Raw genomic sequence first — 72,089 nt, 5'->3', positions numbered from 1 at the left:
GGCAATGGAAGCAAAGTGTTTTGCATAGGTTCAATCACACTGACATGTAAGCTGGAGTATGAACTCAGGCATCCTGGCTTCACGGGACTACAGCTAAAGAGGCAGTGCTTTCTTGTTACTGACTGCTTGATTACCAAGCATCAGGTATTCCCCTCATAGGCTATTGCGGGGAATATGGTTTGCGGTAATACTGCATTACAAATCTGACTGTGCATTATTCTAAATAGTACGATGTGCTACTTCCATTCCCATCCCCCACACTGACTGGGATGGAACTTTTTTTTGGTTAGTTAATAGCTACACATGGCATGATTTCTGAAAAATCGGCACATTTTAGCAGTGGCAGTTGGGCAGCAATCCGTAACACTGCAACAGGCCCTCATGTAGTCCGTATGGTGTATACTGTATGCCGTCAGTTATCATTACATTCACTAATTTAAAATATTATGTAAAATGCCTGTTTTTTGCAAAAATGTGAGCTCTTTTTCAAAAGGTATGTTTCTTGCTTGGGCTCAATTATACTGGAGTGTGTTTACTATTTATATTTCACAAACTACATACATGAAGAGCTCATCTGTTGGACACATGTGTGCCCTCAATGATGCATTCAGCAACTCCTCTCTGCGTCTCGTGTTAGTGTTAAGTGGATGTAAAAATCAGGAAACTGGAGCTTGTCTGTGGAAGCAACAGGGAGGAGAAAGGGAGAGGACTCAGGAGACTTTTTAATAAATCACATTTTTTATGGATGACACACACAGAAACCCACTGACCGTCCACCCCGGCGAGCGAACGAACACCAAAGAAGGCAGAGCTGCCAGGGTGTTGCAAAAAATAACAATGAAGGGCACCTTAGGCTTCGAACACAACAACCCCCAGTAAGGAAAATCCAGGAGTGTCTCCTAATGTTACACTCGGACTAGAGCGTAGGTAACCCCCTCCCTCCACCCAACAGCAACACACTGGCCCCCTTTGTGCCTGCGCGGTGCAAATCCACCCCGTCAAACAACAAACATGAATGTATGTGACCGCAGTGGTCCTGTCAGCTTTGCCCTTTTATGGGACAGCCTGACAGCCAATGACCCAAAACATTTTCTGGAAATGAGTTCACACACAGGCGCTTTCCAAGTACGGCGAAATTTGTGATAAGAGTATTTTTTTAATAAACTACTAAACAGTCAACATGAGCAAGCAAAGGTGTGCCAAAGCAACGTGGAACATTTGCTTTGAGATGTAAATGGCCCCACCCCCAGTCCACTGCTAATTATCCCAAGCATTCCCTCGTGTGTATGATGTAGAAAACGCTAGATGTTTTTCCATTGCAGGCCATCATCAATTGGAGGGGTCTGCGAAATTTATGAGCCAACTCGTAGACCGGCAGCTACTGCCATCCAGCACTGCAGATACATGGGGCTCGAGTCTGAGCATAAAAAAAAGGAAGTGCCCGTCTCCACAATCATGCAGAGTAGAGTGTGGAATGCAGTGTGGAAAACATGCCACAGTCTGTCGCTCTACTTATCACGCCGAGTTGCGATGCCCTGTGGTGCATACCTCCATTCCCTCTCTTTGGGTGGGTGTCACCAGCCCTGGACAATGTACACCCTCACGTCAAACCCAAGACCCCTCCATAGACTTCAATGTGCCTAAATCATCAAAAACAAAAACATCCGATTTCATCTGCATTGTCCATTAACCAGATTTAGAGGCCAACCATAGTAGTCTTTCCTTGCTCCTAGCTGCCAGTCACAACTCTCCACAGCAACGCCCATTCATGGCAAGCAGTGAGTAGGAGCATGCCCTGCGGGTCGCTATCTCATGTTTTTGCCCCACATGCATGGCAGGAATGTTCCTCTTTCACCCCAACAGCATAGCTTGCTGCTCCTTGAATCTAATGATGCTGTGGTGGGCACTGGTGGAGAGAGAGTTGTAAGAGTAGTGATCAAAAAGGGTGAAGGGGAGGCAGTGGGAGAAAATGAAAGGGCAACAAAGAATAGAGCTTTGGTTATCAGGGTGTGGAGCTAAGAGATACAAAGTGAGACAGGTGGGGGTACATTAATGATAATGATGTGTTATTTATATAGCGCCTTAATCCAAAGCGCTTTACATACTTACATACAATATCACCCAACCAAAACTGGTACTCATTTATCGACCTCGGAAGGATGAAAGGCTGTGTTGGCCTTGCCGGATTCAAACCTGCGACCTGCAGATCACGCTCAGATTGCAGCAGTGAGCACTCAACCCGCTGAGCTATTTTACCGCCCATAACAGCATTTACGGCCGGTGACTCTTACCTCCTCAGCTCAGCCAGGGGTGTCTCTCCATCTCCGCTGATGCTGTGGGGTGGTGACTGTGTGGGCAGGGAGGATCGGGGGGTCGCCCGTGCCCGAGTGCCTGTGTGCCCTCCTGGGCTGGCCTCTGCTGCACTGCTGGAGACGAGTCGAGGGACTCTTGCTGTGGTGTGGAGACAGGGGCCTCGACCTCGCCCATGGCACTGGTAAGGTCCTCATTTGTGCGCAGCTTCCTGCAGGCTACAGCTCCAATCCTGACCTGGGCTGGGAGTGAGGGGTGGTGGCGGCACGGAGTCTCGCCGCATTTTCATTGGCCATGGCCAATATTAGTTGCTTTCAAATTTGCAAAGTAGCGTGCAACAAATGTGTTGCTTGCTTCCTGCAACGTTGAAAGCAATTTATCGTGCCTCTGGCCAAGCCCAGCCCTGCAGGCGGCCTCCAGGCTCCTCCATCAGACTGCCTGCTGCTGCCCCAGGTCCTTCAAGGACAAGCAGTTGCAGGAATCTGTTACTTTTTTACAAAACACTGGTAGCGGGCCGGGCTGAGGCCAGCCCGACCCACTACCAGTGTTTTGTAAAAAAGTAACACTTCCTTCACAATCACCTAGCAGCAGCGCCATGGTGTCAGTCTCGCACCGACTTGCTGCCCGCAGGCCCTGATCATGCAGAGCAGATCAGCACCGCAGGCAGCCCTGAGCCAGCGCGAGACCGGCCCAGGCATGGGCTTGAAACCGGCCCCTCGCCAGCCTCTAAGGATTTCGTATCGGCCACGGGCCGATCGGCCGACGGGCCAATCCGACACTGCTGTTGAGTTTGAACTTTGGAATGAGGCACACTGAAGCCTTGATTAAGAAAAAATATGCCAAATTTCGATCGAGGACACATAAATTGGAAGAAAATACAGTATCCAGACTCTTTCAACACAGACACTTTGTTCGGACTCACCTATGGTGTCCCACAGTAATGACATCACCAAAGATATATTAATATACTCCGAGCTAGTACTGAGATCATACCCATCATTGGTGGGGAGGCTCACCAGTGTCACTGACTTTCTTCAAGATCCTGAAAACGAAAAGACTATAAGGAGGCTGCTCACTGTGATTGCCGAGCAGTTCCTCCTGCTTCCGGAATACAGAGAGGAAAAACCAAATAGCCCAAGCGGAGGAACAAGCAACTAGGCTTATCAACGTACTGTTCTTTTGCCTAATTGAATACTGCCCAGATCTTGTCGGAAGAACGACAGACGTATTGTCATTTCATCGAGATCCAGCAAATACAAAACATTTAAGCATAATCCTGAATGGGATAGTTATACAAGTTGCGATTCACACACCCCGTAAATTATAGAAACTGTTCACAGTGAGTGAAAGCCAACAGTCCCAAACCTCAGCAAGGGCAGGACAAATGTCCCTGTCACCAGAAGACAGCAGATTGCTGAGTAATGTTTTCTTTCGCCTAATCGAGGGTTTTCCAGAGCTTTTGGGGAGACCTGTCGATGTTGACGTCCTCACATTCATCAGAGACCCAGCAAATTCCACACAGATGAGCATGTTCTTGCATGGTATCATGATGCAAGTCGGACTTTCTAACCATCAGCAGTACTATTTGAAAGGATTTTAAACTTTCCGCCGAGGGACAGATCGAGAGAGTAATACTAGAGATGTCATTTTTATTTTATACTGACAAGGACACAGCATGTCTTCAGGAATGAAGCAGATCAGAGGCATAGATTGGGAACTAATATATTTTGAACATGCACAGTAAAGAGGCTTACTGAATTATTACCTAACTTTGACATTTTACATAGAAAAATAAACTGTATCCAGAGACAAGAGACAAACCATTGATCAGGCAAAGAGAGACAATTGTTTAGTACCTGCAACTCACAAGCAGAACCAGCAGAATCCAGAAATAATATTGGTTAGAAAGTATATTAAAAGTCAGTAACTCTCAAAAGATATTGAGATGGGGATTCAGAGCAGCAACCTTGTCCTCCCACAGGAGGAAGGACGTTCGTATTTTTCTGGAAGTAAATGCTGCCGAATGACCTACAAGAGCATAATGTATTTATGTATTATATTCATCATTGTTTTACTGTCACTGACAATTAGAACTGCATTTTTTATTGGTGTACAAAACGTTCCAAGCCCAGTGCACCCACCTAATGGTGCACACATGAAGCCCACAAAGGCACCCAGACCCTACATAATCCTTCAAGTCCCCAGGAAATCTGATGGTGGGGTGAGTGAACTTGAAATGGATGTAATCAGCAACAACACACATATACGTATGGTAACAAGCAAAATGACAAGCCGGAGACAGGGTCGGCAGAGTGTGAATATAAAAAGGTTACTGACAACCACACGAACGCAAACATTGAATGCACACACGCCAGGCCTAGTGTCAATAACTCCAGAACCACAATCCAAAGCATGGGAGAAGAAGAGACTGCCTACTATGAGAAGTTCTACCACAAGTGAAGTGAAAAGACAAATGGAAAAAACTGAACTCCTGAAGAGACAAGAGGAGTTAGAGAATAAACTGACAGAGACAGCATCGACAAGCACACATGTTCCAGCGAAGGGGACAAGTACAAGTTCTACAATACAGCCATATACTAGACCAATGACAGAATGGACATGGACACTTTCGCCCAAAAGAAAAGAAATGTAAGAGGAGTTGGAGAAGAAACCAACCGAAATAACATTAATCAACATGGCTGATGCGACACCGGTGGAGGAAAAGACAAGCTCAAAGAAAATTTCACGAGCACAGCTGAGAGCAGAATCGATTTGGTCAGCAGTAGCCAGAACCAGGAAAAGGCAAGAGGAAATAGAAAGGATCGCCAGACTTTCCTCCACTCGACTAGCACAAATGAAGATACCTGCATCATGGACCGGGCTACGTAAGAATCCTCCAGCAAGAAGGAGCCATACAGATGCATTCAGGGATGTAGTTATAGCGAACTGTATGAAAACCTTAAGGATTAAGGGAAGCATAAACAGAGACGACAGTGAACTAAACGATTACTTGGACAGCACAGCACATTTGGGAAACAACATCTGGTACCAGCACATGAAAGAAGTGGGAAGACGGAAGTTCATAAGGGGAATGCTTTGTTTGTGCACTCCTACCGTATAGCATGGGGAAGTCCAAGATCTTCGTGGCTGTAGAAATTGACGTCCAGACAGCACACTGTCTCTTGTATGTAGCAATGTGCAAGCCCAGAGGCCAGTTCATGGGAAGTGATGCCTCATTGAAATGCGCAACTGAAGCAACTGATCCAGATGAAGATGATTATGTTCAAGACATAAAGACAAGAAACAGAGCTCATACTAAGAATCATGTGATCAGGTACGAGAAACCTGGAGTAAAAGGAGCCGAAATCAGATGGGAAGTGAACAAGAAGCTAAATGTCCCAGGGAAAACTCCAGAAGAGGCTTGAAGTTGGAAAAACAGAGGCCAAATGCAGACTTGGGGAACAGTGCTTTCACCAGACGGGTGGGAGAAAGGAGTAGTAATTTGTAGAGCCTGGATGGTCATTGGTCAATACGAACCTACCGTCAACATAGTGCGAAATGGATGCAAGCCATTATGGCCGAAGCTTGCAAAACTATTGACATGGGTCGAAGACAGAGGAGGACCCTTGCAGATAGTGCCACTGGAAAGCTCACAATTCTGCTTCAGGAATAATGGCACTAGAAAGATGGGAGAGAAGCAGAACTGTGGACGTGTTTTTGATGCTCCAGAAATGGTGCATGGAACTGCAGTAATTATGGATCATTATTGGGCATGTGTTTCCAAGGCATACATCAGACTGCCAAAAATCTGGGGAGTTATATGCCCAATAGTGAATGTCCCCGTTCCAGCGTTGGTGATCCCGAAGAGTGACCTGAATATTGACAGTTTTCCGAAAGCAGATGCTCACCTGAGGAAGAAGAGATCTGTGGAACTAATAACCCGAATGAAGAGAGAAAATTACTTTTCTGCCAAATCAGAAGAAGCTTTTCATGCAATCCCATATGAACACAGGCTGTTTAGCCTCACCCCATCGTTGTTCATGACAATCTTCATGCCAAGATTTCAAGTTGGAGCAAATACTAAATGGTTGCAGATAACCAGATGGGAGTTACTACAGACTATCAACACAACCATAAAAGGATTCAATGCCATAAAGGAAGAGTTAAGGGCAGTTTGATTGATGATTGAAGATCGCTGTCTGTCTTCCCTTTGTCCCCCCTCCCTGCCTCATCGCGCCTTGAAACACTTGTGTATAGGCGCGTTACAAAAGCCATATCATATCATCTCATATCATTTTGAAGGTAGGGCTTAGATGCCCCACCTGACAGTGTTTCCCCAATCCCCTTACTCCGTTACCATATACAGATATAGTACCTATAGTAAAGTTATCTTTTCCAAACCAATAGAATTGTATGCCAACTTTTAAGCTTTAAACGTCAGTGGTGACAAGTTTTCTGTATAAATTATGTGTTTTTTATGAAGTTCATTGGAGTTGTGAAGCTAGAAGGAAGATCACGCATCTGCTGATATTCATAAGACTCCCCGTTTTTTGTACTTGTCATTAAACGGACTCCCTTTGCCAAACCGTCGAGTTGTCATTATTGATTTGGTGTTGGAGTATTAATCTGCACCCCCATCCATCGCACGGGTGCTGCTATCTTGTCCTAAAGTGCTTCTGAGCAAACCCTGACTCTATGGGCAGGTTGGGGGTCTCAGAGCACAACTTGAAAAGATTTAGAGAATACAAAAAGAAACAAGGTAATACTTGGGTTTCTCATGTTGCTGATTCCTTTAAAATCTTGACTGGTTGGGTGGAAGGATACAAGGTCACCACCTCTGAGGGTATGATGTATTTGGTCATGCTTGAACATATTTTTGCTTCTTGTTCCCCTGAGCGTAAGCAGCAGTTGGCTGACTCTGAGGAGATAGGTCCTAAGAAGTTTGCCATTGCAGCAGCTGTATTGGTGTCAAACAGAGTGTCCCATAAGGACAACCCTGCTTCTGGTAAGCAGGAGGAGGGGAAAAAGCACAACGATACAGAGGTTGGGTGATCTGATTCCTCTCAGAAGGGGCACAAAAAGTTTAAAAAGGGTAAGTCACCTGAGAACAGTCAGAGTAGTGGGAGTAACCCTCCCACGCATAGCTCAGGTTACAGTAAGCCTCCCTATGTACACAGACCCGGTGCCTATTGTGTGGCTTGTGGAACAAGTGACCATGTGAAGGGGGACCCCAGATGTAAGGTCAAAAGCTTGGGGGTCCACTCTGTGAGTCTGGCCTTCCCCTCCTATGAGGAAGAAGACATCATCACAAGGGCATTCGCCTCCTCAGATTCCTTCACCGGTGGGATAGAATCTGAAGTAGTCTTAGTTTCCCTGGGTTCCTGGAGCCAAGAGTTTCTAGGCTAGGATACCTGACAACACCAAGCACTACTTTAAAGACAGTGTGCTGATCAATGGAGTAGTCAATCCTGCCCTTGGGGATAGTGGAGCCAGCAGAACTGTGTTGAATGCCACACTGGTGAACCAGGAGGAGCTTGCCAGAGCTCACCTGATGCCGACCAAGTTCGCTGGTGGCCCCGCTCTCTCAAGTTCCCAGTAATGCCTGTAAATCTAACTATCAATGGTACAATAGTGAGGATTCCTGTGACCATACAGAGGCAAGTCCCTGGAAAGGTCCTGCTGGGTAATGACCTCAGAGACGTAGGTCTTGTGGGGGATGCAACAGAGAGCCCTGCACAAGGTCACAAGTTTAGTAAGGGCCAACATGACACCCATCTTTGGAAGGCCTAAAGGGACGGACCAGCTACAGTTAACCTCCTGGGAAGCATAGGAATTATTGGGAAGGTAGGATTTGATACAGTGAGCCCACAGAGTCTACTGAAGGAGACCATAAGAGGTTGGGGGACCCCTTTCAAGTAAGACCCTTCCTCCTGAAATTAGCGCATGAAGTTCCCCTTACTGGTCACCTTGGGATCAAGAGAACCAAGCAAAGGTTATCCATGCACTTTTACTGGCCCAGGATGGGGGTGCCAGTAGAAAGCCATTGCCGGAGTTGTGCCACTTGCCAGATCTCTGGAAAAAGTGGTGCAACAATCCAGGCTTCATTGGTGCCACCTACTGTTGTGGGGGTGCCCTTTCAGAGGGTAGGGATTGACATTGTTGGTCCCCTTCACCCTCAGACACCCTCTGGCAATAGGTGCCAGTAGATATCCTGAAACCATCCCATTGAAGACAGTGACTGCAAAGTCAGTTGCTAAAGCATTGCTTTGCATTTTTGCTTGACTCCAGTTGCATAAGTTATACAGAATACCACATTCTGGACAAATCAGAGCTGCACGCTGGCGCAGCGCTAGGCCTGGTGAAACCCCCCACACCCGAACTCATCTTGCACCTACACACAACCCTCTGTCCCAACCCAGCATCCTACACTTCTCGCCTTCCCACCCTCCTCAACAGCCCCAACCTACTATGAGCCACTCGCAGATCCCGGTCTGCTCATTCAAGAGCGGCCATTTGGAGAGAGGGAACAGGAAACCATATGTCCAGAAACAATCCAGACAGCACAGCAAACTATTTAAATCAACTTTCCCTCACCACACCAGCCACTAACCACTCACCCGCACCAACAGCAAGCACCGTTCCCCATCAATGTTAGCATCTGCACACATAGAGGGAATTCTTTAGCCTAGCATGCGCCACATCTAGATGGAATTGTGAATGTTGGCATGTGCCTCACTTAGTTGGAATCCTCAACCTAGCCTGCGTCGCATCTGGATAAAATTATAAATGTTAGCATGTGCACACATAGAGGGAATTCTTTAGCCTTCCATGCTCCACATCTAGATAGAAAAGCAATTCAATGACTGATATGACTCTCCTGCCTAGCCTGGACCTAGCGTGTTTGTTTATGTTTGTTTGTTTATTCATTTGATAATGCGCACCAAAAACTCAGGTAGATGGGCGCAACAGTAAAAGAATTCTCAAGGCTTGGTTACAATGCCAGTTGTAGGCAAGTACATACATGTAAATAAAATACAGTAATAAATGCAGTAAAGTACAGTGTATAATACAAAGGGTGTAGCTGATTAGGTACAGCTCAGGACCACATTAGGCATTGTTTATATTTAGGATAAGTTTATACAATATATACATGTGAGTGCAAACATATAAAAACAGTGTGAAGTACCGGATCTCGCTGATCAAGGTGCAAGTTAGAGACCGGGCTAGGCAAGTCAAATTGGGAGGGTAAGGTGGCAAAGGGGTTATAGGTCGTTGGAGCGAAGCCAGTTGATAGCATTGTGTCTGAATCTGGTGTAAGGTAGTGGACGTCTAAGGTCAATTGGAAGTGTATTCCAAGATTGCGCAGCTTTGACTGGGAAGCTAGTTCCTCCAGCCATAGACTGCTTAAATCGTGGGGTTTCAAGCATGAATGAATGGGCAGACCTGGTGGGTCGGCTTGTAGTTCTCCTAAGAATTTTTTTCGCTAGGTACGAGGGAGCTAAATTGTTTAGGCATTTGGATGTTATGGAGATAGTTTTGAGGAGAATTCTGTCTTTTATTTTTAGCCAATGGGTTTCTTTCCTGAATTTAGTGATGTGGTCTCTTGTTGGGATATTCAGTGTTGCTCTTAGGGCGTTATTTTGCAGTCGTTGCAGTTTGTCCGTGACGTATTTGTTATCTCCAGAGTTCAAGGCGTTGCAGTGTTCTAGTCTGGACATGATTAGTGCATTGGCCAAGGTGGTGCAGCTGGCGCTAGAGAGGAATGGTCTGGCAGCGCGGATTAGCTTGCAGGTGTAAGCTGTTGAGGAAGTGAGGGAGCTAACTTGCTTTTTGAGTGTGAGGGCGGAGTCTAGATAGAAACCTAGAGTTTTTACTACAGGCAAAACTGTGATGGTATTCTTATCAATATTTAAGGATGTATAGTTTGGGTGTAGTTTTTTTAGGTTAGAGGCAGATCCGAGGAGCAGTATCTCAGTTTTATCGTCGTTCAGGCAGAGGCCATGGGTCGCCATCCATGCCTGAATGAGGATGTATATCTTGTTCACCAAGGCCAGGTCTGTTTCATAGTTGCCCAAAAGGGGTATGAGGGTCTGGGTATCATCTGCATAATTTGTGTAGGTGATGCCTAGTTTGTCCAACATGTCAAACAGTGGCTTGGTGAAGATGTTATACATGGTGGGTGAGACACAGGAGCCCTGTGGGACTCTGCATGTTATTTGGATAGGATCAGCACAGGTTGACGTTGAGAAGGCTCTCATAGTCCGGTTAGCTAGAAAGGTTTGGACCCATGCTATAGCTTCCCCTGTGAAATTGGCAGCGAGCTTGAGGTGGCTACATAAGACTGTGTGATCCAGCAGGTCAAAGGCAGCAGACAGGTCCAGTAGGAGAAGCAGAGCCATTTTTCCACTATCCTTCAGCTCCTCAATTTTAGTCTTGGGCAAGGCTGTTTCGGTACCATGGAGGGGACGGAAGCCTGATTGCCGGGTGCCTAGCAGGTGGTTGGCTTCCAGGTAGTCCTGGATTTGTAAATATGCCACTCTCTCAATAATTTTGAGAAGGAATGGCACTGTCGTGATGGGTCTATAGTTGGTAGGGACGGATGGATCGAGGGTTTGTTTTTTCAGTAAGGGGAGGACCCAAGATTCTTTCAGGTTGGTTGGTACTGTGTTAGATTTAAAAGAAGAGTTTATAAGCTTCAAGATGAAGGGGCTAGATCCCTGGCTGCGTCCTTTATTATTTTCTCTGGGCAGCTGTCTCCCTTACAGTTGGACGGTTTCAAGGAGAGAATCACTTTTTAAGTGTCGACAATGGATATGGTTTTGAAGCTGAAGGGAGGGATAGTATTGGATTCGATGGGAAGTGGTAGTTTATGATCTGGTAGAGGCAGAGAGTCCTTTTTTCGTATTATTTTATGTTGAAGGGTAGTGATTTTGTTAGATATGGCGTTTTGTATGTTAGTACACCATATCTTATCCTTAGGAGTGGTGTCTATAGGTTGTAAGGGGGATTCCATTTCCTGAGGATGGAAAAGAGTTCCTTAGTATTAGATTTAGCTTTTGAGATTCTATCGTTAAAGAGGTTTTTTTTTGTATTAATGATTTCTTTCTTATAGAGCTTGGATAGTTGGGTTAGTTTAGCTTTATTGTTTTCAGTGGGGGAGTTGTGACAGATAGCTTGAAGCTTTCTTTTTTGTTTTCTTAGGTCCTTAAGTTGGGGTGTGAACCAGGCATTCAGGTGAGCGTCCTGCTTTCCTTTGCGCAATTTGATTGGTGCAATGGTGTCTAATGCGGAGGTCATAACTTTGTTTAAGGTGTCCACTAGAGTGTCTGGGTCAGTGCAATCATGAATCAATAACCAACCCACTAACAACTTCAATCCTCTGCATACAGCTCTCAAACTCGAACCAAACACAACCGCAAGCCTTAACGCAGCAAAACGCACACACTTCACTACATTGCAACAACAAAAAAACGCACGTAGACTTGCACAACAGCACACGACGACTACCGACCGTAAAACACCCCAAGCCCAGCCAATGGACCCACCGGGCTGAGGCTGCCAACAGCACATCACTGCTATCTTGCACTTCTCCAGCTCATTCCCACTAACTCACCTCGCCCCTCCCTTTTTCAGAGCCGCCAGAGCGCCAGGGGACCACTCCAGTGGTGATAGTGCACGGTACAAATATCCTTTAACATTAACATTAACATCAGCATAGCTCCTGGCACTCGCATTTCCCCAGCCTCAGGGCAGCAAGTGCAGCCTTGGCTAAAACCCCACGCTCCACAGCCTCTACAACTCTCACCCACACCGCTTTGGCTGCCATAAAGCCTAAGAAAGGCACAGACCAATGCACCACAAGCACTTCCCAGACTCACCCTTCACCCATCCCATTCAGCAAACACCCCCACCACACTATAAGACCCTAACCTCCTCACCGACACCAAACACAGTACCATCCCTATTCCCTCCATCTCACACACCCGATGTCTAACGTTCCACAGACCGCACCTCTCCCCTCCATGCACATTGAGCCTTTTTGCCCATACCCACCACAACTACCTACTCCCGCGTACCACATACTGCTGGCCCCCACCTGGCCCCCACACACACCCTCCAGCCCATTTCACAAACCCTGCCACCACACTTTAGGACCCAAACCTCCCCTTCCAACACCCAACCCAGTCGGTATCAGGTAATATTATCCCCATAAATATGGTCGCCGTAAATAATACCGACGGGAAAAAGTCATGGCGATATTATTTGGGTGACCATATATATGGGGACAGGGGCAGTGGGGATTTCGGGGGTGTCCCCCGCTCCGCATGAAGAAAAAAAAAAGATTTGGGGCTTGTGTAGTGATACACGAAATTGCAACCTTGCCAATCAGGGCTTTAGATGACAGCATTAGCCGCTGAAAGCCAATAGTGTATTCAAAGTATGTGCTAAAAATGCTGACAGTAGTCTGTTGTAGCACTTCCATTATGCAGTAGTGAGCTACAAGGGATATGCAGGCCTAGTATGAAATAGGTCACATTAAGCATTGTTGATAGACAGGCAGGGAGGGCCCCCAGCTATGTAGCTAATAGGTTTTTGGAGTGTTTGGAACATCATGGCACCTATATAGCGCTTAGATAGCCAGTCTTAAGCGCTATAAACACTAAGCTATGAGTGCATGCCTTTTAGAGCTTGCAGATGGGGTTAATACATCCCTGCTTCCCTTAGAATATTCAGCCTCACTAACGGTAGCCCTGGCTCCAAGCTAATCTTCCTTTTCTCTGGGAAGGTACTGATAAGACATTCCTCAGCCAGCGCAGATGGGAACCAAGGGAGGGGGTAGGAGCGAGCAGGGAGCATCTCAGAGAGAGCTGGGTTTTTTCCATGAGCCAGTTGCACAGGGAAAGTTCTGGAACTGTGCGTCATGGTGACTGACAGCAAGAGATTATAAAATATCCATGCACACATGGATCAGGGGGAGATCGCCTGTGGACTTGATTCGTGTACAGTCAGGTGCCCGGAATTGGCTCTCACGGTGTCCTCCAGCCTTGTTTTTCTATGAAAAACCCAGGTCTCCCAGGGCTGAGATTAAGGGACGTAAGACTGTGTTTCTCTATGTTTCTCTATATTTCTCTATGTTTCTCTATGTTTATCTAAGTTCCATGTTTCACTATATTTTGCATTGCTCTTTGTTTTATGCTTTGTAATATTCTCTAACTTGAATCCCAAATGTATATGAAATTCACTGCTTAGAATAAATATGCTAAAACTTTGAGGGTGTCATTTGTCACTAGCATGAGATCACTGCTCAGCACAATAGAACCTGTATTTTGGGCTGAATTGGGTATTTTTGCTCTCAAAGGGCTGGCCCCGAGGAAGATTTTGCCCATATCAAGACATTTGGTGGCAGCTTTGTGGGATTTGTGAAGAGCAGTGCCATGCTGACATGACAAATGGTGTGAGAGAACACAGTGTAGAGTGGGGAGCAGGCTGTCGCATTTCCTTGATGGTCTCACTGCAGCTCTGAGACTTCAAAAGGCAGCAATGTTGTGTCGGCTTGCCGTGGCCGATAGCTTGTGTGGTTAAGACTCCCTTCAGTAAATCAGTCGTGACTGACTTATTGCATGGGATTGGTGCCAGGGAGTACAAGGCAATAAACGAGCGGGAAATGGCTTTGTTTAAAGCACTCCGATGAATGGTTAAGAAAGATGTATGCTCAATTAGAAAAAGAATTTTATCATGTGGTTTCCCAAGTTTAAAGTTGTAATTTGGAATGCATAATGAGACGGAGTTCTCATCTCTATTCTGTCATGAGGGCAAAAAAAAAAAAAAATAATTGCAGGGATTTGACATGCAAATTGTGAATAGTGATTTAACCATTGACTCAGCCCCAGTGTGCTAGCGAGTGGGGGCTGTAATGTTCGGAGGCGAAGGTTCGCTTTTTTGATATATGCTTTTGAAGGGTTGGCATTCCTGAATAATGAGGATGGGGAATGAGCCATGCTTAGGAGAATGAGTAACATCTGTGCTGAGAGCCTAAAGAGTTTTTTCTTTCTTTTGGCAACTGTAAAATTCCATGTGCTAATGGTGGCAAATTCTGTTTAAAGGAAACACACTAAAATGGTTATATTGCATTTTAGGCTGTGCCATGCTTATATTGGGTGAGAGACTCACTTAAAAGGAAAGTGAGTGAATGTTATTTGGATTTTCGATTTTTGTGTACTAATTTGAAATTGCAGAATCAGTTTGCAATGGTTTGGGGAGAAAAACAATTTATATTTTTCTAAATTGCCCCTGGAGTATTTTTGATCCCATGCTATGCCATGGATTTGTGCTGTTGCCTTATAAGTGATGTATGATTTGGAAATAGTGTCCTGTTGACTGTGATACATGGGGGAAAAATGTTGTTGACACATTAAACAGCCCACAAGCAATAGAGTGTGGGTTGTTCTTGCAGAAAAAAAAACGTGCAGGGAGCTGCACTAAATATGGCATTTTTATTTTTTAAATGCACTGAAATGAGTGGTTATAGTTTGGCAATGGTACAACAGAATGAAACATCTGTGTGTGATAAGATAGCACAAAGATTTAATGGGTTGCGAGTTCTCTTGAAAGATCGCACATTACAAGAAAAGTGCCGCTTTTGAAAACAAGAGTCTTGCTGTGTGTGCAGAGCTTGTGCCTTGAAGCTGTCTTGGGCGAGGTGCGTGAAGGCAAACAAAAGCAGAAACAGTACAAGAAAGAGTTAATCTGGATGAACTGTCTGAAACGAGTGCTTCCCATTGAAGCCGCCACAGTGTAAGAGTTATAGAGCAAAAAGAGATAAGCTGCGTGCTCATGGCGCTGCCAGGTGCACACGAAAGATAAACATGCCTGCATTCCTGAGGAAGGGGGAGCAAAAACAGAGAGCTGTTCAAAAAGTAAAGAATTTGCCCAGTAAACTGTGGTACGGAGCAAAGGCTTCATGCAGGATGGCAGACGGGCACATCACATCTGAACATTTACCTATGCATCTGTGAATGGGCCAAGAAAAGACAGCTGCCCATTCCAACAGACATTACTGTGCAAACCGCATTCCCATGTGATGTGATGTGAAGTGAAGTGAAACGCTATTGCTGTGCAAGCTGCATTCCAATGCTCCATGTGATGTGAACTGAAGTAAAGCGCTGTGCACTGGAGAAGAAACCTCTAGGCGCTTTGAGAAGAGAAAATACACATCTGGCAAACTGCAAGCTACATTGCCAGGGATGGAGTAACTGACAAAGACATTATGGCATTCCAGATGGAAGCAAAACTGACAAAAAGTGCTTAGCCGTTTTGCAAGAGACAACATGCAGAGCGGGGCTTTGAAGTACAACATGAACACTGCACATTAGCCATGATCCAGAAGCCACACGGCTTAGTGCAAGAATGAATGATTTGTTGAAGCAACAAAAGAAACTGACTCAGACTATCGCACTCAAAGGGGTGGTTCAGGAAACAGCAAACACCCTTTGAAAAAATGACAAGTGAAAAAAAACCAGAGGCTTGAAAAACAGCTGCCCGTACAACTGCAAGCTGTATTGGACTGAAAGACTTTACCTTTGAAAAATGGAGTGATGCCAGCAGGGCAAACTGAATCAAGATCATGAGACACTGGAAGCAAGTTGGCGCCTGGCATTTGTGATCGCTTTGGTGAAAAAGAAAAGCATTGTGCGACCTGGGTACTTACTATATGGCTTTGTAAAAGCACAGATCAGTCTGAGGTACCATTGACCAGCTATGATTGCATTGCACAAATGAGTTTGTGATTAGGCAGTTACACCCCGTATGGTTGAGTGTAAATAAGCCCCCAGAAACATGCAGAAGGGTGATAAATAATTGCAGTAGCAATGACAAAGTGTGTAGTTACCTGATGAGACTTTTTGAAGATGGGGGTGGTATTATGGGAAGGGGTGGATAATAATGATATTGAACTTTTGATGAAATCCTAACATTTCTGTTTGTATTTTGCCTAGACAAAGCACGACAAGACATTTCATAATATCAGAAATTAATATGCAGTTTGTGGGTGACACTGATCAAAGAAGGGTCAGACGCATTCTCAGAGAAAGCGAGCCACTGCGACATGCTATTTCAACTTTAACGTGCCCTGCACCGCACTCAATGCTGTAACCTGCGAATAGTGTCCAACAGAGTAATAACTTTTGCTGAACTGGCACGGTGCAGACTTGGCTAATTATCAAGTATTTGATGCTACACATTTAAATGACATGTTTTGCCCTTTCTTGTTTAAAGGACTATGGACAATGAAGTGTGGACTGTAACATCAGGCACCACATACAGCTGTGTGACACAGCAATTGAATGCTAACACATTGAAAAATGGTTTTTAAATGCACTGTTGGGATGAATCTGAAAAAAAACCAAATGGTTTTACTCTTCCAACTGAATTGCTTTAACCAGAGATGTTTTGTTTTTTGAAAAAAAAAAATATATATTCTACATTGCACGTAGGCAGGAAAATGATTTATGAACTGTTGGGGCAGCAGAATTATGCAAGCAGGAGCGTAATTTATTTTGAGATAAGATGAGTGCGCACATCAAAGTCACCTGTGCGTAGGTTAAGATTCTTAATTGAAGTAATGCTGCCAAGTGTATGAGCTATAATTTGAAATGGTAATCTTTGAAACACTGGATACTTTTACAGCCAGTTTAAGGCAGGTAAATGAAACCATGACTGACTTGATGTTTGATTTTATGACACAGAGTGTGACACGGTTTTTGTTAAACCAACCAGTTTCATGTTTTTGTGGGGACAGCTGACTCCAGCACACTAATGCAAAGAGTCACCTTTTGATTGTAGACATTTGGAATAATTCTTTGGAAAAGCGCTACAAATGAGTATCCACATGGAATTGCTAGTGTACTGGCCTGGCACATTGTCGGGCATCTCTTGTCACTGAATGGATACCATTTGTTTAATTTGTCTAATGTGATGTTTTTCTGACCAAGAACTGCAGCGAGTGTTCTCGCCAAGATTTTATGGACTATAACTTGACTAAATGAATTTTTTCCATGGTGTGATGAAACAGCCACTGCCGGATAGTAGTATGGTGTTTGTGGCTAAAGTTATTATTGTATATGGTAGATATCCCACTTGAAGAAGGGTATTCTCCAAGTCACAGAAGGTAGACACTGTGAACCTGTTAGATTTTCCAGTAGTAAGACAACATGTAAATTGTAGGCTGGTAATGCACACCTTCATTATTACAGTGATACACTTAGACATAGATTTATCATGAGGCAATGTTTCCTTAGTACTACCAAGCTGCCACAAATGGAGTCCATTTCTATGGCCCATCACTAGAGTGCGCGTAGCTAGGGAGCTAGATTCATTAATTGCAGGTGCTTTATATGCTTGTGACATAGAAACTGTGCACAATAAGCTAGCCACTATGGGTTCTGATGCCAGCTCTGCTATAGAACTTCTGGCCTAGTGGGGCCCATTGATATGCCCAGCACTGCTACAAGTATTGACAGCCAATTGAAGATGACAGAATTTTAGACATGAAGACATTTTTGTCTGCCATAGGGCAGGTCAACAAGACTGCTAAATACACACAATGCATTGTATGGCAAACATTGTTAAATCAGCAGGTGTTGGCTTTTTACTGGGTGGGGGCAACCATCCTCCACACACTGGCACGCAGAGCTACAGTTACCAGCATACATATGGATTGAATTGCTTGCTTTTTGATTGCATGAATAACACATGCCATGCTTTGATGTAAATTAGTAGAATTGTTTTTATTTAGACAACCTGGTGCCCATGGGTTCACCTTGTTCACGAAATTAGATGGTTTCTGGTTGGGTTCCACCTACCTGGGGGAAGTGTCTAGTCACACAGCCCATAGTCACGCTTGAATGCCCTGGGATCAGGGGGAGGGTAGGCCCTTAGGGTGAAAGGCTGCCAGGTTTTAGAATTGGTAACCATACATAAATGCAATAGTGCATTGTAGATTAGACTACACTGGATTGCCTTGACATTTTAACTGCATGCTGCTTTTTAACTGACAATCAGTTATACAAAATTGATTTAGGTATTTTTGTGTAGGCCATGTTTTGGCTAGAGTAAATGTCCATGTTCACTTGGTGTAGGTATTTTTTGTGTAGGCCAGGTTTTGGCAAGGGTATATGTCACTGTTCACTTTGTGTACATTTTTGTTTAGGTAGTGTTTTACCTTGCATGCCACGCTAACTAACCGCTATAAGATAGTTTGCTTAAACCTCTTGCAAAGCCCCAAGGTCTTTATCACTGCACTAAATACTATATTGATAGGTATTAGTCAGCATTTGTCGCACAAACGTTGAATAGGGGTGGAATGTAGTGATACACGAAATTGCAACCTTGCCAATCAGGGCTTTAGATGACAGCATTAGCCGCTGAAAGCCAATAGTGTATTCAAAGTATGTGCTAAAAATGCTGACAGTAGTCTGTTGTAGCACTTCCATTATGCAGTAGTGAGCTACAAGGGATATGCAGGCCTAGTATGAAATAGGTCACATTAAGCATTGTTGATAGACAGGCAGGGAGGGCCCCCAGCTATGTAGCTAATAGGTTTTTGGAGTGTTTGGAACATCATGGCACCTATATAGCGCTTAGATAGCCAGTCTTAAGCGCTATAAACACTAAGCTATGAGTGCATGCCTTTTAGAGCTTGCAGATGGGGTTAATACATCCCTGCTTCCCTTAGAATATTCAGCCTCACTAACGGTAGCCCTGGCTCCAAGCTAATCTTCCTTTTCTCTGGGAAGGTACTGATAAGACATTCCTCAGCCAGCGCAGATGGGAACCAAGGGAGGGGGTAGGAGCGAGCAGGGAGCATCTCAGAGAGAGCTGGGTTTTTTCCATGAGCCAGTTGCACAGGGAAAGTTCTGGAACTGTGCGTCATGGTGACTGACAGCAAGAGATTATAAAATATCCATGCACACATGGATCAGGGGGAGATCGCCTGTGGACTTGATTCGTGTACAGTCAGGTGCCCGGAATTGGCTCTCACGGTGTCCTCCAGCCTTGTTTTTCTATGAAAAACCCAGGTCTCCCAGGGCTGAGATTAAGGGACGTAAGACTGTGTTTCTCTATGTTTCTCTATATTTCTCTATGTTTCTCTATGTTTATCTAAGTTCCATGTTTCACTATATTTTGCATTGCTCTTTGTTTTATGCTTTGTAATATTCTCTAACTTGAATCCCAAATGTATATGAAATTCACTGCTTAGAATAAATATGCTAAAACTTTGAGGGTGTCATTTGTCACTAGCATGAGATCACTGCTCAGCACAATAGAACCTGTATTTTGGGCTGAATTGGGTATTTTTGCTCTCAAAGGGCTGGCCCCGAGGAAGATTTTGCCCATATCAAGACAGCTTGCGGGGGTGTTCATGTAATAATGTCCCCACAAAAAACGGGCATTTTTTGGCGATTTTTTTGCATGGCGATACTTTTGCGGGGACATTATTACATGGGACCACCCAGTCCTATCCCTATTCTATACATCTCCCATACCCGATGTCGGAGGTACTACAGACTGCACCTCCCACCCCCTCCGTACACAACCATCCTCTTTAGATCTACCCACTGCAACTACCAACTCTCGCCCACTTTGCCCCCCCTAATTGCATCCTTCTGCAACTTCCGGTCACCTCGCCCCCCCCTCACTCCACTCACCACAGCACCACACAAGGACACTCCACCAACTAACCTGCATACTCACCAATGACCAGGTCAGCCTCCAAAAATAAATTCCACGCCTTTGACCTCAGCACAGAAAAAAAAACAGACATTCTTTTCATCACCGAGACCTGGTTTGCAGATTGTTAAACGGAAATCACATAGTGCCTCCTTTTGATTTATATTGGCCTAAGCCTAGTTGCTCTATGAAGAAAACCTTGTTGCAAAGTTCCGATTTCGGATCGATTTCGCCCCCATTTTATGATCATCTGCCATTTTAATTTCTGTTCGTATGATTCTCTGTTCTAAAATGGTGGACTGTGTTTCTGTCACAATCACACTTGACTGGAAAGGAAGAGAGATTGACACTCTCCCCCGAACCACGGAAGCCGAATGAACTCGACCCTCCCACCGTGGTTGGAACAGGCACCTGATATAGAAAACAGGTCGCCACGTGGCAGCCAATGGGGGGAAGAGGGGTTAGGGATAGATTGTGGATAGGATGGGGGAATTTAGGAACACCAGAGAGAGTGTAAGGAACTCCTAAGTTGGATGGGATGGGGGAAGCACCGGGGAAGTACCCTACCCTGTCTAACATATAACCAACACAAATACCACCTGACTGCTGATATTGCCTAATTCCTAAATAGCACACCTTAATACGTGTACTACACACTGCTGGTTCACCAGAAACACATAAAGCAAGCAATATGATGGAAACACACAGAAGGGGAAATTCCCATAATGATCAGACAATACACATGGCCCTTCGGGCAGCATAAGCAACATACAAACATAAATGATGCCCCCACTAGTTCACCGCACTAGTGGAGATTAACTTCATGCCCACGTGTCATCTAGAGTCCTGAATCCTTTGTCTATGCATATTTCTTAACACGGAACAACAAATACCATGGTTGCCAAAATTTACTACATATGAAGTTTACACAATAATTCAGCATGTAACGTAGGTTTTAGCCCTGACACACTGTGCCCCCCTCACTGCATTCAAGGAGCATGCTCCGTTACTTATCTTGGGTCTGAGAACCCCTCGGGACTTCCCAGACAAATAATGACCGGCTGTAAAGTCACTCGCGACACCTATCCAATCATATATAATCACGGTACTCCCACAAGTACTTATCTTTGGTCTCGGGAGACCCACAGCACTTCCCAGACGAAGAGCGTAATGCTGTGACTCTGTCTGCAGCCTCGAGCCCCTCCTGCTCCTTCCGTGAACTGCCGCTGCAGCGTAGAATTCAAACGTTCATAGCCTGCATCGCTCTTCTCTGCACGCGGCACGCCTGCCTCCGACTGCTTTGCTGAACTACAATAAGCCACACCTGCCCGCTGCTGCATAATCTTCAACTTCTACTTTAAACCTGTCCCCGCAATCATTCGCTCCCACAACCTCACTTGCTACAACTACGCAGACGATACCCAGATCATCCTTAAAATCACAAAGTCACCACAACCCAACAGTCCAGAGCTGTCATCATGTCTCTCGGATATTGACCACTGGATGACTACCAACCAACCACCTCATCCTGAACCCAGGGAAAACTGAAATCCTAATCTGCAGGAAAAAGCGCTCTTTCCCCAACCAATTCCTTGGCCGCATTCCCTAAGACCCACGCCAGTAACTGCCACCTCAGTGAAAAACCTGGGATGCACAATGGGCACATCTTCCCTTACCTCACCTATCCCCACCGTTTCTCGTCCATCAACTGCATTATCCTACCGCGCTTAGACTACTCAAACTGCCTCTACCTAGGCGCTCCGACATTCCAACTAAGGAAACTTCAAAGAATCCAAAACGCTGCAGCACGCTTGCTCATCAGAGTGCACCAAAGAGATCACATCAGCCTTACACTAAGTGTACTCCACTGGTTCCCGATTGGCTGACCCATTGCCTTTAAAGCCATGTGCATCACCCACAGGGCCATCCACAACACCGGCCCAGAATACCTCCAAGAGAAAATCCAGCGCTATCCCCCTACCCCCAAGAAGTCTCAGATATTGCACAGCATATCGCCTAGTGGTCCCACCCAACAATTCCTGCAGCCACCCCTCCTCTCTCCTTCTCTGTCTTTCCCCTTTTTTCTGTTGATGAGGTTTCAAGACAAGTCCGATCTATGAACGTCTCGTCAACACAGGTCCACCCCTGCTCCTCCAAAACTATTAAGGACCACATCGACTCCTTGGCTCCTGCCCTTGCTGACTTCTGCAATCACACCTTCGCCTCTAGAGTTTTCCCATCCCCTCTCAAGCACTCCCTTGTGCACCCCCTTCTTAAGAAACCATCCTCCGACCCGTCCTGCCCAGCTACGTATCGCTATCACTCTACTCTATCACTCCTTTCCTGGCCAAGCTCCTGGAGAAACTTGCCATCTCCCAGCTTAATCTCCGTGCTGAATCTGTTGGTAGCCTTCATGACCACCAGTCTGGCTTCAGAGCTGCCAGAAGCACGGAAACTGCTCTCCTGAACATCCGTGGGGACCTGCTCTCGAACCTTGACTCTAACATTCCTTGTGTTCTCATTTTGCTTGATCTCTCTTCTGCCTTTGATACTGTCAACCATACCATCCTGCTCAACCGTCTCCGTGATAACCTGGGTATCACTGGTCAGGCTCTGGCTTGGCTGACCTCTTTGCTCTCTAATCGACCCTCCCAGGTCCAACTGGGGTCTTTCCTGTCTGACATCTTGTTCTCTACCTGTGGTGTCCCCCAGGGTTCTAACCTCTCTCCCTGGCTGTTCAACCAGTACCTGGCACTTCTCGCCCACTGCATCGCTGCTCTCTGCCCCTACTTTCAGTGCTATGCTGATGATACCCAGCTCATTTTCAGGCTACCCTCGGCCTCCTCTTCTCCTTCCCTCATCTCTGACTGTCTTTCTGCTATCCAGGAGTGGTGTGCCGCCAACGACCTCTGCCTTAATGCCAGTAAGACTGAGATTCTACTCATCGGCACACCCACTCCCTCCTTCCCTGCAGCTCTCTGGCCGGCCTCTCTTGGCCCTCTTCCTGCTCCTACCTGCAATGCAAAAAACCTCGGGGTCATCTTCGACTCCACTCTCTCCTTCTCGCCTCACATTTCTGACGTTTCTAAGAAGTCACACTACCTGCTGCACCTCCTCAGAGGTATCCTTCATTTCCTCTCCTTCCCCCAGAAGCTCACTGTCTCCAGAGCCCTGGTTCTCTCGAAGCTGGACTACTGTAACAGCCTCTACCTAAATCGGCCTGCCTCTACTCTCCGCCCTTTGCAACTCATCCAGAACAGGACTGCGAGACTTGTCCTTGGCCTCAAGCCCCGGGACCGTATCTCTCCAGGACTGAAATCGCTACACTGGCTCCCTGTGGCTGCGAGGATTAAGTTCAAAACCCTCTGCATTGTCCACAAGGCCTTCTGGGGCCTGGGGCCAAAATACCTTCAACTCTCCCTTCCTAAATATCTTCCTTCTCGTGCACTTCGCTCATCCAACTCCCTCAGGGTCAGCCGCTTCTCTAAGCAACGAGTTGGTGGGAGATCACTCTCTGCTGCAGGAGCCTCCCTCTGGAACAGCCTTCCTGCCTCCCTAAAACTTGAGGAGAACCATCTCTGGTTCCGGAAGCGCCTCAAAACCCTCCTCTTTGCTTCTGCTTTCTCTCCCTCTCTCCCCTGCTAAATCACTGAAATTGTACTAAATCAGCAACTGGCCCACTCACCAATCTCGGTCCTTGGCCCAGCCACTCTCCCCTGCACTGCCTTCCCAGCAACCCCTGCACTACGGGACTGTCTCTGTATCCCTACAGCCCCTCTTCCCAGCACTTGTCTGCACTTATCTTGCACTTGCCACCAGCTGGCCCTTATTATTTATCTTGTTCGTTACTAACTGTGTACTGCACTTTCCCCCCTCCCTTCCCCCTTGCACTTTTCCCGTCCCCCTAACCTTGCACTTGCGCGATCTGAATGACACCTGGCCTAGTAGGATCGTTGTCTGTCTCCCTTTGTCCCCCTCTCCCTGCCTCGTCGCGCCTTGTAACACTTGTGTATAGGCGCGTTACAAATGCCATAGCATATCATATCATGACTGAGTGGATCCTCGTTCTCCGTCTAAGCGCCTTACCCCAGACATTCGCAATATTGAAAACCATATGAAATTCAGCAAAGCACTCAAAACCTGGCTCTTGCCTGCACCCTCCTGAAACTCTTCCCACCTCCAAAATATATATCACTGAACTTTACACAACATCACTCCTACCCGCCAATCACTGCACGGATGCAGGCAGTGTTTGCAGCGGCTGACTGTGACAAATATCCCCCTGACCATGGACAATGCTCCTACAATACCAGTACCCAGGGATGCCGGCAGCTTTTGCAGAGGCATCACATAACAATCTTTCGCCCTTCAGTTGCTCCCCTCTTCCCCTAGGGTACTCGTCAACTCTAGCGCCCTACCGGCATCGCTGTTCATACTATTGTTGCAAGTTGAACTGGAAATAGTGAGACCAGCCATCCGCATCAGACAAAGAAAAAGAATTCCATCTAAGCATACGGTACATATACTTCACACCACTTCAGTGGACACAGGCCACAGGCACAGCTACCCATCCATACACCATAGAGTACAGGTATGTCTACGCCATTTCAGCCTAGCTGCACACATAGCAATCTGCACTGAAACATCTGATGTACTTCAACACCTCTGCCACTAGCATGCAGCGACAACTTGCGAAATAAGTGTCGGTCTAGCTGGGCACACATCGACTCTTCTACGTCAATAGCTCTCTATCCCAAACTACCATCCGCACCCAACCACGTGCCTGAACTGGGCTGCTTAACGGAGCCTAGCCAGCCATCTAAGTCCTAATCCGTCGAAAATGCACACAAGCATCTTCTAATTTATACTCTTAGAACCTCCTACACACGGACTGTGATCACCAAGGGCGTTCAAGCGCATTGAGGCTATACAAATGGTGAAAGAGCGCTATATAATAACAAAATACAATACAATACAACATAGCTCTCAACCATTTGTGTTGGAAAGGCGGGTGAAACCACCCGATTTTGTTTTTGGCGGGTGAGACGCCCATTGGAATGCATGGGCGTGCAGGAGGCTTGGCGGGTGAGACAGCCACAAGGCGGGTGACACCCGCCAAAAGTGTGTGAGTTGAGAGCTATGATACAATAATTAACAACCAGTAGAAATCCATTCGGGAGACCCCCTGACAGCTCCTTCTAATACAACTTTCTCTCGAACGCAATCTAGGTTGTCACCATTCCTGGCTGGGCTCCTACCCTCCCCCCACACACAACCCTCCCAAAGCTGCTCCCCTTGGCGCATCAGCCACACCTCAGAAGAATCCTTTCAAAGTCTGTAGTGAACCACTCAGTAGTTCAATTAAGATGAGTTCCCTTCTCCTTCGTTCCCACTCTTACTTTCCACTCTTACTCTCGTTCCTTCTTCACATCTATTTCCTCCATTTTGCTCCTTCTCAGTAGAAACATTACCATTGATCTCAGTCTTTAATGGCCATGGGGCGGGTGATGGGCCGATTTTGCATTTGGCGGGTGAGAGCCCATTGATTCCTATGGGTGTATAGAGGGCTTGACTGGTGTGAGAGCTGCCTAAGTGGTGTGTGACACCCGAGAAAAGCGTGTGAGTTGAGAGGAATGCATTACGATCCATTTTTGGTACACACTGTGTGCACCCACATAGAGATCTATATTGTTCTTACTAACACCATATAACAGAGTATACCATGGATCAATTAATTAATGTCAACAACTTCTCCTGATCATTCAATGCATTTTATTTATATGTTGTGCCTCCTCCTGCAGACATGCCAACATTCTGAAGCCCCTGAGAGGGAGATTTCAGCACCAAAACCGGGAGATTGCATTTTCCCCATAGGAATGCTTTGGGATATAGTTATTTTAGGTGGGAGACAGTAAAAAAACAGCACCGTTTTTAATGAAAAAATCGGGAGGCTTGGCATGTATGCCTCCTGTGTTGTACCTGTAGCCCCTGTCCATTAATTATGTTTTATATACTTCTCATCTTGTCATTTATTTGTGACCTTTTCCCTATGTGAGGAGTATGGCACTATATTTGTAATTACGACTGTTATCTCTTTTAAAAACTCAATAAAACTTTTTGAACTTGAATAAAACACTTTAATTTTGAAGTCCTATACCAAAATGGCGTATCTTTTTCCCATTCACCCATTCTAGTTTTTTAGTCCACGGTGATGTCACAGCGCTTAGATTCTCGCGCGATTTGATGTCCTATAAACCTTCCCGTGAGCCTTTGCGTGTCCTCTTTCTAGCCAGCTCCTGAGAATGGGTAGGTAATGGCGGCCAGGCCGGGTTCGTAATCGTTTACAATCTTCCCGGATGGCGCGCTTAATTCACCCGTCAGCCTCTGTGGCGCAGCGGGCGTGTGAATCGTGCACTCCGGCGCCGGTAGTGTGACGCTGTGAGTCCTGAACTTTTGTTCAGGGAGACTTCTAGGCATGGAGATGTGCCGCCGGCTTCTTAGCGCGGGAGGAGCGATCCTTGAACGGGCTGCTTAGCTCCGGGCATCATAGCCTTTGCCGATTGTTTGCCCGCGGCTTGAACGTGGGCAGAGTTGGCAGGGGGGGGGGGGGGGAGAAGCTAGACCTTTTTCTGCCCTGGCCTTCTGCACAGTTTACCTAGTCCCAACAACGCGGGGGTGGGGGGGCGGGGCGGTCTCAAATGACACTGGTGCCAGGCCTAGGCTCTGTCATAAGTGAATGCATATCTGTAGTGCAAGTATCCCCACCTTGGCGGCTCAAATGTAATGTAGTCACACGGATGTGGTTTTGCTGGGTTCTGCTCCCCTTTTATTTCCTGGTGCTGATTGATTTATTTCGACCGTAATATATGTATTTTTGTGATCCCAAATCCAGAATTGATCCGTTGTTGATTATTTCTAATGTTTTTGACTGCAGCTCATTTTTTTATTCTGTTTTCTTTATATTGTCAGGTGTCTCGAGGGACAATTACAAGACGCTCCGCAAACGGAGGGCGAAAGGCAGCCCTACCACAAGGAAAGGAAGAATGAATTGGGTCGCCCTGTTGCCAACGCCAAGGTAGGTGGGCACCGTTCCAAAACAGGGCTGTTTGTTGGCTTGCTGAACCCAGCAGCTGTCACTTACTGCATTACTTGCCAGGGTTTTATTGTCCTGTACGGGGCACCTGGCTTCACGCTTGGATTCTCTGGCTCGAGCCATTTCACTGCCAGGGTTGTTAACGCCCTAATATTGCTTGAGTATTCAGAACGTGCAAGTGCAGAGAGAAAAGGGGTTAAGTGTGGCAGGGTAAGTGCTGGAGTGATCTGCTCGTGGTTGAGCAGAACATGAAGTGCGAAGGAGCGTTCAGCTGCAAATTGGGTAATGGCAGGTCTAAAACGCCCTAGGCCAGTGGGTGCTTTATGTAAACGGAGGCGACTGGGCGTGGGATGCCGGGACCTCGGATGCAAGGTCCCTGGTAACCAATCAGACTGAAGTTAGTTTCTGGAATTTAAGCAGGTCTGGCTCAAGAGGAAGCCGTCTGAAGCAAGAGATTAAGCAATTTGTTTAATGACTGTGGCAGTCTGGGCTGGGAATTAATCTAGCTTGATGTTCTAGGCATGGTCAACAGAAATGCTTGTTGGCTATTGCTACTTTTCCAGGTACCTTTAGCGCACGCTGTTCCCAAGCCCACTCATCACTTGATCTGGCAGCCATGAGTTGACCAATTTTTTTTTTTTTTTTAAGCCCCTGATTCGTGGAATTATTTGCGCGTAAAACGCAGATTTGTGCGCCATTTGCCTGAAAAACCCCTGTTTTACGTATGGGGGTTTTACGCGCAGATAATTCCATTTATCAGGCTATTGGTGTTTGTCATCCTGCATATCACATTCCCGTATAATATGCTTTCCGCTAGTAGAGAGCAAACTCTGCTTTGTTTGAATCATGGGTTGTATGTGTTTTACTGCCACACCATTGCCCAGGGCCCTCCTTTCAATGGGTACATTTGTCTCGTATTAGTCTGCATGATAGCCTGCACATTATCTTATGTTAGATATGCTAGCTTGAGCACTGGTTTTATTTTGCATTCTGGAGCGTGTTGTCGAGGATTTATATAATTGGGAAATCCAGGACTAAAAGTCCCAGAACTACACTAGCACCTCTTGCATGAAATAATGCATGCTTCACTACCGTAACTAAATCAAACAGATAACGGACGTTAATTGATATTACAGTAGTATGTTTATTTTGGGCATTGCTCGAGCTTTAAAACGGGCGAGCATACATCTATTTACATGTTTAAGCCGCAACGGTTGGTAGGTGTATTTTCTTTAAATCACTTTCTGAAACGCGCAAACTTCATTTTACATTAAAGGTCGAAAATTAAAAAGGCAGAAATAACCCCCTACCGTACATTAAAACAATGAGGAGTTGTGACCCTTTTTAAGGTACTCGGGCTGGTTCCTCTGTTTGGTCACGCCACTCGGTGATTTTATGTTACTGAACAGTAGGGTTGGTGCCCCCCCCCCTATAAGGAGACCACACATTTATATTGGAGATGACACAGCTATTAGCAATGCCTTACTGAATGGAATATCCTGGCAAGAGATAAGCAGCCTGCGTATTGCAGTTTTTGTTATGTTGTGTTTTTTTATGACCGTGCGCTTATAATGTAGTGGGAAACTAACGAGCCGTGCGTGCTAGTGTTTGTTGGTGCATTTTAGAGGTAGGTTTTCTTTCGATCTGTGCAGGGCCCCTTTTATTGTTGCTGTGCTCAGAAGGTATGGTGGGGGAGCCTAGATTTGCATTTGTACAGCATGAGCATTTGGATGCATGTAACCCAACGGGGATATCTGGGGGAGGTTGCTCTTCCCCAGCGCTGTCCTGGTGGCGTACGGGAGCGTAGGCCTCTGGGCCGGTGACGTACAGTCCCATTCCACGTCGTTGGAGATCAAGCTCTGCTCGCAGCCATCTGGCGGCTGAGCTGCATCCTGTATATTCCTACAACTTCTGAGCCCTCGGGCTGTGACTGGGGAGACAAACCATGCAGGATACACCGTAATTGAAAAGTGATATACAATGATGTGGCTGTGGAACTTCCCCTGAAAACCCCTTATTTTGTTGTGAAATGTCAGTTTTGCCTTACTAATAGTTGCTATTTTTCTTCTCCGTAGATTGAAGGCTCTTCACATCCCTTTCTAAAGGCCATGAGGGAGGTTTCCGATCTCTGTTTAGGTGGCAGTGAGTTCCAAGATTTTGGTGCTAGTACTTCAAAACTCAACCCCGCTGGCTTTGGTTCTGCTGAAGGTAGGAATTGAGAGTTTGTGTGTACATGTCACGTTTTGGTCGTGAGTGTCCGCTTTGGTGTATTAGTTGTAAAAATGGGTGGGGGCACATTGTGAGGGGCATCTATGGGTGATAGTCTTGAACAAGGTGCACTCTTTGACCGGGACCCAGTGGGCTTTGTCTTGCTTGGGAGCTATGCTCCTTCCTGGGCACACGGGGAGCTGTTCTGTGTGTTGTGTAATCTGTTCACATTTTTGGCTGATGTGCCCAGTAGAAGGACGTTGCAATAGCAGTTTTGCACATATTGTGGCCCTGGCAATGTTTATGTTGCGTCAGTTTTCAGTGGAGAGGTGGGCTTTAACCACATTGAATAATTTTAGTTGCGAGTGCTGCTTTGAGGAGATATAACTTGTATGTCCATGAGCCTAAATTTGCATTTGTACAGCATAAGCATTTGGATGCATGTGACCCAACGGGGATATCTGGGGGAGGTTGCTCTTCCCCAGCGCTGTCCTGGTGGCGTACGGGAGCGTAGGCCTCTGGGCCGGTGACGTACAGTCCCATTCCACGTCGTTGGATATCGAGCTCTGCTCGCAGCCATCTGGCGGCTGAGCTGCATCCTGTATATTCCTACAACTTCTCTGAGCCCTCGGGCTGTGACTGAGGAGACAAACCATGCAGGATACACCATCTACAATGACTAGGCAGTTGCGGCTGTGGAACTTAATTGAAACCCCTTGCTGCACAAGTGATTTTGCGATGTTGTCAGTTTTGCCTTATTAATAGTTGCTATTTTTCTCTGTAGATTGAAAGCTCTTCGCATCAGGTAAGGGTTATTTCAATTTGAATATTAACTGTTGCGACATTGTTGCGACAGTTGGAAAGGCATGAATGCGAACACATGGGGTAGATGGGCAAAGCATGGGTGGCTGAAGAACTACATGACTTGGCGCCTTTACATGCACACTTTATGCACCACCTGGTTTGTAGATGTGGGATTGGCTGTGATAAGAGGGGATGGGAAGTACTGAATTGGTTAATAGTGGATCTAGGCCTAAAGCCATCCCGTTAATGGAGTGGGCAATTGGAGGGAAGGAGCTGGAACTTGAGGTGGCACTCGGTCGAAGGGACAGATTGGGGGCCTATTACCACATTGGAGGGATTACAAAAAATGTAATTGCTTTTTCTATAACGTGCTTTATGCCAGTCCCCAACCATGGGACTGGGTACTGAACCCATGGTACATGGAGCTCTGTTGCCCCTGAGCTTTCGCCCCCTGCCTGGATCCCATCTGTGCGAAAGCTCAGGAATGTCTTATCAGTGCCTTCCCAGAGAAAGAGGATTAGTTTACGAAACCATGCAGGGCTACAGTTGGAAAGGCAGAATATTCTAAGAGAAGCCCAGATGAATTAACCCCATGTGAGCAAGCTCTAAAAGGCATGCACTCATAGCTTAGTGTTCATAGCGCTTAAGATTGGCTATCTAAGCCCTATATAGGTGCCATAATGTTCCAAACACTCCAATAATGTCTATTAGCTACAGAGCTGGGGCCTTCGCCCTGCCTGTATCTACAATGCATAATGTGACCTACTAGGCCTGCATATTCCTTGTAGCTCACTACTGCGTAATGGAAGTGCTACAACAGACTACTGTCAGCATTTTTGGCACATACTATTGGCTTTCAGCGGCTAATGCTGTCATCTAAAGCCCTGATTGGCAAATTTGCAATTGTGTGTATCACTACAGTGCAGCATGCTTGCCGCATGCAAGTTATTGGAGGTATTTGTACATGAGTATTGTGAAGGTTGACCTTGGAGGTACAGGTCCTGAACTCTTAACTAAATGAGTAAGTTGGTGTTGATGGTGGTATTGGGAGTGCAGTGAGTTGCTGTGGTGGTCAAATCTTACTGGCTTTTAGGCAGCCAAGGTACATTCTTTGCCTCCGGTGCCCGGCACTGGGATTGGCTTTTAATGTCAGCAATGTTGCCTGTAGACAGCATGGTGTCTTGTTATTAACCCAGATCTGCACGTTGTGGCCCAATGCACTGCCTTGTCCAGGAGGAGGCCCCGAGCAGTGAAACGCAGCAGGCTGTAGAATGCTTTAGGAAAAACATTGCCATGCGCTTGGACAAGAGGCGAAGCAGTGTTCTGCTTTTGCCTACACAGCAGATCTTGTTTTTCATTTTTGTCCCCTGCCGAGATCTCTACTCGACCCTGCCTACCCCCACTATTTACCCAACCTCTCGCTTTATTTCTTCCCACACTCGTACCCTTTTTTGCTAATCAATGACCTCTGTGAATGGCTTCCTCCCTTACTCTATTATCGGTACCACTTATCGCATCCACCTTTCAAACATTGCACTCCTTGCACCCTAGGTGTCTATAAATGCAAACACCAGTAAACGCTGAAGTATTGGCATTACCAATGCGTGTTTTTGGGTTGATGTGATAACATGCTCCTTAGACTTGTGGCGGCTTCATGGAAAGGGGGGGGGGGGCTCTATCTAATATGTTCTTAAACGCTGAATGCAGCAATATGGATGACTTCATGGTAAAGGGGAGCAGCAGGGCAGGAAGTTGTCAGTGTTTATACTGCGCACTGTCCCCCATTATGGCTGCAAATATTGTAAACCTGGTTGTCCAATTTACAATTGTCTGGACAAGTATCTTATAATTTCCTTCCCCCCCCCTGGCTTCTCTAACTTCAGCAAATTGCAACAGCGAGACACATGCCAAGTGTGCGTACCTTATGGCTATTAATGGGGGCTGCTGCCGTCACCACCTCCTGACACTCCAGTTACCCCTAGTGTACTTTTCATGGTTGTCATGACCCCAACACTGTACTATTTCTGCACTGTCTCTTGGATGCTGCCTTCTGGTGTTGTGTACTCCCATTCGCCAGGGCCCCGTGTCACGTCACCCATAATCCAGACGTGTGCTGGTTTACCGTCTACCCCAGGCCATACTTTTTCTGGAGCCCCACTCCAGAAAATGATAGATGCTCCCACAGATCCGCACCCCGCTGACGGGAGATTATGATAGGATTTGGCCTTTGAACAGTGTACCTCATCATCCAGGCATGGATGGCCGCCCACGGTCTATGCCTGAATGATGACAAGACTGAACTCCTCATTCTAGGTACTCCCAACATTAAAAACTGGGTCCTAATTATGCCTCCCTCATAATTGACAATAACCTCATTACCCGTTGCCAAAGTCGTCAACACTCTTGGCTTCTACATAGACTCCAGTCACCTTTGGTAAACGCACTGGCATCTCCCACATCCTACACTTGCAAACTTATTAGAGAAGCCATTCCTATCACCTAACTGCATCACTTTAGCGAGAGCCCTAATATCTTATCCAAACTGGATTATTGCAACGCCTTCTGCCTAGACAGCAATAAATTAAAAATCCAAAATAACGCCCCGAGAGCTGCTCTGTCTCCCCAAAAAAGCCCACATATCTGATCTCGGAAGATCCTTCAACTGGCGCTCAACAAAAGATAAAATCCTTCTTTAAAACTGCATCCTTGGCACACAAACGCCTTAACCAGGCAGCTTCACAATACCTCACGGACAGACTCATTAAACAAAGTCCCCCAAGAAAAGCTAATTCAAACCTGCTACTAGTACCTAGATTTAAGCTCACTAAATCCGGTAGGAGCAGTTTCCCTGTTGCAGCAGCTCAATATTAGAACTCCCTGCCTCCTGATCTTTGATTTACCCTACCTACAATTCAGATCTAGTCTCATTCAATGAATAAAGGAACAGGATGTCTGACGCACCTGACGGGTACTGTCACCTGCATCCCTCCTAGGATCTTTTTGTATATACGTGACTTCAATACTTGTGTTATATCCATGTGCCTCATATTTACTCCTGTTACTGTATATACCTTCCTGCTCTACCCATTGTTTTCGTATACAGCATTGTAACATTAGCTGTACTATTCCTGTATGTAACCTAAGCTTAACAACCCTCTTTATGCTTTCGCGCCCGAATACCTCTCCATGCAGCCCCTGGCCCAAGGGACCTGCCATATGCTTGGCCCCCTTGTCTTGGAGGGCCCCCCCATGTCTGTGCCGGCCAGGTGATGTGTTCCTCACTTGGCCCTTAGCTCTCTGCCTGGGTTGCTGCCTGTACGGGTTCAGCACCCTACTTACTACCCCCTTTTTTGGTCACCCTGGCCACTTTCCTTTTCCTTCCGGGAGGATGTGTCTCACGGGGGCCCACATTGTGGTCTGCCCCTTGCACCCCATCACCTGCATTCTGCTGCTGTTACCGTGCGTTTCTAGGCACCTCAGCGCCGAGCCTCGCCATAACTCGTCTAATAGAGCGAACAGGGCCGCTACCTTCGCTGGGTCCATTCCGACTGTGTACTGGGATACACCCTCTCCTTGTAGCACCCAAGACAGTGACCCCCTGACTCTAACCCCCGCACCCCCACTCGTGCTCCGATATAACTTTGGCCTATTGCTGTCCTGGGCGGATGTGGTACGTTGCCCTCCGCGGCCCTGCTCCCCTCTTCTGTCCTTCACTTTGCCACCATCCCCCACAATTATCATGGGCCCCGCGCCTGCTATACCAAGTACACCCGCGGCTACACCACGCGGAGAAGGTAATCCCCATCCGCGGCTCCACTAGGCTACGCTTCCTCTTTACACCAACCCGCGCTTACTTAATCCACCACCCGCCTGGTTACAATATGACAATTCTTGCGCTCAAAACTTGAGGCTACACAATCCCGACACCCGGGACCGCCCGCTCCCTCCAGCAACTCCCCAACCACCATCCGCTCACCACTTGCGGTGATGCACCGAACCGAAGGACGTGGGTGCGTCACGTCTCCCAGGTTGACATCGATAGGTGCAGCAGAGGTTTAGGGCGAGGTCCAGGAGGCGTTTGGCAGGGTCACGCTGGCAAGGTGGGTGAGCTGCTGCTCTCCCACTCCCGCCTGACCCATTTTTACGGCGCTGTTGCCGGAGCCCCTGTGCCAGTTTTCCGTGGCTGCTAGCAGCCACCCCATCGGTGCCCCCCGTCCCACCCTGCGGCCCCGCCTTTCATACGCTTTTGCTTTATGAATTCTAGATTTGGTGGACTGGTGTTCTCCAACATTGTTGTAAATGGCAGTACTTTTGTATTTGAGAATTGCACTTGTTGAATACCTGAGCTTAGATCTTAGTTGATTTAACCATTTTTGCAAATCGGCACCATTAAACACGTTTACTTGTCTGGAATATAGGGCAACTGACTCTTGGCACCTGTGCCGGTGGAACACTGCAAGGGGGGAAAATGGCGGCTACTAAGAAAGTCAAGGTAAGCGTGCGATTGTATGACCTGCATGAGCATTTACTTGGTACTGAACCCGCGTGTTGGCGCATTTGCTTTCTAGAACGTGCAGATTCTAGCACTGCGCCATGCAACTTCTCTGCATATCTGGTGTTGGCTCTTGGTGGCTCTAGATGCCCCCGGGCATGTGGGTGCGCATTATAAATAAAATACAAACCGGTACTGTGAAAGAAGGGGTTTGTTTTGGGAGCAGTCTGTTGGCATGGCGAAGGCTGGAGGGAACTGTTGGAACCCACGCGTACTCGCACCTGCGCATTGGTGGTCAGGAATATAGCGGCAGAAGGAGGCCGGTCTCATGGTCATAGCAATCCGGTTTTTGGTAATACCTTTAATTTCTCACTAAGGTGAGGTCACGAATTACATTTGCTTTTTTTCCCATCGGGAAAGTGAGTGGCGGCACAGAGCAGTCTTATTTTATTTTTGTCCTCTGCTCCGAGCTGCCTCTGCTTTGAAGCAGACCAGCTTGTGTCGAGTTATAAAGTAGTGGGAAACGTGCGTTCTAGTTTTGCTTGATACACTTCAGCGGTTCGTTTTCTTTCGCTGTGAGAAGGGTCCTTGATATTGTTACAGGTTCGAGGTGGAGGGGGGGGGGGCGGGGGTCCGGTCGTTGAGTTCGAAGCTGGCGTGGATTTGCATTTGTACAGCATAAGCATTTGTATGCATGTGACCCAACGGGGATATCTGGGGGAGGTTGCTCTTCCCCAGCGCTGTCCTGGTGGCGTACGGGAGCGTAGGCCTCTGGGCCCATGACGTACAGTCCCATTCCACGTCGTTGGAGATCGAGCTCTGCTCGCAGCCATCTGGCGGCTGAGCAGCGTCCTGTATATTCCTACAACTTCTCTGAGCCCTCGGGCTGTGACTGAGGAGACAAACCATGCAGGATACACCACAATTGAAAAGTGATCTACAATGATGTGGCTGTCGAACGTCCCCTGAAAACCCCTTGCTGTGAAATGTCCAGTTTTGCCTTACTAATTGCAATTTTTCTTCTCCGCAGATTGAAAGCTCTTTGAATCAGGTGAGGGTTATTTCAATGTGAATATTAACTGTTGCAAAATGATTTTGTATAGTACAGTTGGAGTGGCATGAATGCGAACACATGGCGTAGATGGGAAGCAATACAAATGGTCAGTAACTTGTTAGGGTGCCTTTTCGAAGAGCATGGATGACTTGCAGTAGATAAATTGAGACTACAGGACTTGGTGCCTTTACATGCACACTTGGTGGGATTGGCTGTGATGAGAGGGGATCGGAAGCACTCATTTGATGGATATAGGCTTAAAGCCATCCCTATTAATGGAGTGGACAACTAGAATCAAGCTGGAACGTGAGGATGCTCGGGGTTGAAGGGACAGATTGAGACTAGCCCGTTTGTAACAGGCTTTATGCCAGTTCCCAGCCTCTAACCGTGGGACTGGGTATTGAACCCATGATGCATCGAGCAGTCTTGTTCCCCGAGACTGGAGGGTGGCCTTTTCCTCTCTGCCTGATATGCAGCTTAAATGGTTGCTGCATGCAAGTACTTGGGAGATATTTCTACAGAAGTATTGTGACTGATGTTTGGCCTTAGTAGGCTTTAGAGGTGTGGGTCCTAACCTTTTATTAAAGGAATAGGTTGGCGTCTGTAGATTCAACCAAGTCCACAGTCTCTAAAGCTAATGGCCTCCTTTGCCTCTTCAGTCTGGCTTTCTCCCCAGCCACGGAACTGAAACAGCCTTACATGGCTTGAATTAAAAAAAGGACATCTGTGGCTCCGGTAAACTTGCCATACTCTAGGACTTATCAGTGGCCTTCTACTTTGGTAGACCATAACATCTTCTGCCACCACCTCTCACCCACAGCACACTTCTCCCCCAATGCCAAAGCCTGGATCACATTGTTCCTGCAAGGCAGAGCCACGAGTCTTCTCTGACCAGCCCTCTGCTAAACCTGTCCGCATCCTATGCGGAATTCCACTGGGCTGGGCTCTTGCATATCTCCTACACTATCATATTTTCACTAGACCACTCTTCAACATTCTGGACTCGCTCGGTATTGCATACACTAACTAGGCGTACAAAACACAAGTCCTTCTCCCCTTATTGGGTGACTATGTGCTAGACACCGAGACTCTCTAGGACACCACCATCCAAGCCTGGATGGCAGAGAATGGGCAGTGTCTAAATGGAGACAAGACCGAACCACTCCTGGTTGGCTCCACTGAAACTTTAAAGAAATTGGACAGCCAATACCTAGACTTCACAATTGATACCACACTAATCACAGTATCCCAGTCATTAAAAACCCCTCAGTCTACTTGGACTCCAACCTCTACATGACGAGGCAAGTCAACGCCAGCAGCCTACCACTCTTCTCAATGAGACCTGCACATTGTGGCCTAATGCATTTCTTGTCCAGGACGGAGGCACGAGCAGTGAAACGGAGCGGGCTCTAGAATGCTTTAGGGTGCTCTCAAGAGACCTTCACTTTTCTACTTTTGCCAACACGGCAGGGTGTGTGTGGAGGTTCTTTTCCTCCCGAGATTGCCTTTCTTCACCTACCACCTCTCTACCCCACCCACCCATCCACTCTACTCCAGTCCCCACTGCCACTCTGCTCTATTGTTATCTTGATTGGAGGAGGGCAGAGATGTCCTTAAACACTGAATGCAGCACTTAGGGTGACTTCATGCCTTTTAATTGGGTAAAGGGGAGCAGCGGGCTTCAGGAAGTCAAGTGGGTGGGGGCTGCCTGTTCGGGTCTGTTTTGCCCCTTCGATGCAGGCGAGCCCATACGACGACGACTTTTTCATTGTCTTTTTTTTTTTACATCATAAACTGAAACCTGCTGTAACTGCCAAGAAGAAACTGCCTTCTCTAGCAAACGGGTAAATTGGAGAGCGCGCTCATTCATTGGTAGCAGCTGTTATGTTTAAACACCGCTATTAGTTCTGGTTCCGAGTGTACCACGTGATGAAACTCTTTATTGCGGATTAAATCTGAATCCACTGTGGAAACAACCTTGGAGAGCTGAACACTTGGAAGCTTTAATTAGTGCTGTACAGACTCCCTTTAGGTCCCACCGCCTTACACTTCTTTCTGCTCTCTCCTAGCGGCACTCCTCGCCCACGAGGCTTGAAGGATGAAGGGAACTATGGAATCCAAATCATGATTTGAAGGTGAGGTCAAGTGCCTGTCTCGGTGCTCAAGTGCGTCCAGTTAACGTTGTGTAGTGTGCCCTATTGGCTGTTCGCCACGTCTGAGATGCATCTATTTAAGGAGGTGATTTACACACTTTTCCGCCGAGCCCCCAGCAAAAATACTGTTTGGCAGGAATCTGTCATAAGTACGGGATTCTCGCGTTTTACTCCAGTGGCCTTTCTGTGGTTGGGCTTCGTCTCCGATTGTGGCAGGTGAGGGGCGGGGGGCATTATCGTGCTACTATGTGCCCACTCTTACTCCATCAGCAGGCACTGTGTGGTAAAATGCTAACCTTAGGTTGTTGTGGTCTCATAATCTATCTGCCGGTGATAGGATTGTCACAGTTCCTCTGACTACATTGCCCTTTCTCTCTAGTATTTTGCCTCAATATAATCCTAGATGTGAAGACGGTTTGGTTGTTAGTGTTTGAAGTTGTTAATAACTTCAACGTTTGTGATTAAAAATGGCGATTTGAGATGCAATGAGTGTATGTAAACTATAAATGCCAAATGTTTAAAATACAGTATTTTACTTATATTCAGTGACGTGCATTTTTTTCTTGCAGGTGTTTCTCAGTACAGGGTGCTTTGCATGGCAACGAAAATTATGCAGCACAAGTTGTAGGAAAATGTAAGTATAGCCTTAAAGCTAGAGAACGTTATCCCAACCCTAGGCGAGCAGGCCCCTGGTCTTTTAGTGTAAATGTATTCGCCTTTTTCCCCCAACACTAAGCATTCTACCACTTGGCTCTTGTTATGCTCGTCTGACCCCACTTTTGCATATTTCTAATCTAACGTATGTTGCACCTTTTATTCTCAAGCTTACAAAGCGCTGTTCAGAATAGTTGGTATTCTTGCCTAGTGCACACTAGCAATTAAGTAACTTCACTACATGCTAGTTTAATAAACATGTAATCGCTACTGCAGCGTTCATGGCTTGCTACAGTCCAAGTGTCCACCCCTGGTCCCACAATCCCCTGCTCTCCTAGGAAACGCCTTGTGTTTGGGGTGGTATTTTGGGGCTCAGTGACACGTTTTCTGCTGATGAGAACTTTGTCCAGTTCTGCTACTGAATGTTAAGAGATGACAACTTGGCAACTGAAGAAGACGGTTGTCTGTTACATTTGTCAGACGCCACAGTGAGCACTTCACTAATGTACCATTTTTTCTCTACAGACTAACTGCTGGTGGTGGCCTAGTTGACATCCAGCCAGTTACAAACACTGCAGCTTGCAGGTGAGTGATTTTCATGCATTTGCTTCCTAGGAGGGAATACTCAACATGAGCACCTCCTCATGTAAGATATCTTCTGCTGATGATAACCATGTCCAGTTCTGCTACTGAATTAAACGATGACATTTGGAATCTGAAGAAGACCGTTTAGCTCATTGCCAGATAATATTGAGTACTGATCAGACTACTTGTCTTCGTGTATTGTTGTTGCATATTTTAACTGAGTATTGTTTCAATTGCAGTGGTCAGCATATTGTGTGAAGTTTGGACATCCATCCGAAGGGGATATTCACTAAGCTGTTTTTGCGATGACTTCCATATTGCCATCAATAAAAGTGTCTTGTTAAATGTGTGCTTTATTTCTGGTACTGTGAATGGGTCAAGTGGCCATGGCTAATTAACCTATGGGAGGCTTGAAGTCTGCATGCTATTGGTGGGCGCGCAAGGGCTGCACTGTCAAGTGACCATTTGATCTTTGTGATCTTATGGTCTCATTCCAGTGCTAGAAAAATGTCCTTCTTGCAGAAAGGCCAGGCTCTTTCAAAGTAGTCTGCCCTTTCCGAGAGTTGGGTACATGTGTTAACTGCATCTGCTACTGCACATGGAGCTCAAAAGTATAATCTTTTTTTTAAATCGGTGTGTACATGCAGGCACTGAAATAATCGGGACTGTTGGCTTTCCAACAAAGTAGTTTCATTTTCAGTGTACAACAAACCAGTCTCATCACCTTCAGGTGCATGTGGTTAAAATACCAAGGTAGCCTTGTGATCTGGCAGTTGATGTCGGCCGTGAGAAAGACTGGTTTGATATGGTTTCTGAGGGAGGGTGGGGGAACCACTTTTAAAACCTTAATTCGTGGCCAAAGATGGTATACAAAATGTTACTATAGTTATAACCATATCAACGCATAGCAGTTGAAGTTTGATCAGAAAGGACTTGCCCATTAAGCACCTATGTAGTAAGCCTGGCGGTTCATATAACAGCAAGTGAAGGTGCTTTCTGGAGGCCATCCAAAAAATGGAAGTCGGTGGCTCAGGCGAATGTGATCCCATTAGCAGTAATGAAGGATATTTCTTCCGAGTTACTGAGGGAGATCACAACGGCTGTTAATGCCTCCTGCCAGGCTGGTTGCATCCCACTTAAGGTTGCAACTGTTGATTCTCTTTTGAAAAAGCCTTCGTTGGACCCTACGTGAATTTCCACCCTATCTCTGCTACTAGTCTCTTTAAAAAAAAAAAAAAAAAATATATATATATATAATGAAGTTCCGAGTCTTTGATTTTTCCATCTCTAAACTTTTGACCCTGCTCAGTCAGGTTTTAGGCCTGGCCGGGCACAGGGTTTTGGTTTCTGTCCATGATGACTTGGCTTTGGGGATGGGGCTTGGCACCCTGATTATACTTGACCACTCGGTGGCTTTTGACACTGGACCACCCGACCCTACTGGCTCGGACTTGAATTTCATTCAAGTGTTAGCCTGGTTTTCGCAGATGGAACCCAAAACCTCTCATGCCTGACTTTTTATCTCTAGCTTGTGCCATCTTTGCTGCAGGGCTGTGCTTTGTCACCCATTCTTTTAAACATCTATATCTTAAGGGTCAGGCGACCCACACCTTGGTCTTGGCCTAGTATTGTAGTGAAAAGGGGAAACCGCACCCCCCCCCCTTGGGTAGTGCAATATAACTCATAATCACCCTCCCCTCACAAGTAAGAACCTATGCGAGACACGATGAACTCCGTCTGGAAGAAAGCCACTCGCTCAGAAGATTTTATGCTAGCATTTATTTACTACATAAACTAATTAGAATCAAGCAGCAGTTTTCAATAGTATGGGAATTAAAGTGCAAGCTGAGTAATATCGGTCACATGATTATGCAATTATTCTTACGCTCCTAGGAATCGTTGATGCCGATATGATAGAATCACTCTGGACCCATGCCACTCAGTACCCGGCACCGCTCCAGGACAGGCCTAGCCCCTGAAGCCTGCACACGAGTGGGAATGTGATGACTGGAGCCTCTGCTCTCTAGTGATGGCTGGTTGTCCAGGTGCTGTTTCTCTAGGTGCATGCTTCTCTCAAACAACCCAGGAAGAGTCCCCAACCTCTTACCCCACCCCAACGGCCCCAGGTAAAGATCTCATAATGATTGACATGCAGCCCCTAATGAGACGTACCAGCTCTTCAAGAATCTTCTAGGCCAACCTTCTATGCTGCAAAATATGTTTTTGCCTTACAACTAGACACTGCCAGTCTTGGCTCCCAGGCTCTGTGTACGTTGTTTTGGGAAGTGCCTTCTACATTCCTGTGCTATCGGTGCACCTGACTTGCAGGGTGCATTGGAGAAAGGCTGTGCCTGGCTCCTAAAGACTGCGCAGGGCTTCTTTCAGAACTAGATGTTTGGCTCAAAGGGCCGTAGCAAGCATACTAGCTCACTCAGTTCGTGAGGCTTGGCTGGTTCAGCATTTTACTCCACGCTTCGAATACGCTCTAAATATATGCTAGATAGCTCAGTAGGTTAATGCAAGTGCCTAGATGCTTTACATGACATTCTATCTGTTTCGAAGTGAGGCCTGAAAATGCTGACTCAGTTCCAGGATCTAGAAGCATGTACGGTGTGCTGTAGGCCGATCAAACGTTTTTCTAGCGCAATCATTCTATTATAGAGCAAAGTCATTCTGCGCAAGAGTCCAAACAAAACTATAGCAATTGGCATTAGGGAAATCAGCCTAACAATGTCAAAGTCACGGCCTGATCTACGCAAAATACTTGAGGGTTCCCCAGCAATCTATAATTAACCAGCAAGGAATGATTAGTAACTATACAGGCCTTAATGCTGGTCTATCTGGAAAATGTCAGTCCCATTAATATGGTACTGCATCCAGGTACATTCCTCAGCTATGGGATGCATGCATGGGTCTGGAATCCTCCCAGTTTACCCTGATCCAGGTCATGCAGGTGTCACTGGATGGTGTAGTTTTGGCAGTCTAACCATTCCCCTCGTATTTGTGGAACCCACCAGGAGCCATTTATTTTCATAGGCAAAACTGAAGGAGCACCATATTTCTAAGGCATAAGCAGTTCTACTAACTTGCATTGAAGTGTGGCGTGTTATTCATGCAATCAAAAGCAAGCTGTTTAATCCATATGTTTGCTGGGATCTAGCTCTGTGTGCCAGTGTGTTGCGGATAGTCTCCCCCCACTTGGAGCTGATTTTACAGTTTGCCATAAAATGCATTCTGTGTCTGTGCGAAATAGTGGAGGGTTTATGCTATGGCTCTAATTTATTATATTTGTTGATTTCCACAACCAATAATGTATAATCAGTTAATTGCTGCCAGGCCAGTTCTTTTGCAGTCTTCTTGACCTGCCCTATGGCAGAAAAGATGTCTTCATAGCTAAAATTCTGCCATCTCCAATGGTTGCCAATACTTTAGCAGTGTTTCGCGGGGTAGGGCTTATCAATGGGCCCCACTGAACCAGAAGTTTTATGGCAGAACTGGCATCGGAACCCATGGTGGCTAACATAATGCGCACAGTGTCTATGTCAAATGCGTTTAAAGCTCCCGGTCCCACTCCGCTGCTCCTGCAATCAATTAATCTAGCCCCCTAGCTACGTGCAATTTGGTGATGGGCCACACGAATTGACTCCCATTTGTAGCAGCTTGGTTGTAATAATTAAACCTTGCCTTATGACAAATATATATCTAGTGTACTTGTGTAATAATGGAGGTGTGCTTTACGGGCCTACAATTTAAATGTCTTAACACTGGAAAATCTAGCATGTGCACAGTGTCTACCTTTTGTGATTTAAAGAACACAATTCTCCAGGTGGCATGCCTGTCATATACAATATAAGTTTTAGATGCAAACACCATACTACCATCCGGCAGTGGCTGTTTTGTTGCACAATTGTAGGAAATGCATTTAGTCAAGTTATAGTCCACAAAATCTTGGCGAGTACACTCGCTGCAGTACTTGGGGCAGAAAAAACACGAAACCTCAAACAAATTGTTGGATCCATTCACTGAAACATTTGGGCCTAGGATTTCATAAGCACCAATGTGGGTCAGTGACAAAAGGGTGTCCGACAATGTGCCAAGCCAGTACTTTAGCAGTTTCATATGGATACTCATTTGTAGCGCTTTTCTCGCAGGTTGCGCTGCGATTGTTATCACACAGGACTGGAGCATCGGGTGTAGTGCATGTGATTCTCAGTCCATGTAGCGTCGTCTTGCATCAAACCATTCTTTGCAGAGAAAGGGTTTGCTTGGCAGGTCAGGAGTACCCAAAGCAAGGCAGGTCCCATCCCCGTCATGTAGCACTGTTTGTGGTGTGAGCCTAGCATGTCAGAATTCTGGAATAGTACCATGAGTACTTCCAACACCTTGACTCAACACTTCCAGCATCAGGCTTTTTGTTTGGATGGTGAACTCGCACCTTTTTCCCCTGTGCTACCGAAGCCTTCCCTCACACCTCTGCATGGCGTCTGGGGCTTGTTTACTTTCAATCACTTGGGGGAACAACTGCTTGCTCACAAATCAATTGTGCAATTCGGTCATATTTGTTTAATGGTACCTCAGATTCACCAGCATTATGTAAAAGTACCGAAACAGTCCCTTGGTAATCTGGATCAACCACACCCCACAAAATGTCAATGCCTTTTCGCCAGGCTGGATCGTTCAGCAATGCGTCCATAAGTGCCAGCCGGCAATTTGATGCCAATATCCAGCAATATGGCTTTGGTTTGCCCCGCCGGTATCACATCTTCATAGGTAGATAGATCAAGTCCAATGCTGCCTGCAGTAGCTTGTACAGGCATCTTTGCTTCTTTGTCTGTTTTCCACACAATCAGAGTCTTTGTGAGACTGACAAGTGAGCAAGTGGAATCCACAAAGGGTGTCTGCCGGTTTCCCAACGGACGATTGTTCAGTTCAAACAGTGCTTGTGCCAGGTGTTTGGACCACCCCTTGAAAGTGTGTTTTAGTCAGTTTCTTTTTCTGTTGCTTGAGCAGCGCGTTTCTGTGTTCCACCAGGAGCAGAAGCTTCAGGATACCTACTGGTGTACAGTGTCCATTTGATGCCTTGCTCTAGCGCCCAGTTCTGCACATTATGTCCGTCAAAATGGCTGCCTTGATCTGATTGAATTTCATCTGGAATGCCATAGTGCCTGATGTGGTATTCCATTCCTTGCAAGGTAGCCCATTGATCTGCATGGGCGACTGGATAGGCTAACCGCACTTCAGAATATGTGTCTACCATGGTCAACACAATGCTTCCCATTTTTGGGCAGCAAAGGGCCAATGTAGTCCACTTGCCATACGCTAGTAGCTCTTTCACCTTTTCTCAAAGGGCCTTGAGGCTTCCTCTCCAGTTGATAGTGCTTCACTTCGCAGCACACAGAACATTGGGAGGCAGCTTGCTTGGCATGATCCATGGTAATGGGCAATTGTCTCCTCTTAGCCCATTCATAGGTTCCTAGATGCCCTGAGGTTTGATGTGCCCAGTCCGCCATTCCTTGCAATACCTCACCTTCTTCAGGTGTTGTCACTGGGTGAATATTTTCCATTTGATCCACTTTGTTATTAAACAATGCAGCCAGTGAGGTGTCGGGGCATGTGTGCATCGACATGCCCAATGCATATTTTGCATCTCAGCTTTGTGCCACATCTCTTCCCATGATATCCAGCCCTCCCCAGATCAGTGTTTTTGATCTGCCAGCCGTCTCTTCCCCATGCCGGTGCTCAATGCTTCAGGCCTTGATATGTGGCCCAACTGTCCGTGTATATGTATGCGGTCTTTCACCTGTTCAATCACGGAGGCCACAGCCTGCAGTTCAGCATATTGACTGGATCCTCCCACACCTCTCGTCAGCAGTGTTTCTCGGTGGGGCTGGAATGCAACAGCTTGCCAGTGTCTTTGCCCTTTATCATACACTGCCGTGCAGTCTGTGAACCATGCAGAATTCTGTTCTTCCTCCGTCAGCATATCATAGGCGCAACTTTGAAAGGAGATTCTGGCAACGCAACTGGGGTGCTTGGTTCAGGCATTGCTTCCAGATCCACTGCCGCTAGCATTTGTTGCAGTCTGGAAACCCCAGTGCGGCCAGCTTTTGCACGTTGCTGTAAATCCCATTTCCATGTGACATGAGTGCCGTCTTGTGCCCTGCCACTCTTTCCGCTCGCAGCAGTGTTGCGCACCCAGCCCATGATCGGAATTTGTGTGCAAATTGTCACTGGTTGCTCGCCTGTGAGTCTTTCAGTCTCAACTAGTGCCCAGTACACTCCAGCAACTTGTTTTTCAAGCAGAGTATATCTTGCCATAGGTTCTGTGAGTTTTCTTGACCGAAAGCCTTGCAGCACTAGTTTCTGTCCTTGCTTTTGCCATAAACTCCACACAGCAACATCATTGTAGACAAGAATTTCCAGTTCAAAAGTATCAGTTTTCGTCATGGGGCCCAGCGTAATGTAATTCTGCAAAGCGTCCTTAGCCTGCTGAAAGGCAGACTGTTGATCTAGGCCCCATGTAAAATCATGTTTCTTTCTGGTGACTTTGTAGATTGTTTTCAGTATCGGGCTTAAATGAGGTGTGATTTCTCCAAAAACCCATTAACCCAATGAATCTTTATGCCTCTTTATTTGCTGGTGGAGTCATCTGCTGAATCATGTCAATTACAGGTTCAGGAATTTGAAACGGACCAGATTGCACCTAATTTCACTTCTTGAGCGGGCCCCTGTACTTTCTTGGGATTTATGGCCCACCCCAGGTTTTGCCTGTGTGATCAACTTTTCACCAGCTTTTCCACATGTTCTCTCAGCACTGGTTAGCATAATGTCGATATAGTGGGCAACATACACATCATCCAACTGCACCATCTTCAAGTCTGGCAATGAATCCATGACACAGAGTGGGACTCTGCAAATATTACTGGGGCAATTTAGTAAACGTAAATTGTCTGTCTCCCCAAGTTATAGCAAATTGGTCTTATGATTCAGCGTCAATATCAATGGAGAAAAATGCATTGGCCAAGTCAAGGACCCCACATGCCATTCACCCACTTCTCTCGTGAGGTTTTCAAACAGAGTAATGATGTCTGGCACCGCCATGGCTAAAGGTGGCACCTTCTTGTTCAAGGCACAAATCAATTCGTGCCACGCCCCCTCTGGCCGACGGATGGGCCTGACCGGAGAGTTGAATGGACTGACTGCCAGCCTCATTATGCTGGCTTTTGCCAATGACTCCATAGTTTCACCAATCTCCTTGTGCCCTCTTGGCAGCCTGTACTGTTTCATGCACACTGGCTCAGCAGGAGGAGGTAAATGCAAGCGGGACCATTTTGCATGTCCAACCATCACACGGTTGACTACTCTTACTTGGATTTGTCGATTGCCAAACACGTTCACCCAAATCTGTTGTCCCTATTTTCCCAACAACACATCCATCCCTAGTATGTACTCGGGTATGTCTGCAATCGGGACATTTGCTGTGCAGGGCAATTCCTCGCAAATTGAAATCTTTACATTAAAGGCTTTTGCAACAGTTTCTGCTCCCCCATAACCATTGAACAAAACTATGGGACCAGATAATTTATTGGGATTGCCATTCAGAATGGTACCTCAGCTCCTGTGTCTAATAGAGCCAAAACCTGTTTCACTTTGTCATTCAAATACAGTGTAAGTGGCACAAAAGGGTGTCTGTCTCTGGGACTGGTTCTCTTTATTAACTGTACCTCAAAGACCGAGCCAGCCCTTCAATCAAAAATGGGGTCTGGGACCTCACATTTGTGCTTTGCCAAGTCAGGGTACACTTTTGCCCGCACTTTGGGCTTCAACACCTCTTCCTCAGGGGGTGCAGTAGGGTTAGTTTTCGCTGGCCCCTGCTTCTGTAATTTTTTCCATTTCTCAAGCAGCACAGGTGTGGATCTACTGTCTCTTCATTCGCAATGCCTGCTTTTTTCAGGTCTGCCCGCATTTGCCTGCGTATAACTTGAATGGTGTCAGCTTTCTCTTTAGACTTTGCATTTTTGCCAAGCTTTTTCTCTGAATCATTACTCGCAGCCACTAGGCGTGCGGCTTTGCGCACATCCAGCCCTTCTAATTGCCCCAGTAACAGTGCGACCTCACCAATTGCTTTACCTTGCGCTGGACCCAGCAATGAAAGCAATGCTCCTTTCATGTGACCAGGGGCATTTCGCAATAAGCACGCGTGCATCCCTGCCATACACTCCATATTGGATCCTGCAAAATTTGCACTGTACATTGTGCACTGTAACCCCATCTCTCTAAGCTGCTCTGTCGCTTGGGGCAGGGAGTTCCAGGGCCCCCACACTTCCTCCATATCCATTGGACTGGCATACAAAGTTATTCATGCTGTCTGAAACCAATTGAACAAGGAATGCGACCCTTGCTGCCCTAGCACGCTGTGCAACATCTGTCCCAGCATTACATTAGTAGTGATTGAACCCATCTTCAATAATTCTTCTGGGGTTAAGAAGATGCCATCGCTGCCGGTATCCTACACTCAAAAACCACTTCAAAATTGGTTCACCTGCTCTTTGTCTAAACAACTTGGCAATGTCTAAAAGCTCTGTGTATAATTGCGGACAATTCTAGTATTCTGAATGTTTCCACCGCCAGCTTGGCCTTTTGATTTGTTAGTGATTAATGGCCGCACTGGATAACATATTTCTTTGGAGCACATTCCAGCTCCTCTTCCTCGGAACAGTCTAGCTCTGCAATTCTGATTTCAACTGGTTCGTCCCAGTCAAATGTCTGTTCGGATTCACTATCGCTAACCTCGCCAGACCACAAATTTGGATCCCATGTATCTTTCCTAATTAATGCTCGATTTGTTATCTTTGACGGATTGCCTCGCCACTGTCTGCGCTTGTGCGCACAGCTAAAGAGGCACATCTATCCTCCATCTGGGTTACCAGTCAATTGGTCGAAAACATTTGGTCGACAGGACAATTGGTCGACACCATTTGGTCGAATGCCAAATGGTCGTTTTTTTTTTTTTACCCCTTTGTTGGTTTTTTTGGGGGGGTCCCCCTAACCCCCTTTTTTCTTTTTTTTTCCCCCACACGAAAACCCACAAAACATATATATAAAAAAAAAAAAAAAATTTGACCATTTGGCATTCGACCAAATGGTGTCCACCAAATTGCAGTCGACCAGTTTGTTGACCAATTGACCGGACACCCTCCATCTGATCAGCCCGCTTAACGGAGGATTCCAGGGTTTCCCTCATAATTTGTTGCTCATGGAGCAGGGTAATATCAGTTAATTTCGAATTTGTGCGTCTTTAAGCAATTCCTTCTCATGCAACTTCCGGAGTGCCTGCAGAAACAACCAGCCCACGTTTCCTGCTGCTTTCTGCTCCCTTCGGCATTTCCCAAGCGGTAAACTCTCCAAACACTCACTGATTACCGCCAGGGAAACCTCATTTTCAAGCAGTACTAGATGTTTGTCTCAAAAAGGGCCTTCGCAGTTAACCCCTCGCAAGCATGCTGGTTCACTCAGTTCGCAAGGCCTGGCTGGTTCAGCATTTTCCTCCATGCTTCGAACTCTAAATTTATGTGAGATAGCTCAGTAGGTTAACGCAAGTGCAGGTTAACGCAAGTGCCTAGATGCTTTTCGTGACAAGTATGTAGCGCACAGCTGAGATGCTTTTCTCATTTTATACAGATTCAATTTGAGATGGTACACAACTCGTATCACACCCCCTTTTCAAATACCCTGGGTCACAATGCAACATTAACCAGGCTGTTTGGTATTTTTTAAAATTCAAAATAAATCAGACAATTTTTAATATGGGGCAGCATTCACCAATGGGGTGATAATTACAATGAGAATAAGCAATGCACTTAGTTTAACTTTCTAATGGAACATATACAAAACACCAGGGAATGGGAGCACTTTTTGATTTAGGAAAGATGGCACCCGAGTTAGGATTTCCCCTTGCAATGTTCCTGCAACCCGCAAATGATCAATTCCGAATGGATAGAAAGACACAGCAGGTAATTGGGAATAAGAGGCAGAAAATGGAATCCAAATCCGACCTTTCTTTACCAAATGAGAGTGGAAAACGGATTTTAAACCCCTTGCAATGAAATGACACTCGGGAACGGACAAATAATTCATGTGCAGTTAAAACTTTAAGGTAAATACAATTTCTCACTAATGCAACAATGCATAGACACGAACAATCACCAGCCATGGATTACCAAGAGCATATGAATGGAAAGTTTAAAACAAATTGCAGCCAAATGACACGTGTAAAAGTGGCATTTCCTTTCAATTTCTGTCTACATTTTTTTTTAAAAATGATGGAATATTGCAAATCGTGATGCGGTTTTTAGTCTGGGGGTAGAGGTATATTTCAGGAATATTACAGAAGTGAAAGAATGGGGGTAGCTGGTGAATTGAGAGATTTGGAAGGTAGGTTTGTTTTTAGGAAAATATAGCAATGAAAAAAATCTGTTTTAAAAGTGAAAGGCAAATCTTACTTAAACTAGATTTAATGGCTAAGAAAAAAGAGGAACACCACCCATGAATATAAAAGTTACGCTGCAGTTGTAACCCATCACGCAGTGCGCCCCTTTTTCTTTGGGGAAAATTAATGTATTTAAACGCAATATCGCTTATGACCTAAATAAGACCGAAATGAAGAGAAAAGTGGTGCCAAGGCTTGAAGATCAGAACACAGAATTTTGACAGTTTTAACAAGTTATCAGAATTAAGGATAAGGATGTCTTAGTGGCATATGGACACATGCAAGACAAGGTAGACTATGGATTTCTATGGGGTAGGGATTAAACTTGCAGTCCCCTTTTAGTTTGGGATTTTTGGCCCTTCAGTGGTTCAGGAAGAGTGTCTGTCTAGAGTTTTGTCAGGGACTCTTATTTATAATGTTTAGTGACCTCATCAAAGTATATGGCTGGGCAGGCTTAGCTAAGCACACCTCTAACCCATGGGATTGGTCAGGGGTGCTAGTCTACACCTCGCTCAACTGGTTGGATTTGAAAGCAGGAAGGCAGATTTAGTGAGTTTACAATGTTCAAAAACCTCCCAGTTATTTTAGCCAAAATCCGATTTTGCCACAAACGGTACATTTATACAGTGCAAATCTCTTAGCAAATTATATACACAGGTTACATATTTTGTGTGGAGCATAGCACTCCAACTTTGCAATCCGTGAGACATTGTTTCGCCCTTCTAATATGGTAATTTTGAGTATGAATGAGGTGCGGCTTATAAGGGATGGAAGTATAAAAATTGGCATCGTGGATACTTTCCTTGTAATCCCTGATTCTTTGCCATTTCCATTCCCAACTTTTAAACAGCAACATTTTATAAAAGTCTACATTTTTATTCATAAATAGTCTTTGGAAGCAAATGTTATGGTACTTGGCATTTATATAGCACCTTATGTATCATTGGTATGACCTCAAAGCGCTGGTAGGTTGAACGTCCTCGGGAACCGCAGTTCAAATCAGAGAGAGAAAATGTCGTATGGTGCGTGGGCGCAGCAGATATGTGCAGCTCGTGTGGTATATAAAACGAGGGGCTGGATTGGGTAACATGGGGATATAGGTACATGGCAGTCGTTCCATCTGTTCAATCTGCTTATCTGTTCCATCCATTCTATCCACTGTCTGCTCTGTCCAATTCATCCACTCCATTCCATCTACTCTATTGATCTATAACTTGCATCCATCCATTAATCCACTCCAACCATCTATCTACTCCGTCCGTTTATCCACAACATCCATCCACTTCATCCGTTCCATCCCACATCATTTCTATCGCATTCGTTCCATCCACTTCATCTGTTCATTTATTTCATCCGTTCCATTTACTTTGCCGGTTCCGTTCGCTTTGTCGGTTTCATTCGCTTCGTCTGTTCATCCATCCACTCTACTCGTACCATCCACACTACCCGTACCATCCACACTATCTGTTCCATCCACCTCATTTGTTCCATTGTTCCATCAACTTCATCTGTTCGTCCACTTCATTCGTTCCATTCTTAGTTTGTTCCATTCTCTTCATCCGTTCCATTTTCTTCATCTGATCCATCCACTCTTCTACTATCTGTTCATCCACTCTGTCCGTTCCATCCACTTCATCCGTTCCATCTACTCTGTCCCTTCTATCCACTCCATAACTTCCATCTGTTCCATTCTCGATCTGTTCCAAACCGCTCCATTCACTCGATCTGTTTGTTCAGTCCAGTCGATCTGTTCCATCCACTCACCCCCCCGTCCACTCTCTTCATTCATCCACTCATCCCTTCCATCCAATCATTCCCCATCTACTCATCTCCTTGATCCACACAGTGCAATTGCATTCGCTCCATCTTTCCCATCCACTTCATCTGTTCTGTCTAATTCAGCAGTTCTGTCCACTTAATCCGTTCCGTCCACTTAATCTGTTTGATCCGGTTCCATTGATTCCCTCTGTTCCACCCATTTCATCCCTTCGATCCCGTTCCTTCTGCTCCATCAGTTCCATCTGTTCTATTCACTCCACCGGTTCCATTCAACTCTATCCGTTCCCTCCACTCTATCCATTTCATCTGTTCGATCTTGTTCCTTCTGCTCCACCAGTTCTATCAATTCCATCCATTCTATTCACTCCGTCCGCTCTATCTGTTCCGTCTGCTCCATCCCACTCTGTCTGTTCTGTTCCTTCTGCTCCAGCCCGCTCTCTGTTCCGTCCGTTTCACTCAGTCTATCTGTTTTAGTTACCCTATCAGTTTTAGTCTTGACTCCCTTTTCTCTTTGTTCAGTAACCTTGGGTTACTATTTATTGTGGTTATTTATTCTGTTTGTTCTAAGCGTCAATTCTTTAATGGAAGAGCCACATTTTCAGTAGTTTGCGGAAAGATATGTAGTCTTCGTGAGTCGAATGTGGGGTGGGAGCGAGTTCCACAGAGTGGGGGCTAAGGCTGATAGTGATGATCCTTCTAACCTGGCTGAGTTGGGCTTTGGTATCACTAGGAGGAGGGCAGAGCTTGATCTTAGAGTTTGCGGTGGGTGATAGGGTTTTAGCTTGTCCTGTAGGTATAGAGGTCCGGTTTTATGCATTGCTCGGGGGGAGATGCATAAGGTTTTGAAAGTCACCCTTCGTCCAACTGGCAGCCAGTGGAGAGTTCTGAGAGGTGTGATCTCTTGGGCCAAGTGCTAGAAGCAGTTTGGTTGCAGCATTCTGTGCTCTCTGTAGTTTAATGAGGTGGTATGTTGGACCCCGAGGTAGAGGGAGTTGGCATAGTCCAGTCTTGACATTACAATAGATTGCACAGTTGGGAAAGGAGAGGTATGGAAAAATGCGTCTAAGATTTTTGCGGTGGTAATGACAGGATTTAGAGATGTTGATTTGGCAAGAGAGGGTTAGGTCGGAGTCGAGAGTGCATTCAAGGTTTTTTACTGTGGTTGAGGTGGTTGGTGGATTGCCCATGGATGATGGCCATGGTAGAGGGTGGGGGAGAAGCTCGGTGTTGCAGCACACCATGATTTCAGTTTTGGTAGGGTTTAAGAGGAGGTGGTTTGTGGTCATCCAGCGATCAATGTCAAGGAGGCAGGCAGCGAGGTCGGGCTGACAGTTGGATTTTGAGTTGAGGAGTTATAGGATCAGTTGGGGGTCATCGGTGTAGTTATAGCACAGGACACTGCGAGCGGATTATTCCTGGGAGGATGGACATATATAGGTTTAACAGGAGGGCTGATGGGCATGCTCCTTGTGGAACTCCGGTATTGACTGGTCTGGCGGCGGGGGCAAAGGAGGAGAGGAGGGTTATTTGTTTCCTATTGTTGAGGAAGGATGCTATCCACTTCAGAGCGTTTCCACGGATTCCTAGGGAGTGGAGGCGGTTGAGGAGGATCGAGTGGTTGATTCTATCAAGGGTGGCGGAGAGGTCAAGGAGGATTAGTGCAGCACATCCCGCAGAGTCTGCAGTGATTTTAAGGTCATCCCAGATTGAGGTCAGTGGTTTTGGTTCTGTGGTGAGGTCTGAAGCCTGATTGTGCAGGGTCTAGGAGATTGTTGGCTTCGACAAAGGCAGTTAGTTGGGAGTATGCAGTTTGATTGATAGTTTAGCAAGTAATCTGGTGTTTGAGATCGGGCAGTAGTTTTTGGGGTCGGGAGTTTTTTTTTTTTAGAAGAGGCTTGACATGAGCAGTTTTGGAGGTGTCGGGGAAAATTCCTGAGGAGAGGAGTCCTTTATGAGGGTTCTTGCGTGCTCTCCTGGGCAGGTAGATGCGAATATTTCTTTGAGGGTTGAGGCGGGGCAGAGGTCTAGGGGGGAGCCGGATGGTTTCTGGGTGGAGAGAAGTTTGAGCAATTGGTCTTTTGATATTGGTGTGAACGAGTCAAGGTGGGTTGGGTTGCAGTTTCTAGAGCAGGTGGGGGGGTGACGGGAAAGGTGGTAGGGGTGGAGTGGGATTAAGGAGGAATTGAATCATGAGTCGGCAAGGTCCGGGAGGATTATTAGTTTCTTCCAGCATTTGCATTGATTTGGGGGTTCTGAATCTAGAATGGAGCGGGTGAGCAAATGGTGAAAGGTACAATGAAGTGATCGGACCAGATGATGGGGGTGTGGGGGGGGGGGGCAATTAGATAATCTGGTCGTGGGAGCTAAAGATGGCATCAAGGGTGTGTCCATTAGAGTGGGTTGGGCTGTTTATCTGGGGGCAGAGGTTAAGCGCATCTAGGCAGTCAACTAGTGAGTGAGTCATAGGGTTGGTGGGAATGTCTAGCCAGATGTGAAGTCTCCTAGAAGAGTGAGGTTGGGATGGTTTATTTGTATGGTGGCTATCGAATCACAGAGGTTGCTTGAGAATTGTGTGTCATAGCCAGGAGGTCTGTAGATGATTAGGAAGCTGTGAGAGAACGTTGGGGTCAGGGATACTTTGACGAGAAGTGATTTGCAGGAAGGGATGATCTGGCAGTCTGAGGTGGAGAAGTGTGATTTGAAAACAATTGCTACTCCTCCGGGTCGGTTGAGTGGGATGAGGGCGTAGTCTGGGGGGAAGGCTTCATGGGCGATAGGGGCAAAGTCGTCGGAGAGCCAGGTTTCTGTGATAAAGACTAGGTCTGGTTTGTCTGAGGCAAGGAGGTCAAAGATGCTGTCTGTTCTTTTGCTACAGATCGGGCATTAAAGAGGATGCATCTTTGGTATGGGGAATGATATGGAGGTTGTAGGGGTGGTGGTTGGGAGGAGTTGGTGGCTAGGAGAGGCAGCGGGGGTGGTGGGGAGTGAGTGGAATCAGGGGGGGGTTGATAGATCGATCGATGGATGGTGGGAAGAGTAGGCGGGCAGTGGAGGAGGTGGGTATGGGGAGGGTGGGGTAGGGTTGGATGGGTGTGTGAGGTTGGGAAGATGGATTTGGGGATGGGGATTCTGGGTTGAAGGGTGGGGGGTTAGGGGTTCTAGTTGTGTTTGGAGAAAAGTCAAGGGAGAGGGGTTCGAAATAGGGTGAGGAAGGGGAGGAGGGTGGTGATGTTCGAGGTTGAGAGATGAGGGGGTGGGTCGAGACAGGAGGGGTGAGGAGTGATGGGAGATTGAAGGAGACCAGGACCGTTTCCTTTTTTTCCAGGGTTTTTATTGCAATTGGTGTGTGGGAGAGGGTTGGGGGTCTGATGGTGATGGGGATGTGGCCACTTTTCTTGCCAGGGCGAGATGTGCAGCATTTAGGGAGGGAAAGGTGCAAGGTCGGTGGAGGATGGTGGAGGGAGTTGAAGTGGGGAAAGGGGAGGTGGCGGCGGCGGGGCTTGGTATGTCTGGGAGGGAGGGTGGGTGGGCGGGCTATACGCTGGAAGGGCTGGCAGTGATGGCTTGATAGGGGGGGCGGTGGATGGAGGGGATGGGAGGGACAGGGGTATTAGGATGGTTGGCTCGCCATCGGGCTCCTTTTGGCTTGATGTTTGGATAGGGGGTGGGGTGAGAGCCTGGTGGATGGTGGGATGGGAGGCTTCTTCTGGCTTGCGAGTTGGATAGGGGGTGGGGTGAGCCTGGTGGAATGGTTTGGGGTTGGAGGGGAGGGGAATTAGGGAGAGGGGAGGGAGGCATGCCAGAGTGAAGATCTTTGTGTAGACCTTGCTGGGGGGGGGGGGGGGGCCTCATGACGTAGTTAGGGTGGAGTTGGGGTTTGGTTGTAATGTTGGGATTCGACTGTACCACAGTGACGCTAGTTGGGCACACTTTCTAAGTTAAACTATACTATAGTGATGCCATTTGGGAACACTTAGTAAACTATTCGACAGTGATGGTATTGGGTACGCTTTCTAATTTCAACCTTGGTACAGTGATGCTAAATTAGGCACACTTTTAAATTCTTTCTAAATTTAAACTTTAGCACAGTGGTGATATTTGGCACACTACTAAATTCAGCTAGACCACAGTTGCGCTATTCGGCAGACTTTCTAAGGTCAACTTTACTACAGTTATGATATTAGGCAATTGGTTGGCACCCTTACATTTGTCAGTACTTTACCACCTGTGCCAGCAGCACACAGACTGGCCTCCAGGTGCTGGTGGGTTGGTCTTGGCCATAGCATGTCTTCTGAACAGGAGTTTGTTCTTTCACACGTTTGTAGCTACCGTCTGATCGTTCTGGCCCAAAGTGGTCTTGGCTTCTTGGGGCTGATCCAGCCTCCCTTCTTTGATTCACTCCTGTAATTCAATTGCTTTTTGACTGCGACACACTGGAAAAGCCTTCCTTTTTCTGGTCCAGCTCTGCTACAATGCGTAGTGGAATCATCCGTAGTTCACTCACTCGTATACATACACATTGGCGTATGCTGCAACCTATTTACTACATAGATAGCCTTGTCTGCTTGCTTTTCTCTGCATCTGTAAAATAACTTCATAGCTTCATTATTTCTGTAACATAAACATCTTCATCTTGTTCCCGAAATGTTACTTTTATGTTCTCGTCTCATCTCTTCTGGGTGCGTCAGTCTTGCTTTGTGTGACGTCACCAATCTGCCTGTGCTCATTTTCACACTTCTGGTATGCCATTCAAATGGCCATCATACTGATGTATGACTTTCTCAATGGGAACCTTGCTTCCAGGATTCTCCTTGGTATTTTCACTGGCTGTAATGCTCACCTGATTCCCACGGAGGCGCCGACCCGTTCTGGACTGCTACAACTTCTTCCACGGTAAAGCGTAGTGCTTGGAAGATGGACTGGAGTGGACCCCCAAACCTCGTCTGTCTGGCCCGTAGAATAATCCTTCTGTAGATGGGAAAAGGGAGTTAACTGTCTGCTAGATTGTGTGCGAGATTCCCCCCTTCTTCCCCCCTTCTCACCCTAGCTGTGCCTTCCGCAGACTCTCACCTTAATTTCTGTATGGACGAGCTCTCCATCCTGCTTCTGATGCAGGGGCGCGTAGATTTCAGTTACATCACTGGATCTCGGATTTGGCGAGGGTTCGATGTCTGCTTGTCTTTACCAAAATGCTGCCGTAAGTATATAGTTCAAAAGATCAAGTCTTATTTGTCCCTTGGCCTTTGTTTAATTTTCAGGGACTAGGTGAGGAATCCGTGTGGAGGAATGGATTCGCCGAGGTAAGCTCAGGTGAGTACTTTTAATGAAGGTGTGCCGTAGTGGTTTGCTCCGACACCTTAATGAGTGTGTCTTATTTCCCCATAGGGGCCGGGGTACGGAAAAGCCAGAAAAGCCGCTCCGACCCAAAAAGGGAACTGAGGTCCCAACAAAATTCAGGTGAATAATCTGTCCTTTTGCAATTAGTTTGTTGCTCACCTTGTTTTGTCCTTTTTCTCCGTAGGTCTTGAATGCGACCGATGTCGCCTATGGGCGCTGAAAAGATTGCCGGCGCCACGTGAAGGTAAGTGGAAGCGGCGCGGCAGCGTGAGAAGCGGAGCGCTTCTAACTATTGTCTTTCTTTTCCGTAGGTGCTGGGATGCGGCTGATGTCGCCTATGACCGCTAAAGAGCTAGACAGCGCCACGTGAAGGTAAGTGGAAGCGGCGCTGCAGCGAGCGATGAGATGCGTTTCTTACCCTTGACTTTCTTTTGCAGGATCGACGGAGTGAAGAATCCGGATGCTGGATGAAGGTAAGTAATGTCCTAATGCTTGCCTTTCTCGCCTTGCAGGTGTTCCAGGTGCTGGCGGGCGTGGCAGGAGCCAGGATGCAGGAGCCGACTCGGTGAGCGTCCTGCTGCAGATGCAGAATAACGCGAAGCACGTGTGGCCATCCGGGCGTGGTTTAAATAGACTTGGAAGAGCTTCAGGTGAGTGTTCTTCCACTGGCCCCACCCGAGTAAGAAAAGAGTTCCTGAAAGAAAATAGTTCCTCCCCAGCCTTAGTTGGCATGGAGCTTCAGACAGCATGGTCTGCCTCTGGTGAGTATTGTCTTGATATTGGGCAAAATCTTCCTCGGGGCCAGCCCTTTGAGAGCAAAAATACCCAATTCAGCCCAAAATACAGGTTCTATTGTGCTGAGCAGTGATCTCATGCTAGTGACAAATGACACCCTCAAAGCTTTAGCATATTTATTCTAAGCAGTGAATTTCATATACATTTGGTATTCAAGTTAGAGAATATTACAAAGCATAAAACAAAGAGCAATGCAAAATATAGTGAAACATGGAACTTAGATAAACATAGAGAAACATAGAGAAATATAGAGAAACATAGAGAAACACAGTCTTACGTCCCTTTAAGCAGCACTGGGGAGACTTTGGGCCCTCATAAGCTAGCTGTAAACAAGCCCCGCTCAGAGGACAATGCTGAAGGACACCGTATGAGCCAATGCCGGGCACCTGTTTCTGCACGAATCAAGTCCACAGGCGATCTCCCCCTGATCCCATGTGTGCATGGATATTTTATAATCTCTTGCTGTCAGTCACCATGACGCATAGTTCCAGAACTTTCTCTGTGAGGCTGGTTCATGGAAAAAACCCAGCTCTCTCTGAGATGCTCCCTGCTCGCTCCTACCCCCTCCCTTGGTTCCCATCTGCGCTGGCTGAGGAATGTCTTATCAGTACCTTCCCAGAGAAAAGGAAGATTAGCTTGGAGCCAGGCCTACCGTTAGTGAGGCTGAGTATTCTAAGGGAAGCAGGGATGTATTAACCCCATCTGCAAGCTCTAAAAGGCATGCACTCATAGCTTAGTGTTTATAGCGCTTAAGACTGGCTATCTAAGCGCTATATAGGTGCCATGATGTTCCAAACACTCCAAAAATACCTATTAGCTACATAGCTAGGGGCCCTCCCTGCCTGTCTATCAACAATGCTTAATTTGACCTATTTCATACTAGGCCTGCATATTCCTTGTAGCTCACTACTGCATAATGGAAGTGCTACAACAGACTACTGTCAGCATTTTTAGCACATACTTTGAATACACTATTGGCTTTCAGCGGCTAATGCTGTCATCTAAAGCCCTGATTGGCAAGGTTGCAATTTCGTGTATCACTACAAGTATGCAGCATGGTCTGCCTCAGGTGAGTTCACCCAAGCATTACCATATGTTCTGCCATGATGAGCCTGGCGCCAGGACAGATGCCTTTTATGAGCCTGGCGCAAAAGGCGCCAGGACAAGGTCCAAAGAGCCCCTATAGGAGTTTGCTGGGTCCTGCATGGTGAGTATGAAGTCTGCTTCCGGGGACGCTGGGCCTGACCTGGCTCCTCGGGAGCAGGCATCATGGCACTGCATGTGCTTCACACTCTGGTTCCCAATATATAAGCCACATGAGAGCAATGGTTGAGGTGGGGTAGATGGCGCCTTCTCTACACTACCCCCCCCGTCTGAGTGATTCATCGACCACTTTGCCATCATCCTTCACATCTAGACATCTTTTTTTTTGTTGAAGAAATGCTTTTTTCTGACCCTGTAGTGATACACAAAATTGCAAATTTGCCAATCAGGTCTTTAGATGACAGTATTAGCCGCTGAAAGCCAATAGTTTATTCAAAGTATGTGCCAAAACTGCTGACAGTAGTCTGTTGTAGCACTTCCATTACGCAGTAGTGAGCTAAATGGAATATGCAGGCCTAGTAGGGGTGGTAGGTCACATTATGCATTGTAGATAGACAGGCAGGGCGAAGGCCCCAGCTCTGTAGCTAATGGACATTATTGGAGTGTTTGGAACATTATGGCACCTATATAGCGCTTAGCCAATCTTAAGCGCTATGAACACTAAGCTGTGAGTGCATGCCTTTTAGAGCTTGCTCACATGGGGTTAATTCATCTCGGCTTCTCTTAGAATATTCTGCCTTTCTAACTGTAGCCCTGCATGGCTTCGTAAACTAATCTTCCTTTCTCTGGGAAGGCACTGATAAGACATTCCTGAGCTTTCGCGCAGATGGGCTCCAAGCAGGGAGGGGCACAGAAAAGGAGCACAGTGGAAATTCACAGAGTTGGGTTTTTCCATGAGCAAGCCTATATTTTGCACAGGGAAAGTTCTGGAACTGTGCGTCATGGACTGACGGCACGAGATTATAAACATGCATGCCCACATGACTCAGGTGGGAGATCGATCTGTGGACTTGGTTCGAGCAAGATCAAGTGTCCGGAATTTGTGGCTCTGTCGGCACCCTACAGCGCTGTCCTCTGAGCGGGGCTTGTTACAGCTAGCTTATGAGGGCCAGGGTCTCCCAATGCTGATTGAAGGGGCGTAAGACTGTGTTTCTCTATTTTTTTTCTAAGTTCTATGTTTCTCTATCTTTTGCATTTCTCTAAGTTTTGTGCTTTGTAATCTTCTCTAACTTGAATCCCAAGATGTTGCTGAAATTCACTGTTTAGAATAAAATACTAAAACTTATTGAAGATGTCATTTGTCACTAGCATGAGTTCACTGCTTGGCACAATAGATCCTGTATTTTGGGCTGAATTGGGTAATTTTTGCTCCCAAGGGAGATTTGCCCAATATCAAGACAGGCCCATATCTTTATTACTCCTTTCAGGCATCCAGCTGATTTCACATGCTCCTCTTTGTTCCAGGTCATGATCATGCACTGTCCACTTGAACTGCAATGGATGAATTTCCCCACATCTTGTGGTTCTTTGGGGACAGGAACTTCGTTCCCTCAGGTGCATGGATGCTAGCCTGTAGTGATACACGAAATTGCAACCTTGCCAATCAGGGCTTTAGATGACAGCAGTAGCCGCTGAAAGCCAATAGTGTATTCAAAGTATGTGCTAAAAATGCTGACAGTAGTCTGTTGTAGCACTTCCATTATGCAGTAGTGAGCTACAAGGAATATGCAGGCCTAGTATGAAATAGGTCACATTATGCATTGTTGATAGACGGGCAGGGAGAGGGCCCCTAGCTCTGTAGCTAATAGGTATTTTTGGAGTGTTTGGAACATCATGGCACCCATATAGCGCTTAGATAGCCAGTCTTAAGCGCTATAAACACTAAGCTATGAGTGCATGCCTTTTAGAGCTTGCAGATGGGGTTAATACATCCCTGCTTCCATCTGAATATTCTGCCTTTCTAACGGTAGCCCTGGCCCCAAGCTAATCTTCCTTTTCTCTGGGAAGGCACTGATAAGACATTCCTGAGCTTTCGCAGATGGGAGCCAGGGTGGGGCTCAGACGGAGCAGTGGAAATTAACAGAGTTGGGTTTTTTCCATGAGCAAGCCCATATTTTGCACAGGGAAAGTTCTGGAACTGTGCGTCATGGTGACTGACAGCACGAGATTATAAAATATCCATGCTCCCATGACTGAGGGGGAGATCGTCCTGTGGACTTGATTCGTGCACAGTCAAGTGCCCGGAATTGGCTCTGACGGTGTCCTTCAGCATTGTCCTCTGAGCGGGGCTTGTTTACAGCTAGCTTATGAGGGCCCAAGGGTCTCCCAGTGCTGATTAAAGGGACGTAAGACTGTGTTTCTCTATATTTCTCTATATTTCTCTGTTTCTCTATGTTTATCTAAGTTCCATGCTTCACTATATTTTGCATTGCTCTAAGGTTTATGCTTTGTAATATTCTCTAACTTGAATCCCAAATGTATATGAAATTCACTGCTTAGAATAAATATGCTAAAACTTTGAAAGTGTCATTTGTCACTAGCATGAGATCACTGCTCAGCACAATAGAACCTGTATTTTGGGCTGAATTGGGTATTTTTGCTCTCAAAGGGCTGGCCCCGAGGAAGATTTTGCCCATATCAAGACATAGCCTTCATGTAGTCTCCGATTTCCTCATCTGTTAGATCTTTGGTTTTCCATCCTGATTCAACATCAATCATGATCTTCATCCCTATGGCTTTCTTTGCATTCTTCTTTCATTGTGAGATAGCTGAACTAATTACACAGAATCCAGTCTAAGCATGATCATCACCAACAGGGTGCCATGGAATTTGAACATATCAGCCATCCGTTGTGGAAACCACAAAAAGAGTGATCCAAACCAACTGTCATAAGCAATGTCTTTGACTTCCTCTACCATTTGGACGTGTAGCTTGTCCTCCCTTTGGCATTGAAAAACCTGCCAAATAATCTGTCGTTTAGAAAGGCCTTAAAACCTATTTGTTGTAGATGACTAAGATGTGTATGTGGACCATATACCTTCCTCTCCAGTGCCATGATAACCTTGGGTGGCTGCGCTTTCATAACGGTGCCGGGAGAGATTGGTGACAGTTGGTAGTGATAGTTTAGGTAGTTGAAGGTTGGGATGTGTAGTAAGCTGACTGGCATTAATGTTTATGAAATGTTGAACTCTTTGATGGTAATGTTGGTGTGGTGTAGAGGAAAGCCAAGACTAAGGGACTGCGTTTGGGGGCAAGGAAGCTGCAGTGGTGGACTTTGGAGGGGCTAGGAATGTCAGGTTTTTAAGCTGGAAAAAAATGAGGTTTGGTGGGGAAATCTAATGAGTAGTGGAGAGGGTTTGAAGTATTAATTTATTGCTATTTGAAATCCCCTTTTTAATGGCATCAGGCACACTTGTGGCTACAAATGCGGGGGCGAGGCTTGTGTGGAAATCAAGATGGCCTTCCTTTCTCTTTTCCCTATCTTCGTCAGCATCTCTATGGCATCTGTCAAGGTGCCATACTCGTCATCATGAGATGGTATAAATGTGCAACATGATTCTCCAATTCTGGCATAAACACCTCCATCCATAGCTGTGATCCTGTCTAGGACGTGTCTGTTCAGTCGTGTGGCTCTCAGTTCTTCCTTGATTGCATTGAATCCCTTTATGGTAGTGGTGATTATCTGCAACAACTCCCATCTGGTTATTTGTAACCACTTAGTATTTGCTGCTGTCTGGATCCTTGGCATAAAGATTATCTTGAATATCAATGAAGATCTGTGCTCATATGGAATAGAATCAAAAGCCTCTATTGGCTTGGCTGAGAAATAGTTCTCTCTTCATTTGATTTATATGCGCTACAGATCACTTCTTCCTTAGGTGAGCATCTGCTTTTGGAAAGCTACCAATGTTTAAGTCTCTTTTTAGGAATCGCCAATGCTGGAACCGAACGTTTACTATGGACCATCGTCCTCCCCAATCCTTGGCCAGCTTTATATATGCTCGGGATCCACAAGCCCAGTAGTGATCCAGGATCACTGCTGTCCGAATGTTCATACCTGGGACATCAAAGATTCTACCACAATTTTGATTCCAACTTTTCTTTTGTCATTGTTTCTGAAACGCAGCTTTGCACTTTCCAAAGGCACTATCTGCAAAGGCCCTCCTTTACCTTTGACCCGTGTCAGTAGTTTAGCAAGTTTCGACCATAGAGGTTTGCATCCTTTCTGTACTATGTCAATGGTTGGATGGGAGAAACCAATGGCTACCCCACTCTGCAAATAACCACTTCTTCCCTTCCATCTGGTGAAAGCACTGATCCCCAAATCTGCACCTGCCCTCTATTCTACCTTCTTTGAAATTTCTTCTGCAGATTTTCCTGGACTCACAAGACTTCTGTTTACTTCCCATCTGATTCCAGCTCCTTTTACTCCAGGCTGTTTGTATCTGCTCACATGATGTTTGGTATGCTCTCTTAGCCTTGTCTTTGTGTCTTGGACATAATCATCTTCCTCCGGATATGTCCATTCAGTTGCCCATTTAAGATGGGCTGTTTGGCCCATGAACTGACCTCTTGTCCAGCAGAGCGCAATGTGTGATATCTATTTCAATAGCTATGAAAATCTTAGACTTCCCCATACTATAAGGCAAGAGTGCACATACAAAGCATTCCTCCTTTGAGGTCTCCTTCCCACTTCTTTCATATGCTGATACCATATGTTATTTCCCAAATGTGCTGTATTATACAGGTAATCATTCAACTCGTGATCATCCACCCTAGTACTTCTTTTAGGTCTCCTTTTTCTCATGAGCTTCTATATCTCTTGAAGTATATCAGCATAATTCCTTCTTACTGGGGGAATCATAGGAACATTTGTCAGTGAACTTGGTGTCTTTACATGTGCTACTTGTATAGGAGAAGGCTCCAGAAGCCTCATCCTATTAACATAATATGAAGGTAACCGGGAGTCCTGTATAACTTCCATATGTGACCTCCCCCCAAAATGAAGCAGATTTATCTAGCACAAGACTAGGTGCCTTTAAATGTACCTCTGGAGTAGGGACAACTACATCTTGGCTGTCTTGTGGTTGCCACAGCTGTACCCTCCTTCTGCATAGGAAGATACACGGGGGGGCCCTTGCTTTATTTGGATCAACGTTATAGACAGTACGTACTGTAAGTGAGAGAAGAACCGCAATGAACAAGATGCAGGTATAAATGATATTCCAGTAGGCCCACGGATCGGAAATGGGTCTGAGATATGCTTGCCTGTGCGAACTCTCACTGATGGCCGTGTATAGAGGATACATATCCACCTCATGAATCTGTGTCCTATCCCATAGTGTTCTAATGTAGCAAACAGCCACTCCCATTGCACAAAGTCAAATGCCTTGATGGCATCTAAAGCTGTTCTGTCTATGACCGCCTGGAGTCGTCTCAGATTTGCTGTTGTGGCCATGCCGGGGACGTATCCCCTCTGGTCTGGGTGGATTAGTGTGGGGATTACTCTTTTGAGCCGTTCTGCTAGTACCGCTATAAGGATCATTGTGTCTTGGTTCATCTATGCAATTGGCCGATATGATCACACATAGTCTCTTATCTTTGCCTGGTTTTAGGATTGGTAGAATGAGAGCTTGTTTCATTGATTCTGGAAGGGTGCCTGTTTTGTATGCCTCTTGTAGGACTTGTAATAGCTGCAGGGCTAGTAGATCAGTGTATTCTTTGTAGAATTCTGGTGGAAGTCTGTCGCTTCTGTGGTCAGTCTTATATCTTCTAGGGTTTCCATTATTTCTGCCATCTTGGATGGAGTGTTGTCTTCATATAGCTTGATCTCCATTTGTGATCGCCATATATTTCCGCATTAGTCTATCTCCAATGCTTCCTCTTTGGTGTCCAGGCCCCGGACTAGCCAGGCTAGGTCTCTGCCTGGTTTATCGCCCTGGCCATGTATTTTGTCTTGTGTATTTTGCAAAACTGAAGCAATGTTCTATGCATTTTTATTGTAGTGTTATGATGGTGCGTTCCTTATTCTCCCCTGGTATATCCTACCTCTCCTGTTCTTTGATTTCAGCTTCCACTCTTGATATTTGGTTCTCTAGGTCTTTCGGACTCCTCCTGCAGTGGCTATTGCTGCTCCACGTATGGTGACTTTGTAAGCTTCCCATAATGTGCGTGTATTCTGCACACTTCCTAGATTATGTTCAAAGAATTGTTCTGTTTCAAGACTCAGGTCCTCTCTGAAGCTTTCATCTCTCAATGATTCTGCTCGTAGGTTCCATGTGGGGACAGGTGCTGGGCGATCCATGAGGGTCCATTGTATTATCATGGGTGAATGATCAGACAGGGCCCTGCCCTCATATGTAGCCTCTATTATGCTTTACATGTTCCTGTCCTGTAAAAACATAGTCAATTCTTGTATGTACACTTGAGTAGTATGAGAATTCCTGTTTGTTTTTATTTAGTCATCTCCATATCTCTTGGGGCTTCAAGTCTTGTGCTAGTGTTTGTAGCGCTTTGGATGAGGACGGGGAGGTTGTGGTACTATGTTCCTTTACTTTCACTTGTTTTTTGTTCAAACCTGTCTCAGTTCTGCTTTTGGGTCTTCTTTGTATCTGTGACCTTTGTGTTAGCTGCAGTTTATTGCTGATATGACCGCCTTGCCCTGTAGTCAGTCAATGCTTGTGACTTAACTGTTGAAATGTAATGTAACATTTAACTTTGCGCACACTGGCGTAGTGCTGTAGAGGCGTCCCCAACATCTTCCTGTTGGGTCTCGGGGAGTCGGTGATCGAGTATTCAAAGATACTCTTAGTCCATTTTGAGTCGGTGTGGGTTTTTGGGCCGGGCCGGTCAAGATTGGGTGTTCAGGTGCAGTTGTCGATTGTTACCATGGGCCTGATTAGGTCTCTTGGTCGAAGCTTGATATTTTGGGGCATAGAGATCCTGCTTACTATTTCTTATTTTTGTTGTGCTATCAGTATCTGGGTCTTGGGATTTTGCTGTCGGCCAATTCATTTACCTTGGTTGTTTCTATTTGTTTGTTTCTCCGTGAGTTGGCCCAAGTTCTGCTCATCATCCAGGCATTTATCGCTTCTGGGGTCTCAAAGAACAGCAATTTTCTTTTATAGAGTATCTTCAATGTTGCTGGATAAAGGAGTATTTGTTTGATTCCCTGGTGTTGGAGTCTCTCTTTAGTAGGTACAAACTGTGCATGCCATCTTTGGAATTGTATTGATAATCTGGGTATATTGCTAGGGTTGCAGAGCCTCTTTGGATTACTCTGCCTAGTCTGGAAAAGGCTAGGATCTTGTCTTTGTCACAAAATGTAAGAATTTTCACAATGATCGGCCTCGGGGGTGGGGAGGATTCGGTGGGTGGGGAGGTCTTTGTGAGGGCACGATGGGCTCTTTCGACAGTGAACCTTGTTTTCTTCTGGTTTTTGGCAGATTTCTGGGTTATTATTCTCAGATTGCTCCTCCTTGTGTGCGGAATCGGTCTTGGGTTCATTCCTCTTCACATAGCTATCCATTGTTGCTTGTTTTTTTTGCTTCGTTGTTATTGTTTGCTTCAATTGTGATGCTGTTTTCCTCTTCCCCTCTGGCATTTGGGGCATAGGGTGTGTTCTCTGATTCTGGGGTCCCCTCTTATTACCGCTGGTATATTTCCTGCAAGGGGCCAGTTCCTATTTTGTTTCTATAAAGTCGTATTCTCTGCGGTGGGGATTCGACTTGTTCCTGCTCTTATGGTATGTAGTGGTCTCTATTTCTGCTCCTCGGGCGGTGTGGAGGGTGCTGGGTTTCCTTTAGTGTTGTATGTTGTTCTTTGGATCACTGTTATGGCCTTGTGGGCTGGCTCTGTGCTTCCAGCAGTCTGCGGTGATATCCTCCTGCTCTCTGTCCCCCCTGCCCCCAAATCTCTTTTCCTTTTGTTTCTCTCACGTTGCCCTTGGGGTCTGCTAGATATATGTGTCCCCTCAAATGTATCTCTGGGCAATTGGTGAGCTATTTGCCTTATTATGAAATTCTGGGGTTGTGCAGCCATTTGGGCTTCTGGTGGCTGTCTTTTGGTACTTGTTCAGCTTGTTTTCACTTCTGGGTGCTGTTACAGGCCAGTCATGTGGTTTTAACGGTCTGTGTTACGTTCTACCTGCCAGTTTCTCTGCGTTCCTTTTAGGGTCTTCTGGGCAATCACTTTATGCTGGGTCTGTGGTATACAGTAGTCTGCCTAGCAACTTGTGTGTTTACCTCTTCTCACCGTGGTCTGGGTTGTGCAGTAGTCCAGTTTTTTATCTCGTTATTTCTTTGCTCAGCCCAGTTGTGCTGTCTGGTTCACCTCCTTCCCTGTCAACGTTCCTGTTATATTTGAGCTTCTCTCAGCGCATCTGACCTCCACCCACGAACCGCGGTGTCTTTATGCACAGTATCTGGGGTTCTTGGGATATGGAGTCATGTTTGTGGTTCCCCCTCTCTTTATATGTGTTTTCTTCTGTTATGGGGGTGGATTAAAGGATTTTCGATTGCAGCACTGTCCGCTGCGTATGTGTGTTTTAGTGTGGTCTCCTAATGGAGTTGCAGGGCTTCAAATCTGTCCGCCCTGCATATTACAGTTGTGCGTGCGTGCGCATACAGTGGCCAATGCCGTTTGGGTCCCTCTCGGTTCTGTGCCTTTGGTATATAAGGTCAGGCAGTTCTATTTTGGTGTCGGCTGCTTTTAATATTTTGCTGCCGCCTAATGCCAGCTCCATTCACTATGCGGCTATCGTCTTAGCTACAGCTTGTGCTTTTCTTCTTCCGGGGCACTGTTTCCTGGCACTGTTGTTCTGCTGCGGCTGTTGCACGGGTCCCTCGGGTCTTCTGCTGCTGATCGGCTGGCGCTCTGCCTTCTCGTTCACTGAGTTTCTCAGCACCATTTTGCTGGCTTTTCTCCACGCCTTCCACAGTCTTCTTTACAGCTTTTACTCAGTGTCTCGCCACAAAAATTAGTGTTGCATGCTGTTCACAGGACGGCGAACAGTTGGGAATAACTTTCACTTCACTTAAGCTTTTTGTACTGCATGTAGGATCACTGTAGTACGGATCTCGCAGGAGAGCTCTCTGCTGGCATGTCTTTTCTACATGCCAGCTGGCCATTCCCCCGCCCCCCGATAGCTCTCTATTCTTGATGTCTAAGCGCTACTAAAGCATTACTAAGCCATCTATAAAGCTCTGATTATCAGCATTTAGCACAGTCTTCGAATAAGCTATTAGTCTTAGCAGTTAATATAGCAAGCTATAGGCCTAATATGCAATGTGGTTAGCTCAGTGGGTCAATGCATCTATGCTTTATACTACAGAGGGTAAGTGGATTTATGAATAATAAAGAATCACGGCAGGAATGGTGCAAGCGGTGGGTGACAAGGAGCTTGCTCGCCGCCATAATAGGAGAGCAGACATTTGGAAGCAAGCTGGCTATTCTGGAGTGACGACCCAAAACACCACTCATGATGGAGTGCCTTTTAATAATTGGTGAGCCAGTGTGTGGAGAGTGCTTATAGCAAAATATCCTGATACATCAGGCACAAGTGTGATTATGACCTGCAAAATGCGTGATGACGAAGACCCGGTTGCTTATATTCAAGAAAAATGGTGGTTCGAAACGAGTGAGCCGAGGAATAAAACAATATCTATTTATCACATTTTGTCAGGAATTGTCAGAGCCAGTGCAGACACAACTGAAAAAAATAGTGGGGGTGGAAGCAAAGCCATGGCCAGAGGTTCAGTTAACTATAGTTCACTATTGTCGGCTCAAGCAGGAGAAAGATAAGTACAGAAAAAACAATCAAAGTTCTCAATGGAGGGAGCAGTGTTAACTAGCAGAGATAACACAAGAAACACAGCAGGTACAGCTAATTGCTGGAGAGCACTTTGCAGGAAGAGAGGAATATAATTATTGGCCACAAGGAAGAGGGGGTGCACCCAGAGGCAGAGGGTCTGGATTTCAGGCTCCACGGGGAGTAGGATTTAATGGGGGCCAACCTAGGTTCAGAGGACTGCCTCAACAGTGTTGGCCGTGTGGAAAGATTGGGCACATTTACCGAGCATGTAGAAGCAGGGGAGGGATGCAGTAAAATTGGCAAGATCCAAAAGGGTAGGGGAGGGGAGGGGACAGCATATCCTCCATTGTATAGCACAGAACCACCAGAATATTATGCCCAGTATCAGACATACGCACCACAAATGCAACCTGCACAACAGGGAAGGCCAATACAAATACAGCAGGCAACACCAAAAGTACAACAAGCACTGATGCAAACACAGCAAGCCCCCTCACGGACACAGATGCAATCACAACCACCCGTACAACAGAATACAATGATAGCATGTAAAGCAAATGCAGGGCCCCAGACGTCTACATCCAGGATACGGAGTGTGACCGTGGTGGGAGCCAACCATTTTACCAGAACATGGATGAACCTATATACACAATAGGACAGCCCACAGAGAGACTTGATGTGTTCCATCCTATAAGTTACACCAGACCCACAAGAGGAACCAAGGGTCGGGGTAACCATAGGTGACAAGACATGTTCCTTCTTTGTTGATACAGGGGCAACAAGGTTCTGTGTTAGGGAGGGGGAGATGTCAGGTATTGCCGTGAATGCGCAAGGTTTTTCTCGGGCAACAAGTACAGTTCCTTTTACTGACAACTTACCTATCATTATGGGAGAAAAAGATCTCTCCATGCCACTGCTGTACTCCCGCAAGACACCAGTTATCTATGATGTGGAATTATTGAAAAGAGTCGGTACAGTCAAAATGTTATTGAAACCAAGGGCTATTTTGCCATGCATGAGACAATGCCCAATGTCAAGAGAAGATGATGAAGGGATCTATGATAGCATTTCTGCCCTAGTGCAGAAAGGGATACTAGTGCCATCAGAATCCCCATTTAACAGCTGTGAACCCAAGGAGGGCAACCTATACGAGGGGTGTCATGGAGATTTATTCAGAACTTACGCATCCTAGATAACATTGTTGAAGCAGAATTTTCATTGGTTCCAAATCTAGCCACAATATTGTATAATATCCCATCCAAAGCTAAATATTTTACAGTGGCTTAAAGAATGCCTTCTTTTCAATCCAGTGTCATAAGACTTGACTTCGTTTATCTAGCGCTGTAAAAGTGGAAATGTACAAGATTACCTCAAGGGTACGGCAAGCCCCTCAATCTTCAGCGGAGTGCTCTAGATGGGCCTCGGGAACGTAGACAACTTTTTTTTATTGTTGCATTCATGGTTTACAGGAAACCTTACACAACATAAAATCACATAGTATATAGAAACACATTGTGAGGCAGCAACAGAAAAGTAAAACAAGAAAGGAAAAGAAAAAAGTTAACATTTAAAAAAAAACAGATTATAACAATTACAACGGTAAATCATAAAATCATACATTAGTTTTCAATTCATTGAAGAAAGTATTTTAAAAAGTATTCAAGGCTAAAATTAAAGACACATTGGTCCTCCACATTAGCCTACACCAAAACAAGTTCATTGACACTTCAGAATTGTCACCGCTTATATCCTTAAAACAGGAAAACCAGATAGTGGCAAAACATGGACATCCTATGACCCATTGTTTCTACTGTGTCCATAATACCACAATCTACAATTTAGAAAAGAGTGTGAGTTAGATCGATAATCTTTCCAATGCTTAGACCTTTTGCTTGTATGGAACTGACACGCATGTAGGTCACACGTATTTTATCGCAAGGAAAACGTTGCAAATAATGAGGAATACATTGTCTGTAAAGTGTGAATATTCAATATAGGAGACATGGGTTCAGATGCTATCAATTGTCTCAACCCAATCTGCCCTAACAACACTCTTTTTTGACAACTCCTGGTCGCTGTATGAGATCTATCTTGGACGCCCCAATTGAACCAAGTGCACTTTGCATCCTCAATCTGAAGGACTTGAGAGAGATAACATACTCTCCTTCATGGCTTTATTCAAATCCTCATATAATGAATTCTCAGGAAGATCAGAGATTTTGTTGAAAAATGTTTCCAGGTACACCGGGCCTTCAGAGAGGTAAGGCAAAGTTCCTGTCTAATAACAGCATTGGGGATCGCCAAAGATAGTCTCATAAACTCTTTCCACAACTTGCCTTGTATGTTGTTGAGCAAGTTGCCCAGATCATGAAGAGACATGTCCAGGACATAGAGAATCACAGGATCTACCTTAGCTAGATAGAACCAACGTATCGGTAGGATAGAGAATTTACACATGCTCGTCATCAAAAATTTCGATTGGGGAACTAATTTTGTCACCTTAGCATAAAGAATGGTTTTCCACGTTTCCGCCGTAGCCTTGTTAGTTAGGTTGTAACCCAGATATGTCACAGAGTACTTGTTCAACTCTTTCAGGTCCCATATCCTTATTTTAAGTTTGATACCCCTTGAGAAAACGATCACCTTAGAATCTTAGATTAAGAGGCGTTCGGGGGAAAGGTTATTAACCAATGCATATTCAAAAAATAAATTCATCTTGCATTGTAGACCCCTAGAAATTCTGTCGGAATAGTATGAAATAGTCAGCAAGGCTAACAGTCATGCCGAGTCGACGAGATCAAAGGCCTCTGCCACAGGCCCTTCACATCAATCACATACAAGTTGAAAAGTATCAGGGCCAATGTGCATCCCTGTTTCACGCCTACATATGAGTTTACAACTCTCAAGAGGGCCCCTTCTTTGGTCAAGCGTGTACAAAGTGTTGTGTAGGTATGAAGAGCAAGAAGCTGGACCAGCTTTCTAGTAACATTCATTCCCAAAAGTTTATGCCCCAGCCTAGACCCAACGACATAATAAAAGGCGATTGATCTATCTAGAGAAGCCAAGTATACTTCCCCCCCCTACTTGTGAGTGTTGCACATGATGTCTTAAATGGGCCATAACCGTGGCATTGAGGGTCGTACCCAGGTCCTGCCTGAACCCTTCCTGGAATCCACTCAGGAGTTTAGATTGTTTAACAACCTGATTGAGGTCCCTCAAGAGAAGTATGGCAAAGACTTTGCTGATGGCATCGACTAGAGCAATCAGTCTATAGTTCGTAGGGTCCTGTACATCACCCTTTTTAAAAATAGGGATAATAATATATTGAGCCCAGGAGACTGGAATAACATGGGTCAGATGTGGTCAAACATAGGTTTCAATAACTGTCTTGAAAGTAGCCCTGCAGATTTGGTCAAACGGTGGAATACCATCTGGACTCAGGTTTACTAAGGGCCCATATTATATCTTCTATATCCCATGGGCAGGGTCCATCATCAACAGGGCCCAGGTCAATGATACAGGGATCTTGATAAGTTTCCAGCAAAGAATATTTCTTCTCATAGTATTTGACCCTAGCTTATTTCTGGATAGGGCACTCAGTGCCCTTATCCTTGAGACTCAAAGTCTGATTAACAGTAGACCAAAATGTATTTTCCATCCCATTACAGAGTTGATACAATGTGGACTGATGAAT

At 46.0% G+C, this 72,089-nt stretch overlaps 1 long non-coding RNA gene and 7 other non-coding genes across 8 annotated transcripts; all 8 read left to right on the top strand.

Annotated features, from left to right (window-relative positions):
• The first annotated feature begins 18,875 nt into the window (after window positions 1-18,875).
• On the top strand, window positions 18,876-61,097 carry LOC138549397 (uncharacterized). The gene is made up of 2 exons (XR_011293184.1): window positions 18,876-19,451; window positions 61,023-61,097. It is a non-coding gene; the product is annotated as an uncharacterized lncRNA (long non-coding RNA).
• Window positions 28,872-29,090, top strand: LOC138565374 (small nucleolar RNA SNORA73 family). Its single transcript, XR_011301261.1, has one exon. It is a non-coding gene; the product is annotated as a small nucleolar RNA SNORA73 family (small nucleolar RNA).
• LOC138565373 (small nucleolar RNA SNORA73 family) lies at window positions 29,787-30,007 on the top strand. The gene has a single exon (XR_011301260.1). It is a non-coding gene; the product is annotated as a small nucleolar RNA SNORA73 family (small nucleolar RNA).
• LOC138565371 (small nucleolar RNA SNORA73 family) lies at window positions 35,336-35,556 on the top strand. Its single transcript, XR_011301258.1, has one exon. It is a non-coding gene; the product is annotated as a small nucleolar RNA SNORA73 family (small nucleolar RNA).
• Window positions 37,612-37,685, top strand: LOC138565393 (small nucleolar RNA SNORD55/SNORD39). Its single transcript, XR_011301279.1, has one exon. It is a non-coding gene; the product is annotated as a small nucleolar RNA SNORD55/SNORD39 (small nucleolar RNA).
• On the top strand, window positions 38,880-38,951 carry LOC138565412 (small nucleolar RNA SNORD38). The gene has a single exon (XR_011301295.1). It is a non-coding gene; the product is annotated as a small nucleolar RNA SNORD38 (small nucleolar RNA).
• LOC138565413 (small nucleolar RNA SNORD38) lies at window positions 39,151-39,219 on the top strand. The gene has a single exon (XR_011301296.1). It is a non-coding gene; the product is annotated as a small nucleolar RNA SNORD38 (small nucleolar RNA).
• LOC138565468 (small nucleolar RNA SNORA35) lies at window positions 39,526-39,655 on the top strand. Its single transcript, XR_011301333.1, has one exon. It is a non-coding gene; the product is annotated as a small nucleolar RNA SNORA35 (small nucleolar RNA).
• Window positions 61,098-72,089: the final 10,992 nt, after the last annotated feature.

Source organism: Ambystoma mexicanum, chromosome 1q, assembly GCF_040938575.1.
Source record: "Ambystoma mexicanum isolate Mex_15411 chromosome 1q, UKY_AmexF1_1, whole genome shotgun sequence".
Lineage (NCBI taxonomy): Eukaryota > Metazoa > Chordata > Amphibia > Caudata > Ambystomatidae > Ambystoma > Ambystoma mexicanum.
The sequence above is the reverse complement of the archived record's forward strand: the minus strand, read 5'-3'. Positions and strand labels throughout refer to the sequence as shown.